Below are 70,474 nucleotides of genomic sequence, written 5' to 3' on the forward strand. Positions count from 1 at the left end.
TTGAAAAATTGATGTGCTAAATAGATTGAATTACCGGGCCTACTATTCTTAAACTATCATCATTACAAACCATGTCATTCATGTAGAATACACTACACGTAGAAAAAGTTTACGCAACTTACAGTTTTCCTCGGACAAAAATAGGCATCGCATTACAAATAGCGGTACTGATCACAAACGAAGCTGTCATAGAATCTTCAGAAATTACAGTTTCTGTGGTAAAAAAAACACAAAAAAAATTAGTCTTGACTCAAGTAACTATGCTAATATACATAAACTTGCTAGTGAAATCTAACCGTAATTGCCATGATATGTACATGCTAAGTAGGCATGAAATATAAAGTAAGTTAGCATTTCATCAAGTTAGCAATGCATTGTGATTGAAACTTCCATGTTATACAAAGTCAAGTTGCTAACCATGGGCCAAATTTTTTAGCAGTGAGACATTCATTCTAGATTGAAGTTGCCATTCTAAATAGACCGAAATTACTAAAACTACAATTCTGAAACTACCACTGAGACATTTGGCCATTCTAGATTAAAGTTGCCATGCTAAACAGACTAGAATTACCAGACCTACTATTATGAAACTACCGGTGAGAAATGAAGTTGCGACTTTTTGAAACACAAAGTTACCATGCTATGAAATAAAAAGTTGCCACCATGTCAAACACAAAGTTGCCGTGACGTGCACTAGAAACCTACCATTCTTTAAGGTTGCAGTTGATCCAAAAATGAAGTTACCACATGACAATTACAAAACTATCAGGCATGAAGTAGTAAACTTGCTACATGACAAATGCGCTAGTAAGCTACCATTCTTCAAGGTTGTCGTGCATCCAAAATTGAAGATACTACATGGCAAACACAAAACTATCAAGCATGAAGCAGAAAAGTTGCCACATGACAAATGCACAAATAAGTTGCATTTCTCAAAGGTTGGGGTGCATCCAAAAATGAAATTACCATATGAAAAACACAAAAACTAACTGACATGAAGTAGCAAAGTTACCACGTAACTAATGCACTAGGAAACTTTCATTCTTTAAGGTTGTTGTGCATCCAAAAATGAAGTTATCACATGACAAATATGAAACTACCAGACATGGAGCACCAAAGTTATCACATGACAAATCCACTAGGATACTGCCATTTTTCGAGGGTTGCCGTGAATGACCCGACTACTACCACATTACACAAAAATGACCCGACTAAATTACAGCCAACATTAACAATATTTAGCTTGAGAACATGCACATTTTTAAATTGGAATGCTCATAGTATTGGCAATGGCAATAGCAGATTAGTACCAAATTTGTAATGTACCATAAGCATGCATAAGCATATGTATCCAGAAATAACCTAATACACACAACCTAAATTACCAGGTTACTGTTTCAGAAGTTGAACACCTCATTACACAGGAATAACCTAAGTTGAACACCTAATTACAGGAATAACCTACACAACGAACCTAAATTGCCAGCTTAATGATACACAATTGACTACCTAATTACACAGGAACGCAACAAAGCCTGCAAAAAATAATTCCCTTCCTGTTACCGAAGTTGAACAATGACTAAACAAATGGGTTTGGTTCCCTCTAAAACCCAAATGGTGACCAAACAATGGATTGTGAATTCGACCCAATAAAAAAACACCAAAATACCCAGGGTGGAATTACCACCCAAAAATCGCAAGGTTTGCCAGACCTAACAGGGCAACACCAATAAGGGTCAGAAATCACCAGGAAAATAAGCCCGCAGTGCTAACTAGGCTGGCTGCTAATCAGCCACATCCGCCCAAAAAAAATTCAAAATAGCAAACCCATCGCCGGATCAATAGACAAATCAACTGCACTACAAAATAGGCAGCCCCGTTATTTCACCACCTCACGAACAAATGAACCAAAAGGACAAGGAGAGGAACAAGGATGAGGAACAAATGAGGATGAACAATGACACGAACCCCATGGCCCCGTCGCCCCGAACTAAGAAGTCGACGTGTAGGCGCGAGGAAGGCGAACTCCCATGGTCTGACCACGGGATTGAGGCGAACAAATCGAGCCTACCAAATCGACCCCCTCTCAGAAACCACTCAATTTGCCACCCCCAAATCGCCACATCTCTGGAACCCTATCCTACACCACGATGACCCAAACATGAAATTGGACACAAATCGATGAATCACACACACAAGTCAAAACGCATGCACGACATTCCTACTCTCAAAACCCTCGAAATCACTCGAAACAACACGGGCAGAACCCTAGCGGGCGATGAAATCACGACAAAAATGCGTGACGGAACCAATACCTCAAAGCCAGCGAGCGCGTGGTGCAGAACGGCAGCGTCGTAGCGATTCTCGTCGGCCGTCGCCGGCGAAATAACGGGTGGCGGAGCAGTAGAGCGAGGAAGCGAGCGAGACGACGGACAGGTTGGTGAAAAATTGGGAGCAGTTCGAAGAGGCAATAAAAGTAGAAGAAGTGGCACGGTTTGTGCACGGGACCCACAAGTCATCAAGTGGACGCTGATAGATGTGCTAGCTTCAGTTTCACCAACCGTGCATGCCACGTTGAAACTTGCTCTGCCAATGAGAAGCGTGCGCGCGAGCGCTAGAAATGAAGAACGTCAGCTCTTTATAATTTAGGAAAATTAATTGTAATGTTATCGTAACAATTGTATCGTACATTCGTACGCAAAGAGTTTTCCGTACAAACTATGTAATAAAGTTGCTAGGTGTTTTAAGACTGATTTTAACCGTGTTCACACGGTTATATAAATCAGAATCACCAGAGTCCACGGCTTGCTGCCACGGTTTAGGTCTCCTGGTCCAACAATAATGGAGTACTAGCTACCTCGAAGCAGCCGCCGCACCATGCCGCCGGCCGCTAGATGAGCTTGTCGAGGAGATCTTGCTCCGCCTCCCGCCGGATGAGCCGGAGCACTTCATCCGGGCCTCCGGGCCTGTATTTTTTTTTTTCACTGCTCTTTTTTTACATAATCAGGCCAGTTTTTAGGCTATTTTTTCCAGTTTTCCTAGACTGGGACAGGTTTGGGGCATGTGTGTTCTTGTTTGAGGACTGTCTTAGGCTGTTGGGCTGTACACACTGGGCCTTGATGATGAACCACCGCGACCACGCTGGAGCACGTCTGATTGGTTGTCGCATATCCGTGCATGCATGCAGCTGCACCAATTAAATTTATTTTTATTTTTTTTATTTTTTTTGACGAAAGCAGCAGCTGCACCAATTAATCGATGCACATGAAATCATCACGTAAACAAACTCTCGGAGACGTACGAGCGCGCGTCGTTATCCATCTGAGCTTACCGGCTGCCGGGGCGACTGTCCACGTGGCAAATGAAAAGATTCTTTTATGCACAACCAAATGCACAAACAAGTGCAAGCAATGCCTGTGAAACAGTGGAATGCAAGTGCATAAATGATGCAAACAAAACATCACACGCAAGAAAGAGCAATTGTTAGCCCAAATGCATTGCAAGCATACTACTATAAATGATTACGGACTACACTACAACAAAACATAGTTTAAGTAACACAATCTTGTAACACATAGAAAATTATGTTACAAACTATTTATAGTAACACATTATATGTGTTGCATGGATAGCCAGTAACACATACTGCATTAGATCCAAAATGTGTTACAAGACCATTGCAATAGTAACATTTATGCTTGTGTTTAGTAACATAAAAACATGTGTTCGTCTATACGTGTTACAAGTTGTAGCTGCAGTAACACATAATTATGTGTTAGTACATAGTGTTACAAGCTATATAAGTCAGATGCAAGTCATTCACTACAAGATCATACACACACTAGAAAAGAGCCGCACCACTCGCACGTAACAACAAACCGTGTATATTCGACCGAGGTTTAAATTTGAAATAATTTTAGTGTAAAACATTAAACGAATGTAGCATGCGTGTGGCATGGAACCTGAATATGCCTACAACTTATTAGCAACCATCAGTAATATAGTATTGCAAAGTCAACCCAACTATTACACATAAAGTCCAACAAAGAAATAATTACCCGCACAAAGGAGGATTCACACTTCCCTACTTTAAAAATAAGAAAAGAATAGGAGGAGATAGTTCAAAACTACCAAATGATAATGACTGATCAGGTCAGATATACACATTGTTTCTTCATTCAATCATCTATTGGTGTTTTCAGCATGATTCATATCCTAGATTCAGCAGAAGCAGAGCCCCATACCATTATAATTGAATACCTAGCCAAGCTAATGATCTCACATCAATGTCCAAGAGTAATAAACATCAAAACTTAAATAAGTTTATTCCTGCAAAAAAAACTTAAATAAGTTTAATGGTAGACCTCACATCAGGTGTTTGGAATCACATTCACCTTACAGGATGGGAAGGTTGTCCATCATGTCCGCTCAAAAACAAAATGGAGCTTATGCATACTTGGATAGTAATAAAAAGTTATTTCTGAAGGCATGGTTAAAAATAAAGACTATGTCCACTTTTGCTCCACTTGGGGTGATGTCTCGGCCACCCAAATCATAGCCATGAAGAGGGGAGACCTGCAAAATAGACAAACACTGAGACCCAAGAAATATTATGAGTTGATTTGTTAGATAATTTCTGAAATAAAACATCATTTGGACAACTCTGCTTATATGTTTCAGTCAATAGAGTGGTACCCGAAACAGATTGATGTGCTTCTCCGCATGTAGTCTTACCAAAAATATTTTTGGTAAGACTACAATAGACAAAAGACAAATTAGGATAGGAAAAATATCCATATTTGGTAACTTTGCACCGTTAGTTTTTTCCTATAATATCATTTGATTGCTCTGTCATCAGTGGAAAATCATGGTAGAAAAACAAAGTTTTTTTTTTCGAAAAGGAGGATATCCCCCGGCCTCTGTCATCGATGATGCACACAGCCATCAATAGAATGCACAGGAACATCATATTTAACATTAGTTCGCTGCAACCTCATTAATTGTTAACTCCTGGTCACATGTAAAAGTAACCTATTTAAGTGTGCTACTATAATTTTGAAAAAACATACAAAAGTTGTGTACAAGTGTTGAAGCCTGATATGGTATAAAACTGTAGCTATTGATACGTACGACATTCCCATATGAAGAAATAAAGTTGTCAATATTTACTTCAAAGTGTTGGAAAAAGGGAACACATTTTATAAATGGGTTAAAGTGTTGGGCTTGGCCCATATAGACAACTATACGGAGTGGACTGATTTTTGGGCAGAGGCCCAAAAAACCATGTTGCTACTACAAGAAAAAACTGTTACTAGTTTTGTTACTACAACTAAAAAATGTGTCACTACAAGTAAAAATATATGTTACTAATTATGTTACTACAACTAGAAAAAAATGTTGCCAGCTATGTTACTAGAGATGAAAAAATGTGTTACTGGTGTTTGTAGTAACACATATTAAGCAAAGTTGTAACACATTTTATTGCATATAGTAACAAATATTATGTGTTACACTATCCCAGCTCTTGCAACATAGCTTAAAGTAACACATAACAAATTGTGTTACTAGAGGTCTTAGTAACACTTTTTTAAGTTATAGTATCACATTTGTGTGTTACAAGAACCCTGTTTTGACGTAGTGCTATTTACATAGGTAACTTCACTTTCCTAAATTTGAGATAATACAAGTCATCACATTATATGCAAAGTATGTACTGCTGCCACGCATCACTAAAACATGGGAAACTACTTAACTTACCAATTATGATTATAAGGAATATAATGTTTGTGAACATGGTCCAAAGCATGCAAATCTGACTAGGCGTGCAATCCATTCAACAATGATATAACTTTCAAAGCACAAATGGTTAATTCAGTCACAACGAGGAATAAGCCAATTAAAGAAAATGCAACTGAACAAATCAATGACAGCATATATAAGCAAAGAATCTCCCCCACACTTGAAATTTGCAATGAATAAAGTATTGAACAATTGGGGTAAGAAACAGCTATCGGGCAATAAGTAGCAAATGTAGTAGCTTGACCATCTCACAACCACATACTCCTCTCCTCTCCTTCTTGCACAACTCAAGCTCTTGTCCGTCTTATTCCTTCTTCATCACCATGCCATGGATCAACCAGGATCTCATGGAATATCAACTCGAACATGGTATGTTTGTAGTGGACAGTGCACAAGTAATACCCTGAAAGTACACTCAAAGAAACAACAAGTACAAGTGATAGGGTATAGACCCTCAAGATCATCAATGGAGTACCCAATCATGAATTATAGTTGTAGAGCACATAAGGTAATTACACGTTTTCACAGGAGAGACTTGAGCACTAACAAGACAAGAGTCAAGAATATTTATTCTAGCATGTGAAGTAGAAGAGGAAATAGGATCAATGCCTTCTAAATCATCAATAGAGTGTCCAATGATGTATGAATAGCAATAAAGAACATGATTGGAGTGGCAGATTTCAGGGATAATATCATGAGCAAAAAGTACAACAAGGTGTAACTTCTCAAGTGCAGGAAATGTATACCTCAACTCTACCTCAATTGGTGGTGTAGTGGAATGCAAAGTAGTAGTTATCTCTTGAGGGATGTTATCAATAAGGGCATGAGATTGATCGGCAACAATTTATTCATCCTTGACATCAGAATTGTCTTCATCTTCATCAAGTGCAAGAGCTGCAGGTTGACCAAGTGGAGGATCATTTAACTCCACTGGATCAGTCTGTCGAGGCAGGTGCACAAGCTCAGGTTCAGCCGGTTGTGGATGGTCCATCTTCTTTTGCTCTTTCCGCATCTTAATGTAATCTTCAAACCAAGCTTGTTGTTCAGCATTGAATTTGGCCAAATCTCGGGACTTATATTTTTGAAAGAGCTCTTGTTTATAAGCTTCAAAATCGGAAGTTGAATATTTGTGTTGTGACTGGTAATTGATGCCCATTTCATTCCTAAATCCCTGCAATGGATACCTAGGAGAAAATGATGAGATAACAGGGCTGCTGTCCCTATATGTCATATTTGGGTTTTTAGGCCATCTAGCGAAAGAATAACACCCTAGCTGACAATCAATAGGTACATGGCCTTGAGTACCACAAATATGACATGTAGGAACAACAAAAGAATGACCACTAGAATAAGAATTGGAAGAACTTGGCCCATTCTGAAAATTATACTCATTACCACTTCTAGGCATGCTCCTAGTACTCCGTTAACCTCGAGCACAACCACCGATAGACATTACCAGATACTTGGCTGCATGGCGGAACTCGGTGTCCTTTTCGTGCAGGCGACAGCACATGATGATTTTGTCCCAAGTACTGATGTCACTAGTACAAAACAGGCTATAGACGACTCCCATCAGTGGCGTGTCTTTAAAACCCGCCACTGATGGCTTCCTTGTGAAACCCAGAAAGCCAAAAATCACCCATCAATGGCCGTTCTTCCAAAACCCGTTACTGATAACCCCCTTTCAGTGGCCGTTTTTACCTAAAACCAGCCACCGATGACCCCGGCCCCTAAGATAGCTGAAATTTGAAAAATTCATAACTAATTCATAAAAAATAAAAAAAATGCGATTCTTTTTGCATAAGTTACATCTTGACATGACAAACAATTAATATTGTCAAAGAGACTTACAGCGTTTTGGTATTGAAAAGTGCTGCCCATCCGCCACTGATAGCCTTTTTTCACCGACACTGATGGCCTTTTTTTTACTAGTGTGTGGAAGTCTTCAAAGTTGATGTCAAGTCAGGCAAGGCCAGGAGTGGGTGTTCACCAAGAGCATCCATGGTTTTTTTGTGTTTCCGTACACAAGCCTCTAGATTTGGCGAGTCGCAAGCAATTCAACAGTGTCTTTATGTATAGATATATGGAGAATATATATGCAGTGATAGAGATGCTAATAAAGAGGCGTGTTATGGCTGGTGCAAGTTCCCAGAGGGCTAATATCGTCGGTTGGGGTTGTAGTGCTTGTTATTATTAGGTGTTTTGACTGTGTGTTCACAAGTTGTGACCTTTCGCATAGTATCCTTTTTGGCTATATGTAAATCAGGATCAGAAGACTCCACCCCTACGCAGTACAGTTTGGCCAGACAGAGCTTTTCGCTTCAACTTCCATTGTGCCGCCGCACCATGGCTTCTGCCTTGCCGTCGGTGCTGCTGGAGGAGGTCTTTCTCCGCCTCCCGCCGGAGGAGCCAGAGCACCTCGTCCGGGCCTCCGCCGTCCGCAAGCCGTGGCGCTGCATCCTCAGCGACTGCGGATTCCGCCGCCGCTACCTCAAGCTCCACGGGGAACCTCCCGTGCTGGGGTTCTTCCAGCTCATTCAGGAGTACTCCCCTTTTCGAAAAAAAAAATCTGGACTACTCCCGATTCGTACCCACCTCCTCCTTCCTCCCCACCGAACCCGACCGTCCACCTGGCTGGATCATCTTCGACGTCCGCCATGGCCGCGCCCTCTTCCTCACCACAACCATTATGGGTCCAATTTTGGCTTCGTCGTCTGGGATCCCATGACGGACGAGCAGCACCGTGTGCCTCCGCCCTTGCTCTCGCCCTGGACCAACTACGACTGCTTTACTGCGGCGGTGCTCTGTGCTGTGGAAGGCTGCGACCACTGCGGCTGCCAAGGCGGGCCATTCCATGTGGTCGCCTTGTGTACCGAACCGGACAACGGAGTCACATTCACATCTGCCCGTATGTACTCATCGGAGACCGGCGCGTGGAGCGAGCTCAGCACCGTCTATCACCAAGATTGTGCCTTTGTCGTCAACGCCACTGCCGTCCTTGTCGGGGGTGCGCTCTACTTCGCGAAGATGGGTGGCACTACCTTGATGACGAGCCAAGTCTTTGAGTACCAGCTAGCTTCCCTTCGCTTGTCGGTCTTCGATGTGCCGCCCAAGGATTCAGTCATGTACGATGGGACACTTGTGACGGCCGAAGATGGTGGGCTGAGATTCGCTACGGTGCAAAAGGCGAGCCTAATCCTGTGGTCGAGGGAGACCGGCACCACCGGCGCCGATGGATGGGCAAAAAGCAGGGTAATCGATCTCAAGACGCTGCTTCCTGATGATGCCCTCTTGTCCCAAACATCGCCTGGTGGTAGGCCGTTGGAAGCATGTGTGTGTGGCTTCGCAGAGCGCACCCAAGTGATTTTCATTGCCACGTATCATAGTGTCTACATGGTCGGACTCAAGTCAAGGCGAGTCAGGAAGGTGGTTGATCATGGTGCAGGTGTCTGTCCCTTTGTGAGCTTCCCCATCCCAGCCCCAGGTATTACTTATATGTGCATATATATATATATATATATATATATATATATATATATATATATATATATATATATATATATATATATATATATATATATATATATATATATATATATATATATATATATATATATATATATATATATATATATATATATATATATAACTAGCAATGTACAATTCTTAATTTGTTGCAGTCTTTCAGTGGCGCGTGGCAACATGAAAATAAGGTACTTAGAAATTAACCATGTATATGTCCATATGGATGATGATATATGTTGTCAACAAAGACACAAGTGTTTGTTCATCTGGATTACAAGCTCTTATTTCCTCATCCATGTGTGGATTTCATTTTCATTTACCTAGTGTTGTTTGGATTAGTGTCAATTGTTGGTCCTTATGATTGATGAGCAAGCAAAATGTAAGTTTAGGCGGCGATTTATCTACCCGCTGATTTTGTTTCCTAAATTATTGCAGCAAGGGAAGCAGCTTCTACGGGCCAGCTGGGGCAATGAAGTGTATGAGAAGCTCTAAACGGTGGGGCTTTTCAAGGTACTAGTGTGCTTTTGTGCCTGTGAGATTACCGCTGGGTCTTTATCTTGGCGAAAACGCTCTGCGTTAAAGTTTATGGAACTTTGTTTACAAGTTGTTTGTTTGGTAGCTTCCTGAATATTGGTGTCAAAGTTCTACAATGGCTTCTATGTAGCTCGAAAAATGTCAGATTGGAACGAAAAGCTGGGAATTGATACTTCCTTCTGTCTGAAACTATCTATGCTCCAGAAAATGTGTGCATGAAACTGTTCTTAAACTATCATATGCACTGAGTCACTCCTACTCATTTGGTTTTGCTTCATTGCTGTTAATTGCTTAAAATGACTGCATATAATGTCAAAATTTTAGATTTTTACAATCATACTCCTTCATGGCAAATTTGAAGCATAAACCAAACTTTGTGAGTATGGCATGTATGCTCCTTCAAGGCGATTGCAGAGGGGCTCATTGTGTCCACATCCTCAGGGCCACGACGTCACAGGTTCATTCTCAGGGCCAAGCTGTTCTGAGAAAAGCGCCGGAGAAACATAGAATTCTTTTTAAGCAGCTAGCTGCGGGTTCCATAGCTTCTGTCCAAATTTAAGAGGCGCCCAATGTCGGATTTGCTACAGTAGATGAGCACGCTACTTGCCTGGAATCTTGAGGTGTTTTATTTTGAGTTGGTCCGTTGAAATTAACTAGAAATCAAGACATGATGCAAAGTTAGAATGCTCTTGTTTTGGATCATTAGTGATTCTTAATATTCTGAATCTCTTTTCTTTTTCTTCTGAAAGTGAACCTGTCTGCTTCAGAAATGAACTTTAGAACAAGTTAAACAATATTTCTCGTGCGATGGAAACATCCCTTGAAAATATAGAAGTACGTTGAAGCAATTGAAGACAATAAGGCTTTGTGTTAATAGACTACACTAATAAAGATGAAACAACAGTTTAGTTTTGCATTCGAGCAAAAATCTACTTCAAAAATTATACATGATCCTGCTATACGAACATTGAAAATAAAGGAGTGCGTGTAGATAAGGTGATCTATATATACATATGGCACTTGGACTTTACTTGAAAGAACAAGAGTGAGAAAATCAGTGGAAAGTAGACAAGCATATATAACTAACGTGGCAGGCTAGCAGATGACAGGAACTCTTGCTCCAAGCTATAGCATGAATTTTGGCTTCGCTGTGATGCTATAATATTAGTATTACATGGCCTCTCGTCCATGTTCACAACCATGGGCTGGTGGTGACCTTGCAGTATCTCTTCCCCAGAAGCTGGAATAACTTGAGATAATGATGAGTTTATGCTATCTGCTCGCAACTGCTGCAATATCGTCTCGACTTGCTTCATCGTGGGCCTTTCTTCCCCTCTTATCCTCAAGCACATTTCTGCAAGGGAAGCAAACCTGTTGATCTCTTGGTCAGTTGCTTCTTCAAGAACTTGAGGTGCCACTATTTCCTTGGGTTCTCTTGACTTGATCTCCGATAGGAAGTAGTTGCACAAGTTCTCTTTCATTTCCATTCCGGACCCAATGGAAAATACAGGTTGTTTCCTTATAAAAAGTTCTAAGAGTACCACGCCAAAACTGTAAACATCACTCTTCTCATTTAGCTGCCCTGTCTGATAATATTCAGGATCTAAGTAACCGAATGTGCCCTGTACATTTGTAACAAGATGACTTTGATCAATGGGAACACTTCTTGAAGCACCAAAATCCGAAATCTTTGCAGCATAGTTTGCATCCAAGAGTATATTAGAGGATTTCACATCCCGATGGAAGATTGATACTGATGCCGCAGAGTGGAGATAATACAGAGCACCTGCAGCTTCTGATGCAATTCGCAGGCCGTCATCCCATGACAAAGAAAATACTATGTTGCTTGAATCCGCCGGATGAAGAACATCGAATAATGAACCATTGGAGATGAAATCATACACTAGTAAGGGGACCTCAGTTTCAAGACAGCACCCAAAGAGTTTAACAATATTTCGGTGATTTATCTGAGAGAGGATCGCGACCTCATTGACGAAGTCGCTGATCTCACCTTTCCTGACGAACTTGGACTTTTTTATGGCTACCACATGCTGGTTTGATAAGATACCTTTGTACACCGTCCCATGCCCTCCGTGGCCAAGGATACGTGCAGTATCAAAGTTATTTGTTGCCTTACTAAGCTCTTCCAAAGAGAAAATCTTTGTCTTTTCGCTCGCATTCTCATCTGATGATATCAGCTGTTCTAAGAGCAGGCCCTGGTTCATCCGAAAATATTTCCTTCTTAGTTTCTTCTCGGCATCTCTTTTCCATCTTCGAACAAGCAGTACTGCGCTTAAGCTGAGAAGCAGCAGGCCAAAGCCGGTGCTAAGCCCAATTATAATACCTACAATAATTAAACAATGATGTAACTGATTCATACATAGCGACATATCAACTGAAAACTTTTATTCAGTGAAAACATTCTAACTGTCATGTGGGGTCAGCATTAATTATACCCGTAGGCAAAAGCCCAAGCAGGACTCCACGGCACCAGATCAGGCTTAGAGATAGGCCTTCCTTATTTTAAGATTTGTTGCTTTCTTTATTTCCAAGATATCTTGTTAGTTATTTGGAAAGGACCATTAGATTGATCCTCTAGAATAATCTGTTAGGGACGGCTGTTATAAAGCCTGGCAGTTCCTTGTTTTCGGAGTATCAAAGAAATAAACGAAGAAAAGGGAGGCTTGCCTCCGCAACCCTATTCCCTGGCGCCCAAACCCAAGCTCCCTCGCCCCAGACCTCCCACCACCCATAGCTATCCTCTGAGAAACTTAGCCCCTGACTTCTTGGTATCAGAGACTCCAATCCTCGGCTCTGCTTCCCAAACTGCTGCTGCGATGACCTTTACCCATGCCGACATGAAGAAGCTTCTGGAGGAGACACTGGACGCCAAGTTCACCACCAAATTCGAGCAGATCGAAACGGACATCACCGATCTGAAGGAGCAAGTAACATCACAGCAAGCAGCCATTGCGCTCTTGGAGCACGCAGGCGCCTCCAAGGCCAGCGGCAAAGAGGACACAACTGCTGTAGATGAGGACTCCGGTTCGCAGGCTGATGATCGTGCTAAGCAAGTCAAGGCCGGTGGCGCCAAACCAAAATTCCACAAACTGGAATTCCCGACCTTTGATGGCAAGGAAGATCCTCTGCCCTGGTTGACTCGTGTTGAGCAATTCTTCAAGGGGCAGGGAACCGACGATGACGGCAAGACTTGGCTCGCCTCGTACCACCTAACCGGCAAAGCAATTATGTGGTACCACGAGCTGGAAACAGCCCGTGGTGGCGAACCTCCCTGGGATGAGTTCACCACGGCGCTCCACAAGCGATTTGGGCCCAGGATTCAGCGCACCCAGTTAGGCGGCATCAAGAATCTCCGTCAGCTAGGCACAGTTGATGAGTATGAGGATCAATTCCTCACCCTAGTTGCCCGCTGCAGCGACCTGACCGAGATGCACAAGGTGGAACTTTTCACCGCTGGCCTTCGCAACCCGATCCGCACTGACGTTGGCCTCAAATATCCGACGACCTTGGAGGAAGCCATGGAGCATGCCCATGCCTATGAGCAACATTCCTTGCCAGATGAAGATGGCTGGAATGCGGCAGTGCCGCCGGTGTACCCTGCTGGTACTAAATCGGCACCCTCCAAGCTATTGACCAAGCCATCCACTCCTGTGCCAGCACCACCTCCTCGTCCAGTTTATGTAGAGGGTCTGGGCAGCAAGGCAACTACTCCAGGTCGTCGTCCCTTCAAGCGCCTCACGCCCGCTGAGATGGATGAGCGTCGTGCCAAAGGACAGTGTTTTAACTGTGATGAACAGTTCGTGCCAGGGCATCACTGCAAGCGATTGTTCATGTGCTACATTGATGGTGACACCGGATGAGGACGAGAGTTCAGACATGGATGTATCCTTAAACGCCCTGACCGGCATCACCTCCGCCAACACAATGCGGCTCTTGGTGCTCCTTCATGGTGTGCGACTGCTTGCTCTTGTTGACTCCGGCTCGACACACAATTTCATCACGGAGGAAGCTGCTGCACGAACTGGCGCACATGTCATCCAGCGCCGAGCCATGAAGGTGGCTGTTGCCAATGGCGATCGCGTCACCAGTAGCGGCATCTGCCGTGGCATCATATTATCTGTTGGCTCTGAAGACTTTCAGCTGGACTGCTACACACTCACCCTTGGTGGATTCGACATCGTCCTCGGAGTGCAATGGTTGGTCTCCCTCGGACCCATCTGTTGGGACTTCTCCAAGTTGGCCATGTCTTTTTGGCACAAGGATCATCAAGTCACTCTACTTGGCGAGGCAGCACCAGGTGCAAGAGCAGCCTCATGTGAAGGGCAGGACCTCCTGGCAGGTCTCCATGAAGACTTTTCTTGCCTGTTTGCTGAACCACGAGGACTGCCACCACCCCGTCCGTGTGACCACCGAATTCACCTCCTGCGGGGTGCTACTCCAGCGGTTGTCCGGCATACCGGTACCCCACAATTCAGAAAGATGAAATTGAAAAGCAGTGCTCCCACATGCTAGAACGTGGCCTGATTCGGCCCAGCCACTCGGAGTTCTCCTCGCCCATCCTCCTAGTGAAGAAACAGGACAAGTCTTGGCGCTTTTGCGTTGACTACCGTGCTCTCAACGAGCAGACAGTCAAAGACAAAATCCCTATACCGGTTGTGGACGAGCTGCTCGACGAGCTACGCGGGGCTCGATTCTTCACAAAGCTGGATCATCGCTCGGGCTACCACCAAGTCCTCATGCACGTCGACGACATCCGAAAGACGGCATTCCGCACGCATCAGGGGCTGTTTGATTTTGTGGTCATGCCTTTTGGCTTGACCAACGCCCCGGCAACATTCCAAGCACTCATGAATGACATCTTGCGCCCCTACTTGCGCCAATTCGTCCTTGTATTTTTTGATGATATTCTGATTTACAGTTCGACATGGGCTGACCACTTACGCCATGTTCGTGCAGTTTTTCAGCTCTTACAGACACACCAGTTGGTGCTCAAGCGTTCCAAATGCATCTTTGGGGCCTCGACGGTGGCATACTTGGGCCACGTCATCTCTGAGATTGGTGTTGCTATGGACCCAGCCAAGGTCCAAGCTGTGAAGGATTGGCCGACGCCGCGGACAGTGCGTGCTTTACGTGGTTTCTTGGGCCTGGCAGGGTACTACCGCAAATTCATCCGAGACTTTGGCTCCATTGCTGCTCCCCTTACCAAGCTGCTCAAGAAGGAGAGCTACCGCTGGTCAGACAGTGCGACGAGCGCCTTTGAGGCCCTCAAGGAGGCGCTCACCTCAGCACCAGTGCTCCACATGCCAGACTTCACCAAGCCCTTTGTTGTGACTGTGACGCGTCCGGGTCTGGCTTTGGCGCAGTGCTGCATCAAGGAGATGGGACAGTGGCCTTCTTCAGCCGGCCAATTGCACCGAGCCATGCCAAGTTAGCGGCATATGAACGTGAACTCATTGGGCTTGTCCATGCTGTTTGGCACCGGAGACCGTACTTGGGGGGGCATGCGTTCCGAGTCCGCACCGACCACTTCAGCTTGAAGTACTTACTCGACCAGCGCCTCTCGACCATACCGCAACATCATTGGGTCAGCAAGCTACTTGGCTATGACTTTGTCGTCGAGTTCAGACCCGGCAAGCTTAACACAGTGGCAGATGCCCTGTCACGCCGCGAGGAGGACATGGGTGCACTGCTGTCCATCTCTGCACCATCCTTCACACTCTTTGAAGAGCTACGAGCTGAGACGGCATCTGATCCTGGATTGATTGAGCTGAGACAGAAGCTAGAAGCAGGCCAGCTGGGAGGCAAATGGGATTATACTGATGGGTTGCTTACCTTTGGCAACCGGGTTCATGTCCTAGCAAGCTCTCCATCTCTGCCAGCCATCCTTGCAGCCGCACATGACATCGGGCATGAGGGCATTCAGAAGACACTCCATCGACTTCGGCATGATTTCCACGTTCCTCATGACCGCTCAATCGTAGCAGAATTTGTGCGCTCTTTCTCCGTGTGCCAGCGCAATAAATCTGAGCATCTTTTGCCGGCCGGTCTGCTCCAGTCGCTGCAAGTACCATCCAAGGTTTGGGCAGATATTTCCATGGATTTCATTGAAGGCCTTCCCAAGGTGCATGGCAAGTCGGTTATTCTGTCCGTGGTTGATCGTTTCTCCAAAGCAGCACATTTCATCCCATTGGCGCATCCTTACTCAGCAGCAACGGTGGCTCAAGCTTTCTTCACCGACATTGTGCGCCTACATGGTTTACCAGAATCAATTGTCTCAGATCGTGACCCTGTCTTCACCAGCAAATTTTGGGCAGAGCTGTTTCGCTTGGCTCGTGCCGGCCTCTACATGAGTTCAGCCTTTCACCCACAGTCCGATGGTCAGACGGAGTCTGTCAATCGCATTATCGACATGTATCTGCGCTGTATGACAAGAGATCGCCCCCGCAATTGGCTACAGTGGCTGCCATGGGCAGAGTACTGCTATAACACATCATTCCACACGACACTGCGTGACACACCATTTAAAGTAGTGTATGGGCGGGAACCCCTAGCCATGCATTCTTACCAGCCTGGCACAGCAAGAATTCAAGCTGTGGAGGTGTTGGCCAGGGATCCTGACGAGTTCATCCGAGACGTCCGTGACCGTCTTCTGCAGGCTCAGCAGCGCCACAAGAAGTTTTATGACGCCCACCATCGTGAGGTTACCTTCATGGTTGACCAATGGGTGTGGCTGCGCCTGCACCATAGACCGGCAGCGTCCCTGGCTGGGAGTACCCGTGGCAAGCTCTCTCCGCGCTTCTATGGGCCATATAAAATCATTGAAAAGATTGGCATGGTTGCCTACAGGCTGCAGCTGCCCCCGCGTGCCCGCCTTCATGATGTGTTCCATGTCAGCCAGCTCAAGCCTTTCCAAGGTGATCCTCCTGCTGCACCGCCACAACTACCAGACATCCATCATGGCAGGGTGGTTCCCTCTCCCCTCAAAGTGCATAAAGCTCGCCTCAGCCGTGGCGTGCGCCAGGTTTTGGTGCAATGGACAGGTTGTGCAGCCTCAGAAGCTTCATGGGAAGACCTTACTGAATTCCAGAAGAAGTATCCAACATTCCAGCTCGAGGACGAGCTGCTTGCGGAGGGGGGGGGAGTGATGTCATGTGGGGTCAGCATTATACCCGCAGGCAAAAGCCCAAGCAGGACTCCACGGCACCAGATCAGGCTTAGAGATAGGCCTTCCTTATTTTAAGATTTGTTGCTTTCTTTATTTCCAAGATATCTTGTTAGTTATTTAGAAAGGACCATTAGATTGATCCGCTAGAATAATCTGTTAGGGCCGGCTGTTATAAAGCCTGGCAGTTCCTTATTTTTGGAATATCAAAGAAATAAACGAAGAAAAGGGAGGCTTGCCTCCGCAACCCTATTCCCTGGCGCCCAAACCCAAGCTCCCTCGCCCCAGACCTCCCACCACCCATAGCTATCCTCTGAGAAACTTAGCCCCTGACACTAACCTAGCCAGTAGATACTTCATATCTATCGATACTGTATATAACTTAGAGTACCTTAATTTCGAGGGGAAGAACCGAGCCGAGCATGCACTATATATATAAGGGGCTCACCTAAGAAGAGATTTTGCTTTGCTTTTGGCATGCACTGCATTTTTGTAATATCGTACTCTGTATGATCGGGGCACTTCGTGCAGCTGTAGTTTCCGATGGTGTTTTGGCAAATGCCTTTGCAAAGGCCTGGTGTCCGTGCACAGTCATCAATATCTGTAACCGTAAACCTCTATCAGGACATAATAATTTTGTACAAACATTTTTTTTAAGAACTGCACAAAGAACTTAATTATTTACTACACGATAACTGTACAGAGAGAGAGAGGGGGGGAGGGAGAGGGAGAGGGACAGAGGGGGAGAGAGAGGGACAGAGGGGGAGAGAGAGAGAGAGAAAGAGAGAGAGAGAGAGAGAGAGAGAGAGAGAGAGAGAGAGTACCTGTACAACCATCTGTGATGTATGGATTTCCTTCAAAACCAGGCAAGCATACGCACCTGTAACCAACATAACCTTCAATGGAGCTGATGACGCCCAGGCAGGAGCTATAGGTACTCACGCATGCATATCCAGAGATGTTATTTCTCGCGTCTTGGCATGTAAGATTTGCAACAGCCCATCGCACAGAAGCTGATTCCAGAGGATCCACGTACAGTTCTGGTTCTTGAGATTCTGAAGGTTGCATTAACGGATGTAATAACATGTTTCCAACATCTGATTTATATTTGATTCCCAAAAGCCCCTCACTGACATTTATGTATGTCACGTCTATTAAAGCATTGAGACTGAGAATGGGTGGTGTAGAACTGTCTGAGCAGTTAAGCTGAAAACTCTTCCTCGCAGAACAAGCTTCTTCAAGGCCGAAAGGAAATAAGACATTAATACTCCCACACCGTTCAGAACAATTCAACTTTCGTGGTCTTGGACTGTACACTACATATATGCAGAGATAAAGTTGAAATTCGTGAGACTGGTTGAAGGAAACAACATACTCCCTCCGTCCCGAATTAACTGATATGCATTTGTATAATTCTTATTAATTCTTATACAAATGCACGTCAGCTAATTCGGTTATACAAATGCACGTCAGTTAATTCGGGACAGAGGGAGTATATAGTTTATTCACTTATTCAAAATCTTCTTGTGAAAGAATAGCACTACGCTGTGAATAGTTTATATTCCAATATGGAAGTCACAACTCCTTGTGAAAGACTAGTCCACGTACCTAAGTTAAGGTTAATGTACTTTAAAAGAATTAGAAAAAAGGTTTATATAAGTAAGGCATTGATGAGAATTACCGTTGTCAGGCGAGCAGCCATCGAGGAGATAGGGATTTCCTTCATAACCTATGCTGCACCGGCAGACATAACCAGGTACATACGCTGGAACCATGCATTGGCTGTGGTTGCTGATACATGCATACTTGCTATCTTCCATTGCACTGGAGCATCTCACATGGTCAGGGATACTCCACACGACTACGGTCCCAAAATTAATGTTGATTTCATCCCACAAGATGCTGAGATTAGATTGTGCTTTTATCCTACTTGTTCTGTGGCGAACAAATTGTAACTCGACAGTATTAGCAAACGTTTGTGTAAATTCTAAACACGATCCAGGGCCATCGGGGTCCTGCCTATACACTTGCTCCGCGATATCTATGCTTGGGCAGGTTACCTTGCAAAGCAACGTACGGTTAGTACCAGGGTCTTTAGGTCCCAAGTACACATCCAAATCGCAGGCAATGATCACAAGAAGAGATAACATCCCCATAAAGGAAAAAGAATTCCCCGGAGTCCATGACATGTTGTAGACATCGACATCAGATTTCATTGGGATGGTTTTGGAAAAATTGACATCAATCGTGTTCATCTGGATGTTTAGTATGTCGCCCCCCGGGGATATACCAACGGTGTCAATATTGGACACGACCTGGGCTGTACTATCATCATGTAAGAAAAGCTTTGGAGGATGAGTGGTTCGGTTACAGATGAGACTGAAATCAGGATGCCTGAAACAATCAGCTCCTATGCCAAATGGATAGTCGAAGGTCAGGTTACCACATATCTTCTGACAGCCAGAAGTGGAGGGGAGAGTCAAATTTGAAGGACTTGTGCCTGGGCCATCACCCAGCAGCGACCTACGAGTCTCCAACGAACTGATCATGTAGTTCAGGGGCTGGCTGGTGGTAGTACTCCCATCTACGGTTCTCCCAACCGCAGATGTTCGCGCTTCAGCCATCCCTAGGATGGCAAGTATGATCAACACAAACATGGCGTTGAGCTGGGTAATCAAGTCTACTCTCTTGTTCTCAGCTTGTGAGGTAGTATTATGGCAGAAATTGTGTGGAAGTAATTGGCAATAGAGTACGACAGCTGGCCGAGCTCTTATCTATTTATAGACGGAGAAACCTATACAATGAATGCTCACTCCCTGGTTTGGTCTTGAGAGCAAATGTTCAAGCATTTTGGAAAACAGATACGGTTATAACGTAATATAAATTATATGTTTAAAACTAGATATGTAAATTATATCCCTTCCGTGGTCACTGTTTTCGGGGCCTTGCATGTCCAAATCCTGCCCCAGGCCTTTTGTACAATAAAATTGCAATGGTGGCCAAGTCGTCACGCGTTTTTCCAGCTACCTCAGCTAGGCATGCAAGACTTGACAAATTTATTAATTTCTGGAAGCAACTTTTATTTTGGAGAGGGAAAGCAAGTAGTTGGAAATCAAGCAATTGCTCTCCATCCTTTGTGTTATTTCAGAAAATTAATGCCAAGAGGGTCACAAGAATATTAATTATTTTACATCCTGCTAGTTACTTCCTTCATATGGTTGGACATATCTAATGGGGGAAGGCTGGAGAGCAGCAGCACCAGTACTGAGCAGCACAACCTCAAGGGTGTTCATGACCCCTGTTCTAGGAAGGTTATCTGCTCTTTTCTGCCTATGAATGAATTCGGTCTTTGCCATGTTAGATACACGTGCTTAGCCTGTTTATCCTTTGTTGTTTCTCAGGTTGCAATAGACGCAGCCCTTTTTTTCGTTGAGGGAGCAACAGAAGCAGACCTTGGTTTAGCAGATGCCTACGCAAACAGTTGTTTCACTTCTTCTTGATAAAAAAAAGGCCTTCTCAATCAGTTCCTGGTAAAAATTACGTCATAGTCAATGGGCTTCAAAGTTGAACTATGTCTTATGTCTCTTGGTTATCTAAACTTCTGCCCCTTGCTTGTCAGCTTGTAATGTAAATTTGTTCTCTGGGTCGTCTCTCTCACCCATCTTTGGCAATAAATAACTCCCCGAATTGTTTCATCAAAAAAGAAAGAAAATTACATATTTACATCCATATTATTCACCATGCACGCAGATTTTCATTGCCAAAAGAGATGCTCACAAGATCAGCTGCCAGAAAGCGGTCTTGACGACTTGACTTTGAAAACCTTTGATCGAAGTAAAGTACTCTCTCCAATCCTTTTTATAAGAAATTTTAGCTTTGACTATGTCAAACTTCTTACAATTTGACCAAGTTTATAGAAAAATCTACCAATATCTATAACTCTAAATTAGTTTCATGAAATCTGTCATGATATATATTTTCATAGTATATTTATTTGATATTTCAGATATTAGTAAAAAATTTAAAGATGATCCTGTAGTGGTTGGTTGGTTTAATACAAGTCCTTGGCCTTCTCGCAAAAACAAAAATATCATCGTGAGTTTTTCCGGTTACTTCAGCTAGACATGCATGTCTTGACAAATTATTAATTTCTGAAAGCAACTTTATTTTGGCAAGGGAAAGCAACTCGTTGGAAATGAAGCAATTGCTTCGGTTTTTGTGTCATTTCAGAAAATGCCAAGAGAGTCACAAGAATATTCTAACCCATGAAAGACGGCAATTGGCTCCTCCACTGAAATATTGGGTTTGACCGAGAGCAAGTCTTCGATGGATTTACAACCATTCAATCCAAGCAGGCACCGCACAGGTGACACATTCATGATTCATCGTGGCAAGCACGGGTATCCCTGGATACCTTGTGGGTATATACGATTGATTGGGGTTGACTTAAGTGGGTCACCTATAGACCATGTAAAAAAAAACATACGAAGGCATAACAAAAGTATAGCTCAAATTGCACAACTTGCATGAAATTTGAATCCAATGCTTATTAGTCCAACAAAGAAGATAAAACATGGAAATAACATATGGCATTTCTTTTTCCCAGAATTTAATCTGTAATTGCATAGCAAACTGTTCGGTCACTCCTGTACCTCTGTTCCCAATTTCAAACAAGCATGATTGATAAAGATTAAGGAGGACTAGAGGAGGAGTCACCTGTGTTTGGGGAGATGGGGTTTTGGACTCTCAACGTTACCCGGGAGGAGGCAGCCGGCGGGATGCCATGGCGGCGAGCAAGAGCCAGGAGGGCTGGCCGCGGGCCGGACTGGAGAGCGCCAGGGTGTGAGAAGCACAGAGAGATGGACTGGACCGGCGAGGTGGCGAGCAGTCCCCTCGCCTGGGTGGCGGCGCGGGATTGAGGGCCTGTTTGGTTTAGAACCAACGATGACCCTGCCAAAAAGTTGGTCATCCCATAGCATTTGGCGGTGGTTTGGATTGCTACCCAAAAGTTGGCTCGCCCGCAAAGCCCGGCTGTGCAAAGGCGGAGCCAGCAAATCCTGGGCACGTGACAAGCTAAACCAACATGTTACAGTTTACCGATCGCAAGTAACGTCCCTCTGTCCCATATTATTAGGGTGTGTATGTTTGGCTCCGAAGAGCTGCTCCAGCAGCTTCTAAGCACTAGAAGCTGGAGCCCAAACATGATATTAAATCACTTAAAATCGTTTAAAAATAGACGTATTTATATACTAAAATACGTCAAGAAACATGTAATATTTCAGCACTTAATATGGGACGGAGGGAGTACTTAAATATAAGTGGTAATGTCGACATTTGTCAAATAAAATTCCACGGACAATATTATATTAGTAGTTGTACATGGATAAACGCAAAATCCGATTAAAAAAAGCCACTAGCTAATAAGCCACCATCAATTTACAAGTAACAAAAGTCCCATATTTTGGTTTGAGAAAGGGTTTTGGGAGAGGAAAAGCCAGTCGTAGCTCTCGTGGAAAGAAACAGAAAGGGTTCAGGACTCAAGGCAGATCAATTGATTCGATGCGCGTCCGCGTAAGTCTCGCTCGAACGGGCTGAGTAGAGACCAAGCCAAGCCCAAGCGAACATAGTGGGCTGGACCTACCTAATTACCAAGCCCAGGAGAAAAACAACGAGGCCCGGCCGGCCTGAGAGAGGAAATTAAGAAGAGAAAAACGGTTTGAGCCCAGAAAAACCGGATCGACTCTTCGTTCTTAGGGACACGATCCGTTCCTGACCAGTCGATCCGCGGTTCGAGCTCACCGGAGCTCCGGCAGCCGGCGCCGGGGGAGCCCGGGCACGTGCCCTAGGTGCCCCCCGGTGGCTCCGCCCATGCGGCTGTGCCCAGTTCAATTCTCGCCAAATCACCGGCGAGCTGAGGGCGCGCGCTGAAAGTGGTCAGGTTGCTTCCTCAGCTGCTATTACGTGGTGGTTCACGTGGTGAAACGTACCAGTATGTAGTACAATACTAATTATTTTTATTGTATTTTGTCATTTGGCATTTTTTTTGTTATTTAATTATATCTGTTCGTGTGTACTAGCAGATTCAAGCTACTAAAAATGTTTGATGAAGTCCGTTGGTTGCAAACCGAAGGAATGCCTTGTAATTTTGCCAAATTTTTGGCAGGTACAATGGTTCTAATCCAAACGACAACAACATACCAAAATATTGGTCATGCCCTTACTTTGGTAATACCAAAATTTTGGCTGGGCTAGTTGGGGCCTAAACCAAACAGGCCCTGATTCCCGGCGGGTAGTAGGGTTCTTTCGGCCGCCGGCCTCCCCTGTCCTTCTGGCTTCTGATTTCAATATGGGCTGGCCTTGCTAGGCCCGTTAGACAAAGGAGAGGACAATTGTATCCTACAGCGCGGCCCATTGGGCCCAGCTCAATGTCACTGCTTTCAGACTTTCAGTGATTTATCGATGGTCATGCTTTCACTGATTGATCGATGGAAACTTAGGTAAGTCCAGCCACGAGACCGACGCAAAAAGTTTGGCTCGCGGGCCGGACGCAAACTGTTGTCTTGTCCGGCTTGCGTCCGTTTGATGCCCCAATTCTAGGCGGCCTAAATTTGATGCCCCAATTCAAATGGCTCAACTATTTTTGGCCTCCAGACCAAATAAATTTGTGTGGCAATATTAGGCCTCGCTGTTGGCACACATAAAAGCAGTTCATACAACAAAAACAACCAAATTGGCACATCACCGTCTTGAATCATCTTCCGCATGCTCTCGAACCAAGATCGCACAAAAGGATCGAGGAGACTCAAGTCACAGGCGTCGTCGGTCGTGGCCGATGTGGGCGGCTAACACTCGACTCTGTGCTCGCCGCCACCGTTGACGCGTCGGCTGGCATTGCTCCTTGCAGCCCCTGCGAGCTGAGGAGAATGAGGGCTCGCAATGCCTCCTTCCTTTCTTTAGCAATATTTGGAGCTCGGCTCCATGAAGCCCAAACTTTTGAAATTCGAAAATTTAGTCTTAGGTGGTAGAACTTTTCTATTAAAAAAAATGACATTGAGGGTAGGATTAGTCTCCACCAGAAGACTAGCTATATTCTATATGATGGTGGGTGCATGGTGTTTCTCAAGTTTACTTTATAATTTTGTATCTATGTTTTTTGATGCGCACATGCATTATGGGTCAGACTATACCTGGGCATGGGTGGCTCGGCCCGGCCCGAAGCCCGACGTCCCGGGCCGGGCGCGGGCCTCACTTTTCAGTCCCAAGCCCGGCCCGAAAGCTCGAAAAAAACTCAAAAATTACTAAAAACGGGTATTTTTAGGAAAAATAGGTATAAAAAATCATTTATTTATTCCGAAAATAATTATATTAATGGTTAAATGGCCTATTTTAGGTTTTTCGGGCCGGGCCGGGCTCGGGCTTCAGGTTTGACCGTCGGGCTTTTACGAAGCCCGGCCCAAACCCGGCCCGGCTCGGGGTTTGCCTAGGTATAGGTCAGACAAAAGAAGAGATCAAGTATCTCCTGGGAGTGCCATCCCACGGGTCTGACAGCCCAAACATGGTGGGTGATGATGAGGCAGACCAACACTCGTCCTCAGCCCCTTACTCCCCCACGACTTGCCGGAGCTCCGCCACCACCGCCGCTTCTGACGACGAGGAGAGCACCGGGTGCTGGAGATATGGGTTCCCGTGCTGGGGATAGGATTGGCGTGCCCAGAGGGGTTCTCGCGGGGCCCTTGACATGACGGCTGCGCCAGGGCCTCCTGCGGGACCCCCATGCCTTCAAGGAGTGCCTCCACACATGTAAGTGATCTCTCCCTTCTCCACCCCGCTGCCGCCGTCTCTGATCTCCGGTTTTCCTTTCATTGTCCTTGTGTTCTCTGTCTCTCGTTCGGTGATCGGGCTGTTGTTTGAGGGGCCCCGTTGTTTGATGCGGCGGATTCTTCTTGATCCCGCAAGACCGTCGTGGATTGCGTTGTCCGCGGATTTGGCCGTGACAGATTATTAGGATTAGGATAGGATCCCACTAGTTCGCTCGCGCTTGAGCACGCAGATTAAGATTTCCTCCGTCGTGGTCGCAGGAGGAGCCGTGGAATTGCCTTCTGTTCGTGTTCTAGTAGCATCCAGATCCCAGTGTTCGTTGAAGGGCTCAGTCACCCCTGCCACATGTCAAAAAACGAGCATTTTTTTTGGCCGCAACAAAGAGAATTTCTGCCGCGGCAGGAATTCTGCCGCGCTTGCCCGCCTGACCGGCCTAAATGTACCCGGTTGGGTCAACACCCGTGGTTTCCTTCAAAATAAGCATCCCAACAATGCCACAGGACCGTGAAACGGGCAATCCTTTTTCTGCCGCAGCAGGATTTCTGTCGCCCCCTTCGATGCGACCGGCCTGACCTTACCCAAGGCTCAACCACCATGGTTTTCTTCCAAATAAGCATCTAAATAATCTCACGGCGCCGAAAAACGGCCACCCTCCGGATGCGGCAAGATTTCTGCCGCGGCAGGATTTCTGCCGCGCCCGCCGATCCGACCGGCCTGAACCCGAGGCTCAACCACCGTAGTTTACTTTGAAATAAGCATCCAGACAATGTCACGGAGCTGAAAAACGGTCACCCTCCGGACGCGGCAAGATTTCTGCCGCGGCAGGAAACTTGCCGCGCCCGCCGATCTAACCTACCTCAGTGGGTCCAGCCAACGTGATTTCCGCCAAAATTAGCATCCGACCAATGCCACGGGTCGAGAAAAACACCATCCTACTGCAGCGGTTCTGCCGCATTTCTGCCGAGATGATGAAGAGGGATACTGAAAGTAGCCAAGACAATGCGCTGAGTCAACTGCACCGAAGTGTTTTTGCTTGCACGCCAAGCTTATGACCTGGTTTGGCTTCCTTCCCGTTTTCTTCTAAATAGTCATGTACCTTAAGGAATTATGGTGACATGCTCTCTTTTCCCGTTTAACTAGTGCCTCTGTACATATTAATTCTCGTTTGATATATAGGTTTCTTTGATACTATAGGATTGGGATATCACCCAATTGACTTGGTTATTAATTTGTTCGAGAGTCCTAACTTAGTACAGCAGCATGCCTGTGACCGTTCTGCTTCATTCCTTCCGTTTCTTGTAGTTATGTAAATTACATGGCTCATTGGCATGTACATTCGTATGAAACTTACACATGTGTGACATACATTTGTATGAACCTTGCACATGTGTGGTGTACATATGAGACCTTTCACATGTGTGGTATACATTCATATGAAAAAATTCACGGTGTAACATGTGTGGTCTACATTCATGTGAAATCTTACACATGTGTGGTCTACATTCGTGTGAGATGTTACACATATGTGTGGTATACATTCATGTAAAATCTTACACGTGTATGGTATACATTCGAATCTTACAATTGTGTCTTATACATTCGAATCTTACAATTGTGTCTTATACATTCGTCTCTAAATGTCAATTTTTGTAGAATATACGAAACTTCTAAATAACTTCTGAACGTCTAAAAATGCCATTAGTGATTGGATTAGTCTCCACCGGAAGACTAGCTATATTATATATGCTGGTGGGTGGTGCTTCTCAAATTTACTTTATAATTTTGTACTCTCTCTGTCCAACAAAGGATGTCTCAACTTTGACAAAATTTGAATGCATTTATATATTAAGTCATGTCTAGATACATCTAAATTTTAACAAACTTGAGACATCTTTTATTAGACGGAGGGAGTATCTATGTTTTTCTGATGTGCACAGGCATTATGGGTCAGACAAAAAAAGCCCGTCGACTGGCAGGTGCGAGCTGTGCGACCGATCAGGGCCCCAAAAAAGTTTGGGCCCCCAAATTACCTTAATTAAGTAGGAGTACCTAATGTATCGTTAGTTAGACTAAAAGTTAATAAAATCAGCCTAAGGCCCGCCAACCTCCGCCTGTATCTTTTTTTCTGAGAGAGAGAGACCCTCCACCTGCATCTGTACGCCTCATCTTGGGCTGGGCCGCTGGGGCGCTGGGGCCGCAACTCCAGGCCAGCAAGCCAGATTCAATTAGTACGTGCCGATTCGATTTTGGATCGATCAATAGATCCATTCAGTTTCCCTTGTTCTTTTGCGATGTGAGTAGAAAACGTCGAGCTATCCGTAAAAAAAAACCGTTCAGAACACCAAGCCAATTGGAATAAGCAAAATTAAATCTGAAGATGAGATTTAGTATTGTAGTAGCATACTTCCGTGTTATTTCTGACCAATTGGTCTGCTCAAGACGTTAAATCACCAAGTTTGTTGGTCGGTTAATTTCTATGGAAATTGCACGAGTGTTTCTTGCTTGAGGCTTCGATAGTACGGAGTATACTCTTTCAGTATTAACATGCAATATATTTATAAAAATTATATGAAGTGGCACATATTGAAGTCTGTGAAAATATGCTTTAGCTATATAGTGGTCATGTGAATTTTTTAAATTTTAGGATCTCATTTTGTATTTCGTTCCGGGGCCCAAAATTTCTAGAGATGGCTCTCCTAGGAGTGCCATCCCATGGGTTGGACAGGCCAAACATGGTGGGGGTGATGATGAGGCTGACCAACACTCGTCTTCACTCTTCAGCGCCTTACTCCCCCGTGCCTCGCCTCGCCAGAGCTCCACCATCGCCGCTTCTGACGACGAGAAGAGTGTCGGGTGCCGGAGTTATGGGTTCCCATGCTGTGGATAGGATTGGCGTGTGCAGAGGGGTTCTCGCCGGGCCCTTGACATGACGGCTGTGCCTGTGACCTGGTTCTGCTTCATTCCTTTCGTTTCTTACGTAAATTGCATGGCTCATTGGCATATACATTCGTATGAAACTTACACACGTGTGGCATACATTTGTATGAAACTTGCACATGTGTGGTATACACATGAAACCTTTCACATGTGTGGTATACATTCGTGGAATTTTTTTCACGGTGTAACATGTGTGGTCTACATTCATGTGAAATCTTACACATGTGTGGTCTACATTCTGTGTGAAATGTTACACATATGTGTACATGTGTATGGTATACATTCGAATCTTACAGTTGTGTCTTATACATTCGTATATAAATGTCAATTTTTATAGAATATACTGAAACTACTAAATAACTTTTGAATTTCAAAATGTTGGACTTCATGGAGCTTAGCTCCAAACGTCCACTCTAAACAATCTGCTTAATCTGCTCCAAACGTCCACTCAAAACTTTAAACACATGTTTGCTGCTCGATCTGCTCCTGGGAGACTGGCGTTTTTGCACCATGCACGGTACCAGTGCACCACGGGACCGGTTTCGTCGGATGCAGAAAGTAGCAAGATCTCTGACACATCATGAATGTTGGGTTCTCCGCTAAGTCATAGTGCTTAATTTGGACCGCGCTAATTACATTTGGCTTTCACGGTAGATGATTTTTTTTGTAGTTCCTGGGCCGGAAGATCATCCACCGTCGAAGCCCATTGTCTAATGCATAAAAATCCCAATGGGGTTTTCTTCTTTATTGAGAAGCACGCTGTAACATTCACTGGAGGCAAAATTGCAGTATGGCACATTGGCATGTTGTTGCATCATAAGCCAAGCTAGAAGCTCTCACCATAAAATTAGAATAGAGAATTACCTCAATATCAAAGAAGTATATTAACCGAAAAATTCATAGCTTGTGCTATAAAATTCATACCTGCGTCTTGAATACCGCCACTATTCTCCTCGCTGCCATCTCCAGCTTTCTGTTCATCTTTATCCACCGTAGCGTTGGTAGATGAGAGAGAGATGTTGGAATTTAGGGAAAAGCGCAATGCCCAAACTAAATTAAATTTCTGCAAAATCTCAAAATCCATTCATGAAGTGGGATGAGAGAGTGGTATGGTCCCACCTTACTAGTTTAGGTGAGTTGGACCAATATATAAAAAATGTTGGTATCCCATCTGGCAGCAAGGTGAGCAAGAGAATATCCTCACGCGTACTCCTCCTCCTCCGCACGCCGCGTTTCGTGGATCGAGTTCGAGTTGGTCGGCCAGTCTGGGTCGTTGCTTACCTTTTTAGCAGTCGAAATATGTTACGGACCGTAACAAATCTCGATATTAGGACCGCGTTATGCTACTCCATCCGGTCGGCTGCGTGCACAGCTTGAAATTGTTTTGGGGTTTCACCGGAAAAAAAAAATTGTTTTGAGGCAAATCTATTGCTGTAGCACAAAATATGATTTATGTTTTTCTGTGCAAAGAGCATGCAAAATTCCCAGCCTGTGGATTCCAACGCCGCTACTGCAACCTCCACGGCCCAGCCTGAGATTCCTCCGAAAGATGCGAGTATATTCCCAATTCTTCCCCACCTCCTCCTTCCTCCCCACATGCGGTCTGTCAGTAGCGCTTAGCAACATGAAAATACGGTACTCTCTCCGTTTCATAATTCTTATCTTAAATTTGTCCAAAAAAATGGACGTGTGTGTTCCTAAAAAGCATCTACATGTAATATTTCGACAAGAATTATGAAACGGAAGGAATAGTTAGCAAGTAACCACATGGATGATGATATATCATATGTGTTCTCAACAAAGAGAAGTGCTAATTCCTCTGGATGTCAAGCTAGCCCATATATTCTCTTAATGAGTCCATACATGTCTGGATTTCATTTACCTAGTGTTGTTTGGGTTGGTGTTAATTGTTGGTCCTTGTGATTGATTGATGAGCAAGCAATATATATGTATGTATGTTCAATCGGCGATTTAATTATCAACCAGCTGATTTTGTTTTCTAAATTCTTGCAGCCATGGAAGCACCTTCTGTGGCCCAGCTGGGGCAATGAAGTGTATGGAAGCTCTAAACGGTGGCGCAAGGGTAGTAGGTAGTGATTTTATACGTGGCACTAGTGTGGTTTTGGATTTGTGAGATTACTGCCGGTCTTTATCATGGTTTAATAGAACTTTGTTTAAGTGTTCTTTATTGGTAGCTTCATTGTGTCAAGTGCTACAATGGCTTGCGTGTCAGCTGGTAACCCCAGCATGACCCTCCTTGCTATGTAGCTCGAAATGTTGGCTTGGATTGAAAAGCTGGGAATTAATGTTTCCTTTTGACTAAAATTATCTATGCTCCAGAAAATAAGTGCATGAAATTAATTGATAAACTATCATATGCACTAAGTTCACTCCTACCTCATTTGGTTTTTCTTCATTGTTGTGACTAGAAATGACTGCATGTAATGTCAAATTTATTGATTTAATAATCATGCTCCTTCAGGGCAAATTAGGAGCATAAACCAAACCGCATACCTAATTTATGTCAGGAACTCTTGCTCCTTCCAGCAAACGGACCAATAGAAAAAACTGGGAAGATACAATGCGTAAAGTATAATCAACTAACGTGGCAGGCTAGCAAATGACAAAAACTCCTGCTCCAAGCTATAGCATGCATTTTGGCTTCGCTGCGAAGCTATAACATTAGTATTACATGGTCTCTCGTCCAGGTTCACAACCAAGGGCTGGTGGTCACCGTGCAGTATCTCTTCCCCAGAAGCTGGAATAACTTGAGATGATGAGTTTATGCTATCTGCTCGCAACTGCTGCAACATCGTCTCCACTTGCTTCATCGTAGGCCTTTCTTCCCCTCTTATCCTCAAGCACATTTCTGCAAGGGAAGCAAACCTGTTGATCTCTTGGTCAGTTGCTTCTTCAAGAACTTGAGGTGCCACTATTTCCTTGGGTTCTCTTGACTTGATCTCCGATAGGAAGTAGTTGCACAAGTTCTCTTTCATTTCCATTCGGGACCCAATGGAAAATACAGGTTGTTTCCTTATAAAAAGTTCTAAGAGTACCACGCCAAAACTGTAAACATCACTCTTCTCATTTAGCTGCCCTGTCTGATAATATTCAGGATCTAAGTAACCGAATGTGCCCTGTACATTTGTAAGAAGATGACTTTGATCAATGGGAACACTTCTTGAAGCACCAAAATCCGAAATCTTTGCAGCATAGTTTGCATCCAAGAGTATATTAGAGGATTTCACATCCCGATGGAAGATTGATACTGATGCCGCAGAGTGGAGATAATACAGAGCACCTGCAGCTTCTGATGCAATTCGCAGGCCAATACTATGTTGCTTGAATCCGCCGGATGAAGAACATCGAATAATGAACCATTGGAGATGAAATCATACACTAGTAAGGGGACCTCAGTTTCAAGACAGCACCCAAAGAGTTTAACAATATTTCGGTGATTTATCTGAGAGAGGATCGCGACCTCATTGACGAAGTCGCTGATCTCACCTTTCCTGACGAACTTGGACTTTTTTATGGCTACCACATGCTGGTTTGATAAGATACCTTTGTACACCGTCCCATGCCCTCCGTGGCCAAGGATACGTGCAGTATCAAAGTTATTTGTTGCCTTACTAAGCTCTTCCAAAGAGAAAATCTTTGTCTTTTCGCTCGCATTCTCATCTGATGATATCAGCTGTTCTAAGAGCAGGCCCTGGTTCATCCGAAAATATTTCCTTCTTAGTTTCTTCTCGGCATCTCTTTTCCATCTTCGAACAAGCAGTACTGCGCTTAAGCTGAGAAGCAGCAGGCCAAAGCCGGTGCTAAGCCCAATTATAATACCTACAATAATTAAACAATGATGTAACTGATTCATAAATAGCAACGTATCAGTTCAAAACCTTTATTCAGTGAAAACTTGAAAACTTTCTATCCTAGCCACTAGATACTTCATATCTATCAATACTGCATATATCTTAAAGTACCTTAATTTCGATGGGAAGAACCGAGCCAAGCATGCACTATATATATAAGGGGCTCACCTAAGAAGAGATTTTGCTTTGCTTTTGGCGTGCACTGCATTTTTGTAATATCGTACTCAGTATGATCAGGGCACTTGGTGCAGCTGTAGTTTCCGATGGTGTTTTGGCAAATGCCTTTGCAAAGGCCTGGTGTCTGTGCACAGTCATCAATATCTGTAAGTGTAAACATCTGTCAGGACATAATAATTTTGTACAATTTTTTTTTGTAAGAACTGTACAAAGAATTTAATTATTTACTACACGATAACTGCACAGAGAGAGAGAGAGAGAGAGAGAGAGAGAGAGAGAGAGAGTACCTATACAACCATCTGGGATATATGGATTTCCTTCAAAACCAGGCAAGCATACGCACCTGTAGCCAACATAACCTTCAATGGAGCTGATGACGCCCGGGCAGGAGCTATCGGTACTGACGCATGCATATCCAGAGGTGTTGTCTCTCGCGTCTTGGCATGTAAGATTTGCAACAGCCCATCGCACAGAAGCTGATTCCAGAGGATCCACGTACAGTTTTGGTTCTTGAGATTCTGAAGGTGTCCCTACCGAATTAACATGCGAATTAATGAACATGCCTCCAAGAGTTGAGTCATATTTGATTCCGAGAAGCCCATCACTGACATTTATGTAAGTCACTTCTATGGCAGGGTTGAGACGGAGAATGGGTGGTTTAGTACTGTGTGATGAGCATTTAAGCTGAAAACTTTTCCTTGCAGAACAAGCTTCTTCTAGGCCGAAAGGAAATTCGACATTTATAGTCCCACACCGTCCAGAACAATTCTCCTTTCGTGGCCTTGGACTGTACCCTATTTTCCATATATAAGTTTAAATTCGTGAAATTAGCTACAATAGCTAATCAAATATTGATAGTTATGATGAAAGTCACAACTCCTTGTGACAAAATAGGACTGTGTTGTGAATAGTTTATATTCTAATATTGGAAGTCACAAGTCATTGTAAAGACTAGTTCACATAGCTAAAGGTTAATTGTACATTTCTTGTAAAAAAATAAAAATAAATCAGAAAAAAGTTTTATAAGTTATGTATTGGAATCCAATGTGATGTATAGTAAGTTCTCTCTTGCAACAAAAACCTGAAGGAGGGATATGATTGATGAGAAATTGAGAATTACCATTGTCAATGTCAGGCGAGCAGCCATCGAGGAGATAGGGATTGCCTTCAAAACCTCTGCTGCACCGGCAGACATAACCAGGCAGATACGGTGGGACCATGCATTGGCTGTGGTTGCTGATACATGAATAGTTGTTATCTTTCATGCTGCTGGAGCAGCTTGTTTTGCCAGGGATACTCCAAAAGAGGAAGGTCTCAAAATTTATGTTGATTTCATCCCACAAGATGCTGAGATTAGATTGTGTTTTTATCCTACTTGCTTTGCGGTGAACAAATTGTAAATCGATAGTACGAACAAATGATAGTGTAGATCTCGTAAGATCACACGATCCAGGGCCATGGGGCTCCTGATTATACACTTGCTCCGCCATATGTATGCTTGGGCAGGTTACCATGCAAAGCAACGTACGATCACCGTTTCTATGTACCAAGTACACATCCAAGTCACAAGCAACGACGGAAAGAATCATTATCGACTCAAGAACAGCAAAAGAATTCCCCGGAGTCCATGACATGTTGTAGACATCAACACCAGATTTCACTAGGATGGTTTTGGAAAATTTGACGATAATTTGGTTCATCTGAAAGTTTGATGTGTTGCCCCGGCGGACATACCAACGGCTTTAATATCGGACTGGACCTGGGTTGTGCTATCATCATGTAAGAAAAGCTTTGGGGGATGAGTGGTTCGGTTACAGATGAGACTGAAGTCAGGATGCCTGAAGCAGCCAGCTCCTATGACAAAAGGATAGTCGAAGTTCAGGTTACCACATATCTTCTGACAGCCAGAAGTAGAGGGGAGAGTCGAATTTGAAGGACTTGTGCCTGGGACATCGCCCTGCGAGGATCTTCTAGTCTCCAACAAACTGATAATTACCTCTGGGAAAATCATGTGGTTCAGGAGATGGGTGGTGGTAGTACTTCCATCTACAGTTCTCCCAACCGCAGATGCACGCGCTACAGCGACCCTTAGCATGGCAAGTATGAGCAAAGCAAACATGGCATTGAGCTGGGCAGTCAAGCAGTCTACTCTCTTGTTCCCAGCTCGTGAGGTAGTATTATTGGAGAATTTGTGTGGAAGTTATTGGCTATAGAGTAAGCTGGCCGAGCTCTGTCTATTTATAGACGGAGAAACCTATACATCAAATGCTCGCTCCCTCAGGTCTTAGAGCAAATGTTCAAGCATTTTGGAAAAAAGATATTGTTATAAATGGTGGTTAAGTCGACACGCGTTTTTCCAGCTACTTCAGCAAGACTTGACCAAAAAAAAAGCAACTTTTAGTTTGGACTTTGGAGAGGGAAAGCAACTCGTTAAAAATGAAGCAATTGCTCGGTTTTTTGTGTCATTTCAGAAAAAGGCCATGAATGTCACAAGAATATTCTAACCCATGAAACAGGGCATTGCCTCCACTGAATCATAGTGCTTGACTTAGAGAAAGTCTTGGATGGAATTACAGCAGCTCAATCGAAGCAGGCACCACCAAAGAGACCACATTTATCGTGGCCGGTACAGTGGTACCACTGGACGTGCCTTATAGATACATAGGATTTTTGGTTGACATAAGTAGATAAACAAATTGTTCGTACACAATGCTTCATAATCCAGCTAAGTGTAGTAGTAGATAAACAAAACTGAGCTCAAATTGCACAACTTGCATGAAATTCGGACACAATGCTTAACAATCCAGCTAAGTAGATAAACACATGGAAAAGAAAAACTGTACTCCGTCCTTATGTTCTCGAATTCCGTGTATAATTCCATAGCAAACTGTTCGGTTACTCCTGTACTTGTGTTCCCAAATTCAAACAAGCATGATTGATAGAGATTGAAGAGGACAATAGGAGGACTCACCTGCGGTTGCAGTTGGGGTTTTGGTGTCAACCCGGGCGGAGGCGTCCGGTGGGACGCCATCCCGGCGGCGCCGGCGATCGGGAGGGCTGGCCGCTGGCCGGGCTGGACCGGCGAGGCGAGCCTGGGTGGTGGCGCGGGATCGATTTCCGGCGGATAGGGTTTCTTTCCGCCGCCGGCCTCCACTGTCCTTCTGATTTTAATATGGGCTGGCATTGCTAGGCCCGTTAGACAAAGGAGGGGACAATTATATCCTACAGCCCAGCCCATTGGGCCTCTACTTGAGGCTAGAACCAACAAATTTTTAAACTTTCTAAATAAAACAAATTTTTAAACGCATTTCAGGCTGCCTGAGATGGCGCCATCCTGGAAGAAAAGAAAAGCTTGGTTCCATTCTATGCAATCTTGTTTTTTGGAGCTTGGTTCCATTTTTCCATGTATCTTGACTTCCAACAATTTTGTGCAGCGTGCAGGTGCATAATACTCCCTTCATTTCACAAAGGTTGGCGTATTTCGTTTCGTTAAGACAATACTTTAATCAAGAATTAATTTATTAATATGTAAGTTATATGATACGAAACCATGATCATTAGTAAGAATTTTTTTAAACGAATCCATTGATATAAATTTCATGTATAAAAATACACATATCAATAGAGTTTTCATTGGTCAAAGTCTTGTCTTAACGAAACAAAATACGCCAAGTTTTGTGAAATGGAGAGAGTATGAACTTGCATAGTTGTTATTTATGGGGTCTGTACACATAAAATTTCACACATATTTCTGGCCTGGAGAAACCTAGTATCCTCTGGCAGAACTCGTTGGCCATACTTCCAGTGATTGATCGATTGAAACTTACTGTCACTGTTTTCACCGCTGTTGCCCAACTGAACAATTGTTCCACAAGAGCAAAATCATGTGCAGTTCCTGACAAAAATTGTATTTCTATGTCTTGAAGGCGCCTCAGCACAAGTTCCTCGGTTTTCCAGTTTGTAGGTTGATCACAAATGCAACCTGATGCACAAGTGGTTGCCACCTGAAATGTGGGGACATCAACTTAGAAAAAAGTTAACTGATATAGCTTTATTTTTATTCTTATTTAAAGGAACTGATATAGCTTTATGACATACACACGAGACACAACTGGACACTGTAAGACAGCCTGATTGCTCTGAGATATCTCATCAACAAAATATACAAGAGACACAGCTTGAAATTGTTTTGAGGCAAACCTATAGCTGTAGCACAAAATATGATTATTTTTTCTGTGCAAAAAGCGTACAAAATTTACGCAGATATATAGGTATAGTGCTACCAACAAGCCATACTCAAGATGTCTAATTGACCCTAGGGCTATGTTAAAATGGAACCTTCAGAAAGAACACATTCCAGGAATCATAGTACTCCCTCCGTCCCATAATATGAGGCACGCACGCTTTCCTAGATTCTTAATTTAGCTAATTAAATATAAATTAAATAATTGAAAAGTTATATCATTAGAAAGTTCTTTCGATAATGAATCTAATGACGTATTTTTTTACAAAACATACATATTTAATTACTCAAATTGAAAATCTAAAGATGCGTGCGTGCCTCATATTATGGGATGGAGGGAGTATTATCATCTCTCGAACCTTAAAAACTTGAGCCCTGCCATGTATGGAATAACTGGCAATTTTCAATCCACTGCCTATATATTTCCAACAGATTGCAGTATTCAAAAAGTGAAACCTATTACCAACCCAACTCGTATGCCGCTTTTATAAAACTTGAAAAACAGTGTTTTCACTGGGAGGCCACAGATAAACTTTGGGAGGAATCTACCAGTGTCAAACTAATACCTAGAGTAGTATGACTCACAGATAAAGCCTAGGTATGCCAAGAAATGCAATAATGCATATTGTCTTATGTGGCAGTGGATAAAAAAGTCAACGGTAGCTTTACCTCCACGTCCTTACAACTATCAAATACTAGCCCCAACTTTCTTATACCAGTACGCATCCTGAGTAAATGGAATGAGCTGGCTCCAAAAGAATGTCCATTTGTAAAGAGAAACAGGTTCAAGGATCTAATGTCAGGGAGCCTTACCATCTCTTCAATCAAGTAATGAGGGTGATCCATGTCCTGTATAGGCTCATACAAAGTGAAAAAGTAATAATAGTAATAACAAAATTATTATGTAAGAGTTTGAAAAGGACACAAACATCCCATAATCCCATTTTCTACAAAGTGATAGCATAAGTAACAAGCTCAGCCTAGCTGGTAAAAGAAACTGCCATAGAGTACTTAAGATCTCATCATCCTAAGTATTAGAATTAAAATATGTAGTGTGTGAGGTGATAGTGGATAACTAGCTTTGTGTTAATTACTCAGAAGCAGAAAAAATAAATAAATAAAACAAGCGAGAATTTTGCATCGTTGTTCCTTAATCCAAAAGATGTGCAGGCCACACAAAGCGGACAAATAACCAAATGGCACATTCCTTAACTTGAACTCCACATTTACCTCAATATTAGCCGGCAAACATGCCAGTAGCACTAGATTAAAGGTTTGGACGGCCTCAAATTGCTGCAACAGCCTCAGGCAGTGGCGATTGTGTGCGAGGCCAGGGGGTCCATATGCAAGCAAAAAGGGTGTGGCCAGCCATTCCAGATGCTCCATCTCACCAAACTTGACAGTCATCGGATCATAAGTATCTCTCCACTCGAGCGACACCAGTTGAGGGGCTGCGATGTCGGCGACCGGCTGACTCGTGAAATCGAAGCTGTGGGACACCGTTAACTTTCGGAGCGCGGGAGCCGTGACAGCCAGCTGCTGCAGGTGGCACCCTTTGAGCTCTAGTTCCAGGAGAGACTCCGATCGGATGGCGAAATTGCTGATGCCCTCGACGTTGCTGACGATGAGTTTCTGCAGGGACGGACACCGTGGCTTCACCGAGCGGGCAAGGGCCGTGGGGCAGCCGGACGCCTTCCAGGTGGGAATCGTTGAGCCGGGCGAACACGCCGGAAGGCGGCATAGCGAGGCTGTGGAACCCTAGTTTCAGGATGAGCCAGATCTGGGTGGCTTTCTCGAAGCAGGGCAGCTCAAAGGCGCCGCCGAGGGTAACCGCGTCCCCCTCCTCCTGCTTCCGCGGCGGCGGCATCTCGAAGAAGCTCAGGTCGCCGGCGAGGCGGCGGGCCGCGATGGGGAGCCAGGCCCGCAGGGAGCACGCTGATCCGGGCGGCGGCGGCAGCCGTGCCGAGGGTGCCGAATATGTGGAGGAGGACGTCGTCGGGCAGCGCGCTGAGGCGGTCATCCCCTTCCTCGCCGGCGCCGGCGCCGGTGGGCCAGAGCTTGGCTCGCTTGGCGGCGGTTTCCACTCCTTCCTCGACGCGCGCCTCCATTGATGAGGAGTTGGAGTCTTTTCGTTTTCTTTTCACAAAACCGCTAGTTCCTGAGAAATACATCTTTTCGTTTTCTTTTCACTTAACCCGTATTTTCGTTGAATCTTACATTTTTATGTATAAAGATGGTTAAACAAGAATTCAAAGGTCTGAAGATGGCAAGGCAGACTATCCTAGTGGTCGGTGGTGATGTGGAAAAACCTGAAGCTGCTGCAGAACGTGTCAACAAGTAAGATCTTTAACTGGTTGCTGCATACGGTGTCTGAATGATATTATCTGTAATCGGTGAAAGGGAGATAGAAATAAGGCCTGGCAAAGATGGTTTTAATGTTTTGGCTGCCGATACTACGAGAAATTACTCCCTCAAATCGATCCTAAATTATTATCGAAATATTACATGTATCTAAACGATTTTTAAGAATAGATACATTTATATTTGGACAATTTGAGTTAAGAATTTAGGATTAGAGGGTCTAACATTTTGCGTTTGTTAATTGTGCAGGCAGCAGCAGTAGTTTCGTCTAAGAAGCCCGCGGCTGACCTGGAGAGGGACAGTCAGTTGGTTTTTCTTTAAAATGAAGTGAACACATTATTGTGCTAGTACTGTAATGTGGACGTACTACTCCTATTTGACATCGAAACTTATATGTGTCGTGGTGGTGTCACGACAGTTGCCATAGAATGGCTTAACTTGGGGCCGATGGACGAAAGAGGATCCGGAGGAGTGAGGACGTGAAGAAGAACACGCACGATTCACACAAGAACACACAGATTTACCCAGGTTCGGAGCCCTTTTGCCGAGGTAAAACTCCTACTCCTGTTTGCTGTATTAGCCGAGATAGGCAAGCTCTACAATGGCGTTCCTTGAACTGTATTCTTGAGGAAGAAGAAGAAGAAGAAGTGGAAATCCTAAAATGTCTAAGTGCTCGATCTCCTCTCTAGGGAGGTGTGCTGCTCTATTTATGGGCCAGGCATGTCACACTGACATGCGGGCCGAGTCTAACGTCACCTTCCTTGGGCCCCGCGGGGCACGCGGCTCGGTTCCCTCCAGGCAGTACCGCAGGGGACAAAACAACTTTACTTTTCCCTACCAGCCTGCAATGGGTACAACTATCCTCTGCCGGTTTCCGTCATAGATTCCCTTTCGGTGCTTCTCTAGCGTGGTCACCTGACACCGATACGCAGGCGCTGACTGCTTTTCTGAGAGGATGATGGCGCTGATTTACTTTGCACCGCGTGGTCAGGATAAGACCGTTGAAGGATCTCGGCTCCGCCGAGGTCAAGGGGCTTGTCCTTATTCTGCAAACTTACAAGATAAGGAAACTATGACGGCATATGCCCGGGACGTCGGCTTATCGTTAGTTTAACTTTATGGTGCCGGCATACGTTGTTATGCCGGCTTTGCCTCCGTTATCTCGGCTAGAGTTGTGTCGCCATGACCCTACCCGGGGTCATCCCCCTGACACTAGTCCCCGAAGCTGTTGTGGTCCGGCATAGAAGGATGTCGGGCTGCGATAGTTTCCCATAGACAGCCACTAACACCTGCTTGGGTCCAGCCAAGAGGGATGCCGAGACAACCACAGGTCCTCCTAGCCGAGATGAATTCATTCCGGGACTCCGGGTTGGCGTGGTTATCCAGCATTTAGCCGAGATTCTTTCTTCTCCATGACCGACAATTAAAAACTTACTTCCGCCGACATAACCGCCACCAACGGGAGGATAAGGCTTGAGTTACTGCCACCGCGCTTTTTGAGGCGAGCGTGCTGTCGCGTTGGACAGCAAGGCCGACAGAGCCTTTAAGGATAGAACTTCTGTTCCCACGCGAACACTTATCCTTCGGATCTCGCGCGATTCTCGGCGGCACGCCGTGCAGTAACCGAGCGTGGGCCTTGATGAGCATAACTGCCCAAATCATGCGCAATCTTCCCGTTAGCTACTAAGGTGGTGGCACGAGAAACGCGCACCCCATTACTTCGCCTTGTATATAAAAGGAGGAGGAGGGCGCGGGCAGAAAACCCTTCGCACTCGTCTCTCTCTTCGCCCCTTTGTTCTCCTCTGCTCCTCGCACACTTCGCCGCCATCTGCTAACTACGAGCATCCCCGCCACCGCGGTTTCTCGCCTCCGAGCTCGCAGCCACCGCTTCGTTCACAAACACCTAGGCCTCCGCCGCACTAGCTTGCTAGCTCAGGCCTCGCGCAAGCACTTCCCCACCGGAGCTCCAAACCCTAGATCTGTTTCCCTTCAATGGCGTCTTCTTCTCGCAACCCAGCCGTCGACCCTGCTGCTCAGGCGGAGGAGAGGACCAGCTCCGAGCGCGCAGCCTGGGAGGGCTTCGACGTAACCCCGGCGGATATCGAGTGGCTCCGCCGCTCCCGGCGTGTCCCGGAGGAGGTCGAGTGCCGGGTTCCCGGCGGAGAAATCGTGCCGACCCCCGAAGCTGGTGAGTGCGTTGTCTTCCTCTTGCACTTCGAGCGCGGTTTTGCTCTCCCCGCTAGCGATTTCTTTAGGACTTTTCTAGTTCTTTGGCCTCCAGCCGCACCATCTTCCGGCGAATGCCATTCTCACCCTCTCGGCATTCGTCACCTGCTGTGAGGGTTATCTCGGCCTCTGGCCATCCATTGACCTATGGTCCCGGTACTTCATGTTCTGGCCATAGTTTCTCCCAGACAAAGATAAAATCCCGGCGCCGCAAAGCCGATGACCCAATGCGGCGCTGCCACCATCGTCCCTCGCCGTAACTCGGCTTTCCCTAGGATCCAGGGTCTTGAGTCATGTAGAAAATGGCTCAAGACCTTTTTCTATGTGAAAAACTCCTCTTCGGCCAACAAGATCAACTTGCCGGGGTTCGAAGTCGGCCTCCCGGAAGAGAAGAGGAATTGGTCATTCGACCCTAAGGAGACCAATCCGGAGGTCAACGAGATCCACACAGCCATCCTCGAGCTCAAGGAGGAGGGGATGTCGGCCGACGATCTCCTGGCGACGTTTGTGTACCGGCAGCTGTGCCCGCTCCAGCGCCGATTACACAAAAAGTGCTTCTACAGCGGTCAGCTCGATCCGGACCAAGTGTCTACAGTCCGGCTTGACCAGGCTGAAGTCTGGCGCCGGGTCAAAGCGATTGCAAAGACCAGCCCGCCGGAGCAGTGAAGCTGGGGTATGCCGGCGTACAGCCGGAAGCACCGAGCGCCCCCGGTAAGTTTTTCGTTTATATGTAACTTCTGCTCTTGTCCGATATAAGATTATACCGGCCGTGCTTTCAATTAACTCGGCGGCACCTGATTTTTCTCTGCAGAGGTTCGCCCATCAAGGGAATGAAGACGGGAGATCCCCGGACAAACGGTTCGCGGCCCCGCGCCTGACCATCGACCATGAAGATCCGGATTCGGAGGACTTCATGCCGATCGCTCATGCCGGCCCCCGCCGTACGGAACGTAAAAATCTCTGCCATCTTCTTGTAATCCTTTCGATATCTGTTAACAATGTACTTATATTTGCTCTATCCCGGACGCAGCCGACTTGGGCGAGCCTGCCGCGGAGGCACCGAATCGGGAGAAACGCGCTGTCTCAAAGAAGCGCGCCGCCGAGAAGGACCTTCCGCAGAATATGAAGCGGAAGAAGGCTGCGGCTCGTGGCCCCAAGCCCAAACCCTTGGTCGTCGGGTAAGGCCAATCTCACCTTGACCGCTTATGTCGGTCTTCTTCTTTTGTTGTCAAGCAAATAGCTAAGTTTTACTCCTGCAGGGAGGCTTTAGCGGCCACACAATCTCAGACGTTTATCGCGTCTGAGATTCCGGTGGCTCGTTCTTCCCGTGCCGAGGCCTCAAAGCCGGCCGCGGGCGAGACTGAGACCACCGCGGATCCGACATCCCCCGCTCAGGATGTCGGTCCAAGCCCTGATGCCACGGTCGTCGGTCAGTCCGAGACTCCTGTGGCTGGGGTCTCGGCAACCGAGGCTGCAGCCGAGGCTGCCCCTTCCTCAGCCGCATTCGAAACAACGACGGAGCCGCCGGCCTCTGAGATGCCGCAAGAGCTGGCGACGGGTCCTCAGGAACTCCAAGAGCCGCGGCCAACTCCGACGCCACCTCCATCTCCGTCACGGCCAAAAGAGGATGCCCAAGCTGCTGCTACTCAGGCCGCGAAGACTAAAGGCCCTGCTGCCGCAGCCGGGTCGACGGCTCCGGGATCCCTTGGCTCGCGTCATTCCGGCCGGCAGCAGGAGGTTCCACTCCGGATGTCCAGCGGACAGAGCTTGGGGTCGTTGGTCCAGTCCGTCATGGACTGGAACAGCGCCGACCACTATGAGGTGAATTCCAGCACCTTGCAGTCGGCGCGGCAGAGCCCTTTGGTGGGGGCTCCACCGGCAGCGGCTCCAGAGTCGGTGTCGGCACGAATGTACCAGGCCCGGGTGGCCTTGTTCGAGACGAGCCAAGCTACCGAGGTACGCAGAAATCCTTAAGAAACTTTAACTCTTATTTCCAGTATAATATCCATATTCCTAGTCCCCGAGGTTTAGGGCGAGTAAGAATTAGTTGGCTTGAAGCTTATCTCATAGAACTTCAAACACTTATTCCCCGAGATTCAGGCCGAGTTTTAGAATAGTCGGCCTGAAGCTTAGAAGCTTCAAGCACTTATTCCCCGAGATTTAGGCTGGGTTTTAGAATATTCGGCCTGAAGCTTAGAAGCTTTGAACCCTTATTTCCCGACATTCAGACCGGGTTTTAGAATAGTTGGCCTGAAGCTTAGAAGCTTCGAACCCTTATTCCCCGAGATTCAGGCCGGGTTTTAGAATAGTCGGTCTGAAGCTTAGAAGCTTCAAACCCTTATTCCCCATTAACTGCCTGTTGTAGTGAACTTACTTGTGCATCTTCGCCTTGCAGCTCTGCATGAACAAGCGCACTGCAGCTTTTAAGGGGCTGTTGGGCAAGTATAAGAAGCTGGCGGCGTCGCACAAGGCCCTGAAGGCTGAGCACAAGAGCCTGAGTAAGTATATCCTACCAAGATAAGATCTTTGTCTAAGTATCCATATTCAGCATAAACTGACATTTGTTCTTGTGCACAGCCGGGGACAACGCTCAAGTGGCGGAGCTGCTGAAGCATGTCGCCGAGGTTCAAGGTAACCTTTCGTCCTCAATCCGAGCTCCATTCATATTAAACATCAGCCTCTGTAATCTACGTCCGTTTAAATAGATGAGAAGACTTGACTGGTCGATCAGCACCGGAAAGAAATTACCCGGTTGCAAGCGCAGATCGCGGCGCAGGCCGAGGTGAACCAACTCACCTCGGCCCTCTCTTCGCAGGCCGATGAGAAAATCCGCCTGGAAGACGAGGAGAAGAAGGGCAAGGCGCTCGCTGCCCAGCTCGAGACTCGTGCCACCTCCGCCGAGTTGGAGGATGCCGAGAAGGCTGCCCTGCTCAAGGTCGCCCGGCGTGACGTCGTCAAGATCAACAGCAGGCTGACGAGTAAGTTGAATTTCCTCATTCAGTTACTTGTTTGAATAGTAGCACTAACATGCCGAGACTCACTGCCATTCTTCGATCTCTGCCAGAGTTCTTCCCCACATCTGTCGAGCATGATCAAGAGACCGTGAAGATCGCCCGCCGGAAGAGGGATCCGGCAGTAGCGGCGGGGGAGCCCTTCGAATGGGACTTGGTGGACCACCCAGTGAGCATCGCGAGCCGGGTGAAGCCACTCAAGTCGTTCGGCGTCGACATGCTGAAGGCCTGTATCCGAGCCTTCTATGTGCTGTGGCCGGGAGAAGAAGCTCCTACGGATATCCCGGACCTGGCGAAGCGGCTGCTGGAGACGGAGTCCCGGATGAACGACTGGAGGGAGTCGGCTGCGCGCATCGGCGCCGACGAGGTGTTGTCGTTCGTACTGTCATGGTACGACGGCATTAACCTCGACGTGTTGCAGGTGATGCGGGCCGGCTCCCCCTATCTGACGGATCCGGAGTTGGTAGCCAAGCGCAAGGAGAGGGCCTACTCCTTCATTCAGTATGCCGACGTGCATACGTTTGTAGAAGGCCCAACATCTGACGCCGAAGCCGAGATGACGGACGGCGACAAGGAAGCAGCGGACGAAGAAGCAGCTTTGGAGTCGGCTTCCACTGCGGCGGATGCGCCGAGTTCCGGCGCCAACCCCTTGTCTCTTCTTAGTAATAACTTTAGAAACATTAGATCCCCGGAATGCCGGGTGCAAATGTAACCGACATACTTCTATGCTCTTGGTTTAATTAAGTCTTTTGTTTATCCAATTCCCGACCGATTCCCCGAGTTCATTTCTTATTTTAGTGAAATTTTACAACTTCGGTTCCTTTGTCTGCCTTGTCGGTGTTCGACGTATGAATCGCAAAGTAATAAAACCACTCTCGCGAAAAAAAATAACTCGAAGAATTCGCTCGGCAACAACCGAGTTACAAAGAAACGTCGAGTTAAGATAACGTGTATCTCGGATCGCCTCTTTGCTTGTTTCCATAGTTATTTTTCGTGTGCTCGGTTATTTTATACCCATCTCTAGCTTGCCATGAAGCCGGGTTGCGGACAGCAGCGAAGTCATAGATGGGTTTTGTCAATACCGACACACTACTAGATTAACGTAAGATTACGCAATTAAGCCATGCCGACGTAGAAAAGAGAATTGTAACATGGCACTTAAACGATATGGAAGTCCCCGAGTTTCTTTTAAGAACCCGGCGGATAATTTCAGTGTCTTAATTAGAATATTCAACATAAGGAAAAATGATACAAATACTCAGCTCTCAAGTATAGAACGGACAGAGCAACGCTACATTCCATGGCCTTTTGGTTTCCTCGCTTGACCGGTCCATCCTGTTTGCCTTTGGATCTTGTGCATCTATAAGATAGTAAGAATTATTGTGGAGTGTTTTGCTTGTGCAGCGCACAAGCCGGAGGACAAGATCTCCTTCCCGGAATGCTCGCGGGCTGACCTTTCGGCTGTGATAACGCCTTAGGTGCTGTTGATAGATGGCCGAACGGGATAGAGCCAATTCCCGTGCTTCTTCGAGTAGGTCGACATCATTTTCTCGGGCCTCTTTCACCTCGGCCTCCGTATACATGGTTACTCGTGGAGAGTCATGTTCAATGTCGGCTGGTAGGACAGCTTCCGCCCCGTACACAAGGAAGAATGGCGTGTAGCCTGTAGACCGATTGGGAGTCGTCCTGAGACTTCATAGCACAGCCGGGAGTTCATCCAGCCAGCATGCCGGAGTACGCTCCAATGGTTCGATTAGCGAGGGTTTTATGCCGTCCAAAACCATGCCATTCGCCCTTTCAACTTGCCCATTGGATTGAGTATGTGCTATGGAAGCAACATCCAGCGGGATTTTCTTTTCAGCACAAAATTGCGCGAAAGGTCCCTCCGCGAAGTTCATTCCATTATTCGTAATGATACTGTGTGGGTACACATATCTCAAGATGATATCCTTCAGAAATAACACTCCGTTTTCCCGTCACACTTCTTTATCGCCTTGACCTCAATCCATTTGGTGAACTTGTCAACCATGACGAGGATATGCGTCATGCCTCATCGCGCCTCCTTGAACGGTCCTACCATATCCAAACACCAGACAACAAAAGGCCAAATGATTGGAATAGTCTTGAGTTCGGATGCCGACATATGAATCTTGCTGGCATATCTCTGGCAGCCGTTGCACTTCCTGACTATGTCTTCTGCTTCTTGTAGTGCACTCGGCCAGTAAAAACCATGCCGGAAAGCTTTGCCCACTAGCGTTCTCGAAGATGCGTGATGGCCACACTCTCCTTGATGAATATCCCGAAGTATTTCTTGTCCTTCCTCCGGCTCGACGCACCACCGTAGGACGTTAGTGACGCTCCTCTTGTAAAGCTCGCCATTGATGATGGTGTACGCTTTCGCTCTTCTCTGGATTTGTCTTGCCGACAGTTCTTCTTCCGGGAGACTCCCATCTTTAAGGTAAGACATTATTGGTTGCGCCCAAACCGGCACAGGATTTGTGGTGAAGATTGGCTCATCTGGCTCGTCTATCTCCATTGACTCAACTGCCATTGTTTCTACTGAGTTAAGGCGCTCAGTCCCTGGGTTACCGAAACCGTTGCAAGTGTCAATGTCCATGGGAGTGACGTCGGCTTCTGAGCTCGCCGGGATAAATATTGACTTCGATTCTGGTGATGGTTTGATGGACGGTTTGCGTAAATGCTCTAACGCCACCCCAGTTGGAATAGCCTGTCGTGTCGAGCCGAGTTTCGACAATGTGTCGGCTGCTTCATTTTCCGCCCGAGGTATATGATGAAATTCACATCCTTCAAAATGGCCACTTATCTTCTGGACATGGAAACAGTATAACGCCATATTGGCATCCAATGCATCCCAATTACCAGAAACTTGCTGGATGACCAGGTCAGAATCACCAAAGCATTGAATCCGACGGACTCCAATTTCCTACGCCATTTTCAATCCATGCACAAGTGCCTCATACTCAGCAACATTGTTGGATGCTGCGAAGTGAATTTGCAGTACATACTTAAGTTGGTCGCGTTTTGGCGAGGTCAGAACTATGCCGGCACCAAGCCCACTTTTCATCTTAGAGCCGTCAAAATGTAATTTCAAGTAGTTAGTTTTTGGGGACGGTGGTTCATATTCCATTTCAGCCCAATCCACCAAGAAATCCGCCAAAGCCTGAGATTTCACGGCATCCCGTCTGTCGTACTGCAGCGCATAGGGTGCCAACTCGACAGCCCATTTTGCGACTCGGCCGCTCGCGTCTTTGTTACTCATGATTTCCGAGACGGGCGCCTCACATATAACTCGGATCTGATGTGCCTCAAAGTAATGCTTTAGCTTCTTTGCCGCCATATATACGCCATACGCCATCTTTTGGTAGTGGGGATAATCTTGCTTGGACGACGATAACACCTCGCTCAAGTAATATACCGGCCTCTGCACCGATTTGCGGTTTTCATCCTTTTCCACTATGATGACAGCACTGACAACTCGATTTGTTGCTGCAACGTATAACAACATAGGCTCCTTCTCCATCGACGAAGCTAATATTGGTGCCGTAGCTATCATCTTCTTCAGCTCTTGAAAAGCTAGGTCCGCCCGTGGCATCCACACAAATTTGTCGGTTTTCTTCATCAGCTGGTATAAGGGCATAGCCTTTTCACCTAGCCGACTAACGAAACGACTCAGCGACGCTAGGCATCCTCTGAATTTCTGCACATCTTTGAGGCACTTTGGCAGTTTCATTCTTTCTATAGAAGCAATTTTGAAATGGTTTGTTTCTATGCCTCGGCTTGATACCAGGAAACCGAGCAACTTTCCTGCCGGCACACCAAATGTGCACTTGGCCGGGTTCAGTTTCATTCGGAATCTCCGCAGATTTGCGAATGTTTCTCGGATATCATCCAGGAGCGTGGCGCTCTTCTTGGTTTTTATGATGACATCGTCGACATATACCTGCACATTTTTGCCGAGTTGATCATGTAAGCACTTCTGGATGCACCTTTGATAGGTAGCTCCTGCATTTCTCAAACCAAACGGCATAGTGCGATAGTAATAAGCCCCGAATGGGGTGATAAATGTTGTCTTTATTTGATCATTAGGGTTCAATGGTTTCTGATGAAAACAAGAGTACGCATCCACAAAAGACAACAACTCACAGCCGACAGTGGAGTCAATCACTTGATCGATCCGAGGTAACGGAAATGGGTCTTTGGGACATGTCTTGTTTAGGCAGGTGTAGTCGATAGACATGCGCCATACCTTGGCAGCAGTTGGGTCGTCTTTCTTCTTCTCGACCATGACCGGGTTTGCCAGCCAGTCGGGATGCAACACTTCCATGATAAAGCCGGCAGCTAGAAGCCGGGATACCTCTTCCGATATGACTTTCCTTCTGTCGTCAGCGAAGCGTCGAAGGGGCTGCTTCACCGGTCTTGCGTCTGGTCTGACATGCAATGAGTGCTCAGCTAACTCCCTCGGCACACCTGCCAGGTCTTGAGTTGACCATGCAAAGATATCCCGATTCTCACGGAGGAAGCTGCTGAGCTCGCCTTCCTATTTCTCCCCCAGGCCGGCACCAATGATGACGGTGCGGTCCGGGAACTCGCTGTCGACCTGTATCTTCTTTGTCTCCTTGGCTGCCTGAAAAGCCACACTTCCAAGGGGATTGGTCATAGCTGGCATGCCAACTTGTGCCGCCTGCGCCATCGCAACAGCTTCTTGTAATTTCTTCTTTTCGCCCGCGATGACTAGCGACTCAGCCAAAGTAGACCCGGCCGCCGCACATTCCATTGAGTGTTTGTAATTGCCAGAGATGGTTATGGTACCATTTGGCCCCGACATCTTCATCTTGAGATAGCCGATGTGAGTAGTTGCCATAAACTTGGCGAGTGCCGGTCTGCCAAGCAGGGCGTGGTACGGACCGTTGAGGTCCACCACCTCGAACACTAGGTTCTCAGTCCGGCAGTTTTCCCTGGTGCCGAATAAGACGTCCACTCAAATCTTGCCTACCGGAGCACAAGACACTCCCGGCACTATACCATGAAAGGTAGTTCGGCTGGGCTCAAGCATGTTATCAGTAATGCCGAGCTTAAGCATCGTGTCCCGGTACAGGATATTGATGCTGCTCCCATTATCAATGAGAACCCGAGTGAACTTGACGTTAATGTCGGGCCCAATGAGCGTCGGGTCGACCACGAGGGCATATCCACCAGGGTTGGGCATAGCCTTGGGATGGTCTGCCCGGTTCCAGTTGATCCCCTGCTCCGACCAATACATGAACTTTGGAACTGCCGGCATAACAGCATTGACCTCCATCTCTCGCTTGCACTGACTTTGCTTGTCAGTGGGCTCAGTGATGAAAATCATGTAGCTCTGGTAATGCTCCTTGTACTCCTTTCTCCCGGCATACCCTGGGATTTCTTGTCCCTCCACCCGGTTGACTGCATTGTTTGCCTGAGGGGGTCCTTGGATCTGTGCGTTTGGGCCTGTGAGGGGTGGAGGTGGGGGTAACCGGCTTGCCTCGCCGTTCTCGGCCCGTTGCATCCAGCTACATTGCCGCGTTGTGTGGTTCGCCGGCTCGTGGGGGTTAGTCGTGTGAAAATGACAAGGCTGATCCCTTCTTGACCCACTGCTGATTTCCTGTTTTCTGACGCTGGCTAGCCAGCGTCAAGCTGGTCCTGAATTGCAGCGACATGGGCTGGCCCATACCGGTAATCCGGCCTGTCATCCCTTGTCTTGTTGCGATGATCTTGATGATCATTCCTCTGGAATGCCCCAGCAGGATTGTATGTCGGCTGCTCCCTTTGTGGTTTTGCCGGCATCAGCGATGGCTGAGTCGGATCGCCAAGCGCGTACATGTCGACGATCCTGATCATTTCAGATAGAGTGGCCGGCATCTCTCTTTGCAGCTTCTACCACAGCATGCTGCCGTGCCGACATCCCTGGGCAAACCACGCTATGGCTTGCGATTCCACTATCCCTTCACAGGAATTATGGAGATTGTTCCATCTTGTCAGGTAATCCGGGCCAGTGTCGTTGTCTCTTTGCTTGCACATGGACAACTATTGAGGACGATTCGGCCTCTTGTAAGTGCTAGTGAAATTGCTGACAAATGCTTCCTCAAAGTCTATCCAGCAATTGATGCTGATTTTCGGCAAATTGTTCAACCATATCCTTGCTGGTCCCATGAGCATTTGGGGTACATTACGTACTGCCCATCTGCGGTTGCCGCTTGCCACGCTTACTGCTGTGACATAGTCTTCCAGCCAATCTTCCGTCTTAGTATTGCCGTCATACATTCTTGTACCCCTGGGCAGCTGGAAACCCGGGACTGGTCTCTCCCTCATGATTCGATGCGCGAAGCAACGCGGTCCCGGAGGGCCTTCCACCTCCAGAAGCTCGGACAGATAAATTCTGTCAAGCCGATGTCGTGCATCCAGGGGCGATACCTGCATGTTCCCAATTCGGCCTCCGAGCGGACCGAGATTGTCGCGCTCTCGCCTGATATAACCCTCATCAGCCATGGCTGAATATCCGTCATCGTAACGGTCATAACGGCGATCTTCACCTTGATACAGGGGGTTGCGCCCCGACATCCTGTTGTCCCGCAGCAGTATTGGGTGCCGGACCCCGAGGTCGGTGCTCATGATCATACGAGTAACGCTCCTGCTGATCTCGGCGGTTGCCGCCGGGACGCGGACAACTTTGGCTATCATCAACCCTTCTGACTATTTGTTTCTCGGGCAGGGCCGGGTCACAGCGTTCCAACTGCTTATCCCGGCCAGAGTTAACGCTTTTGTCCCGTTTGCCACCAAGTGAGGACGCTTGTTTGTCAACCCGGCCACCAACATCTGCCGCCGAGTGAATGACCAGCGATGCACCGGGTTTACCGTGCATTCTCATGTATGCCTCATTCTGCTCATTAGCTATTTGTAGCAGCTCTTTTACGCGCAGCTGCTGCTGCCGAAGTGCCTCTCCCGTAAGATTCGGCAACTCTTCAGCCGCAGCCTCGGCACCCCTGAGATTTTTGGCTGGAGTATTGTATTTCGGCTTTAGTGCCGAGGCAAAACTTGCCGACACAGCTGGCACACCCCTGCCATCTCTTGCCATCTCAGCATTCAAGTTCTTGCCACGGTTATGCACCTCCCTAACTCGGCTAGGGTTAGTAAACGCAGTAGAACTAAGACCATGAGCTTTGTTATACTCACGAAGCGAGATCTTGAGCTGTTGTCGGGCGCTGGCGACATCGACTGCTTCTTTTAGCAGCTTCTGTCTCTCCAACTCCAACTCCGCCTGCAGCTGGGCCAGGTTAGCGTTCGATGCGACCGGCGCAGTTAGCCGCTCGATGGAGGCCTGGAGCTGGGTCGGCTTCGGTGGTAGGGCTGACGTGCTGGCTTGAGCAGCGATGTTCTCCAGCTTCTCTAGGGGGAGCTTCGCCATTCTGCCGGATTTGGTTGGGACCGTGCCGCTTCCCGCAACGTCCCTTCCAGCATCTAGGGGAAGCATTTGTCAGCAATTTCACTAGCACTTACAAGAGGCCGAACCGTCCTCAACAGTTGTCCATGTGCAAGCAAAGAGACAATGATACTGGCCGGGATTACCTGACAAGATGGAACAATCTCCATAATTCCTGTGAAGGGATAGTGGAATCGCAAGCCATAGCGTGGTTTGCTCAGGGATGTCGGCACGGCAGCATGCTGTGGTAGAAGATGCAAAGAGAGATGCCCGCCACTCTATCTGAAATGGTCAGGATCGCCGACATGTACGCGCTTGGCGATCCGACTCAGCCATCGCTGATGCCGGCAAAACCACAAAGGGAGCAGCCGACATACAATCCTGCTGGGGCATTCCAGAGGAATGATCATCAAGATCATCGCAACAAGACAAGGGATGACAGGCCGGATTACCGGTATGGGCCAGCCCATGTCGCTGCAATTCAGGACCAGCCTGACGCTGGCTAGAGGCTCTAGCCAGCGTCAGAAAACAGGAAATCAGCAGTGGGTCAAGAAGGGATCAGCCTTGTCGTTTTCACACGACTAACCCCAACAAGCCGGCGAACCACACAACGCGGCAATGTAGCTAGATGCAACGGGCCGAGAACGGCGAGGCAAGCCGGTTACCCCCACCTCCAGCCCTCACGGGCGCAAACGCACAGATCCAAGGACCCCCTCAGGCAAACAATGCAGTCAACCGGGTGGAGGGACAAGAAATCCCAGGGTATGCCGGGAGAGAGGAGTACAAGGAGCATTACCAGAGCTACATGATTTTCATCACTGAGCCCACTGACAAGCAAAGTCAGCGCAAGCGAGAGATGGAGGTCAATGCTGTTATGCCGGTAGTTCCAAAGTTCATGTATTGGTCGGAGCAGGAGATCAACTGGAACCGGGCAGACCATCCCAAGGTTATGCCCAACCCTGGCGGATCTACCCTGGTGGTCGACCCGACACTCATTGGGCCCGACATTAAGGTCAAGTTCACTCGGGTTTTTATTGATAATGGGGGCCGCATAAACATTCTGTACCGGGACACGATGCTTAAGCTCGGCATTACTGATAACATGCTTGAGCCCAGCCGGACTACCTTTCATGGTATTATGCCGGGAGTGTTTTGTTCTCCAGTAGGCAAGATTCGAGTGGACATCTTATTCGGCACCAAGGAGAACTGCCGGACTGAGAACCTAGTGTTCGAGGTGGTGGACCTCAGTAGTCCGTACCACGCGCTACTTGGCAGATCGACACTCGCCAAGTTCATGGCAACTACTCACATCGGCTATCTCAAGATGAAGATGCCGGGACCAAATGGTACCATAACTATCACTGGCAACTACAAGCGTTCAATCGAATGCGCGGCGGCAGGGTCAGCTGTGGCAGAGTCACTAGTCATTGCTGGCGAGAAAAAAAAGTTACAAGAAGCTGTTGCGATGGCTCAGGCGGCACATATTGGTTTGCCGGCTTTGACAAATTCTCATGGAAGTGTGGCTTTCCAAGCAGCCAAGGAGACGAAGAAGATTCAGATTGACAGCGAGTTCCGGACCGCACCGTCATCATTGGTGCCGGACTGGGTGAGAAATAGGAAGGCGAGCTCACCAGCTTCCTCCGTGAGCATCGGAACATCTTTCTATGGTCAAATCAGGACCTGTCGGGTGTGCCGAGGGAGCTGGCTGAGCAATCATTACATGTCAGACCAGATGCGAGACTGGTGAAGCAGCCCCTTCGACGCTTCACCGATGACAGAAGGAAAGTCATCTCGGAGGAAATATCCCGGCTTCTAGCTGCCGGCTTCACCATGGAAGTGTTGCATCCCGACTGGCTGGCAAACCCAGTCATGGTCAAGAAGAAGAAAGACGACCCAACTGCTGCCAAGGTGTGGCGCATGTGTATCGATTACACCAGCCTCAACAAGGCATGTCCAAAAGATCCTTTTCCGTTACCTCGGATCAATCAAGTGATCGACTCCACTGCCGGGTGTGAGTTGTTGTCTTTTGTGGATGCGTACTCTGGTTTTCATCAGATAACACTGAACCCTAATGATCAAATAAAGACATCATTTATCACGCCGTTCGGGGCTTATTGCTATCGCACTATGCCGTTTGGTTTGAGAAATGCAGGGGCTACCTATCAATGGTGCATGCAGAAGTGCTTGCACGATCAACTCGGCAAAAATGTGCAGGTATATGTCGACGATGTCGTCATAAAAACCAAGGAAAGTGCTACGCACCTGGATGATATCCGGGAAACATTCGCGAATCTAAGGAGATTCCGAATGAAACTGAACCCGGCCAAATGCACATTCGGCGTGCCGGCAGGAAAATTGCTTGGGTTCCTGGTATCAAGCCAAGGTATAGAAACAAACCATGTGAAAATTGCCGTGATAGAAAGAATGAAAATGCCAAAGTGCCTCAAAGATGTGCAGAAATTCACTGGATGCCTAGCATCCCTGAGTCGTTTTGTTAGTCGGGTAGGTGAAAAGGCTATGCCCTTATACCAGTTGATGAAGAAAACCGACAAATTTGTGTGGACGCCACAGGCAGATATAGCTTTTCAAGAGCTGAACAAGATGATTGCTACGGCACCGATATTAGCCTCGCCAATGGAGAAGGAGCTGATGTTATTATACATAGCAGCAACCAACCGAGTTGTTAGTGACGTCATTGTAGTGGAAAGAGATGAAGATGGCAAATCGGTGCAGATGCCGGTATATTACTTGAGCGAGGTGTTATCGTCGTCCAAGCAGAACTATCCCCATTATCAGAAAATGGCATACGGCATCTATATGGCGGCAAAGAAGCTGAAGCATTACTTTGACGCGCATCAGATCCGGGTTATATGTGAGGCGCCTGTCTCGGAAATCATGAATAACAAAGACGCGAGCGGCCGAGTCGCAAAATGGGCTGTCGAGTTGGGACCCTATGCGCTACAGTACGACAGACCATAAAATCTCAAGCTCCGGCGGATTTTTTGGTGGATTGGGCCGAGATGGAGTATGAACCACCACCCCCGGAAACTAACTATTGGAAGATGTACTTTGATGGATCTAAAATGAAAAGTGGGCTGGGCGCCGGTATAGTTCTGACCTCGCCAAAGCGCGATCAGCTTAAGTAAGTGTTGCAAATTCACTTCGCAGCATCCAACAATGTTGCCGAGTATGAAGCGCTAGTGCACGGACTGAAAAAGGCAAAGGAAATTGGAGTTCGCCGGAGCCAATGTTTCGGTGATTCCGATTTGGTCGTCCAGCAAGCTTCCGGTAACTGCGATGCATTGGATGCCAACATGACGCTATACTGGTTTCATGTTCATAAGATCAGTGGCCAATTCGACGAGTGTGAATTTCACCATATACCTCGGGCGGAAAACGAAGCAGCTGACACATTGTCGAAACTCGGCTCGACAAGACAGGCTATTCCAGCTGGGTTGGCATTAGAGCATTTACGCAAACCGTCCATCAAACCCTCGCCAGAATCGGAGTCAATATTTATCCCAGTAGGCTCAGAAGCCGACGTCACCCCCATGGACATTGGCAGTGGCAACGGTTCCAGTAACCTGGGCACTGAGCGCCTCAACTCGGCGGAAGCAATGGCGGTCGAACCAATGGAGATAGACGAACCAGATGAGCCGATCTTCACCACCCATCCTGTGCCGGCTTGGGCGCAACCGATAATGTCTTACCTCAAAGATGGGAATCTCCCGGAAGAGGAAGTGTCGGCAAGGCAAGTTCAGAGAAGGGCGAAGGCGTACACCATCATCAATGGTGAGCTTTACAACAGGAACGTCACTAACGTCCTACAATGATGCGTCGAGCCGGAAGAAGGGCAAGAAATACTTCGGGATATTCGTCAAGGAGAGTGTGGCCATCACGCATCTTCGAGAACGCTAGTGGGCAAAGCTTTCCGACATGATTTTTACTGGCCGAGTGCACTGCAGGAAGCGGAAGACATAGTCAGGAGGTGCAACGGCTGCCAGAGATATGCCAGCAAGATTCATATGCCGGCATCTGAAATCAAAACTATTCCAATTACTTGGCCATTTGTTGTTTGTGTTTGGATATGGTGGGACCGTTCAAGTGGGCGTGAGGAGGCATGACGCTTATACTAGTCATGGTCAACAAGTTCACCAAATGAATTGAGGTCAAGCCGATAAAAAAATGTGACGGCAAAACCGCGGTGTCATTTCTGAAAGATATCATCTTGAGATATGGGTACCTGCACAGTATCATCACGGATAATGGAACGAACTTCGCGGAGGGACCTTTCGCGCGATTCTGTGCTGAAAAGAAAATCCGACTGGATGTCGTTTCTGTAGCACATCCTCAATCCAATGGGCGAGTGAAAAGAGCAAACGGCATGGTTTTAGCCGGCATAAAACCTCGGCTAATCGAACCATTGGAACGTACTCCGGGGTGCTGGCTGGACGAACTCCCGGCCGTGCTATGGAGTCTCAGGACAACTCCCAATCGCTCTATAGGCTACACGCCATTCTTCCTCATATACGGGGCTGAAGCTGTCCAACCAGCCGATATTGAACATGACTCTCCATGAGTAACCATGTATACGGAAGCCGAGGTAAAAGAGGCCCGAGAAAATGATGTCGACGTGCTCGAAGAAGCACGAGAGTTGGCTCTATCTCGGTCGGCCATCTATCCACAGCTCCTAAGGCGTTATCACAGCCGAAAGGTCAGCCCGCGAGTATTCCAGGAAGCAGATCTTGTCCTCCTACTTGTGCAGCGCACAGCCGGCATGCACAAACTATCACCTCCATGGGAAGGACCCTTCATTGTGAGCAAAGCGCTCCACAATGATTCCTACTATCTTATAGATGCACAAGATCCCAAGGCGAACAGGATGGACCGGTCAGGCGAGGAGACCAAGAGGCCATGGAATGTAGCTTTGCTTCGTCCGTTCTATACTTGAGAGCTGAGTATTTGTATCGTTTTCTCCTTATGATTGAATGTTTTAAGACAATGAAATTATCCACCGTGTTCTTAAAAGAAACTCGGGGACTTCAATATCATTTAAGTGCTATGTTGCAATTATCTTCTGTATGTCAGCATGGCTTAGTTGCGTACTCTCATATCGGTTTAGTAATGTGTCGGTATTGAACATCCCCTCTATGACTTCGTTGTTGTCCGCAATCCGGCTTCATGGCAAGCTAGAAACGGGTACAAAATAACTGGACACATGAAAGCGATAACGGAAACAAGCAATAAAGCGATCCGAGATGCATTTCCTTCTTAACTCAGTTATTGCCGAGCGAATTCATCGAGTTACTTTTTTCGAAAGAGTGGTTTTATTATTTTGCGATTCATACGTCGAACACCGGCAATGCAGACAAATGAACCAAAGTTGTAAAATTTCACTCAAAGAAAAAATGAACTCGGGGACTCGGTCGGGAATTCGATAAACAAAAGACTTAATTAAATTAAGATCATAGTACTTGGTAAACAAAAGTATTCCGCATTACATGTGCACCCGGCATTCCGGGAATCTGATATTTCTAAAGTTTTTTCTAAATAAACTAGGAAGATACAAAAGGATTGTTGCCGCCGGAACTCGGCACATCCGCCGCGGTGGAGGCCGACTCCACAGCCGCTTCTTCGTCCGCTGCTTCTTCGCTTCCATCGGTCATCTCGGCTTCAGCTTCGGATACCGGGCCTTCCACAAACGTATGCACATCAGCATACTGGATGAAGGAGTAGGCCCGCTCCTTGCGTTTGGCGACCAGTTCCGGGTCCGTGAGATAGGGGGAGCCGGCACGCATCGACTGCAGCACGTCGAGGTTAATGCCGTCGTACCAAGACAGTACGAATGACAAGGCCTCGTCGGCGCCCATGCGCGCGGCCGACTCCCGCCAATCATTCAGCCGGGACACCGCCTCTAACAAGCGCCTCGCCAGGTCCGGGATCTCCGTCGGAACTTCTTCGTCGGGCCACAGCACGCGGAAGGTTTTGAGGCCGGCATCCAACATGTCGACACCGAATGACTTAAGTGGCTTAACCCGGCTCGCAATGCTCACCAGGTAGTCCACCAAGTAGTACTCCCACGGCTCCCCCGCTGCTGCTGCCGGATCCCTCTTTCGGCGAGCTTGCCTCACGGTCTCTTGGGCATGCTCGAGGGATGAGGGGAAGAACTCTGGCAGAGACAGAAGAACAGTAATAAGTCTCGGCACATTATTGCTACTACTCAAACAAGCGATTGGATGAAGAAATTTGAGCCAAGACAACTTACTCGTCAGCATAGTGTCAATCTTGATGAGTTCATGCCGGACGACCTTGAACAGCGCGGTCTTCTCAGCATCCTCCAACTCGGCGGACGTGACGCGAGTCTCGAGCTGGGCAGCCAGGCCCTTGCACTTCTTCACCTCTCTTTCCAGGCGGATTTTCTCATCGGCCTGGGAAGAGAGGGCCGAGGTGAGTTGGCTCACCTCTGTCTGGTGCGCCACGGCCTGCGCCGCAATCTGCGCCTGCAGCCGGGTTATTTCTTCCCGGTGCTGCTCGGCCAGCTGAGTTTTCTCATCTGTTTAGCAAACATATGTTGCAGAGGATGATGTATAATATGAATGAAATCTGGAATAAATATAAAGGGTTACCTTGAACCTCGGCGACGCGCTTCAGCAGCTCCGCTACTTGGGCGTTGTCCCCGGCTGTGAACAAGAACAAGTGTTAGTCTTTGCAGAATATTGATACTCGGACAGAGATCTTATCCCGGTAAAATATACTTACTCTGGCTGTTGCGCTCGGCCTTCAGAGCCTTGTACGTCGCTGCCAGCTTGTTATATTTGCCCAGCAGCCCCTTGAAGGCTGCGGTGCGCTTGTTCATGCAGAGCTGCAAAACAGAGGTTCACAGTTAAGTTTACTGCAGCAGAAATTTGTGGTTGAATCTCGGGGAATAGGTGTTTGAAGTATTCTAAGCTTCGGGCCGACTATTCTAAACCCGGCCCGAGTCTCAGGGAATAAGTGTTTGAAGTATTCTAAGCTTCAGGCCGACTATTCTAAACCCGGCCTGAATCTCGGGGAAAACGGAAGCTTCAGGCTGACTATTCTAAAACCCGGCCTGAATCTCAGGTAATAGGTGTTTGAAGTATTCTAAGCTTCAGGCCGACTATTCTAAACCCGGCCTGAATCTCAGGGAATAAGGGTTTGAAGTTTCTAAGCTTCAGGCCAACTATTCTAAAACCCGGCCTGAATCTCGGGGAATAAGTGTTTGAAGTTTTATGAGATGAGCTTCAGGCCGACTAATTCTTACTCGCCCTAAACCTCGGGGGCTAGGAGTATGGATACTATGCTGAATTTAGAAGTTAAACTTTTCTAAGGAATTCCTCGTACCTTGGTGGCGCGGCCGGTCTCGAACAAAGCCACCCGGGCTTGGTACATCCGGGCCGAAACCGACTCCGGAGTCGCTGCGGGTGGTGGTCCCACCAAGGGGCTCTGCCACGCCGACTGCAAGGTGCTGGAGGTCACCTCGTAGTGATCGGCGTTGTTCCAGTCCATGACAAAATGGCCCAACGACCCCCAGCAGTGCCTGCTGGTTGTCCGAAGGGGAACCTCCTGCTGCCTGCCAGAAGGCCGCGGGCCCGCGGAGCCCGGAGCTGCCGACCCTGCTGCAGTAGCGGGGCCTTTGGCCTTCTTGGCCCGTGCCGCAGCAAGTTGGGCGTCCTCCGGCCGCGACGGAGATGGAGGAGGCATCGGAGTCGACTGTGGCTCTTGAGGTTCTTGAGGACCCGTCGCCGGCTGTTGCGGCGTCTCCGGGGCCGGCGGCTCAGTCGGCGTCTCGACTGCGGCCGAGGAAGGGGCAGCCTCGGTTGCCGAGGCCCCAGCCACAGGAGTCTCGGACTGGCCGACGACCGTGGCGTCGGCGCTTGGGCCGACATTTCGGGCGGGGGATGTCGGATCCGCGGCGGTCTCAGTCTCGCCCATGGCCGGGTTTGAAGCCTCGGCATGGGAAGAGGGAGCCACCGGGATCTCAAACGCAATGCACGTCTGAGATTGCGTGGCCGTCAAAGCCTCCCCGCGGAAGAAAAAGTTAGTTGCTTGACAACAAAGAAGAAAACCGACATCAGCGGTTGAGGCAAATTTGGCCTTACCCGACGATCAGGGGCTTGGGCTTAGGGCCACGCGCCACTGTCTTCTTCCGCTTCACGTTCTGTGGAAGATCCTTGTCGGTGGCGTGTTTCTTCGCGACCGCGCGTTTCTCCTGGGTCGGCGCGGCAGCGGCAACTGCGTCCGATGCCTCAGCAGCAGGCTCACCCGAATTGGCTGCTTCCGGGATAAAGTAAGTATGAGTACTTGGCTAACAGATATTGAAAGGATTACAAAAGAATGTCAGAGATCCTTACATTCGGTATGGCGAGGGCCGGCATGGGGGATTGGCATGAAATCCTCCGAATCCGGGTCCTCGGTGTCAGCGGACCTGCGCGGGGCCGTGAAGCGCTTGTCCGAGGAACCCCCGTCTTCCCTTCCTTGAAGAGAGAACCTCTGCACAAAGAAGTCGGTTTGAGTCGAGATAAGCGTACATCAGACAAATGCTGGCATAACTATATGTCGGATATGAACAGGAGATAGCAAGAACTAAAACTTACCGGAGGAGCACGACGATCCTGGGCGTACGCCGGCATACCCCCGGTCCATCGCTCCGACATGTTCGTCTTGGCGATCGCCTTGACCCGGCGCCGAACCTCAGCGTGAGAAATCTTGATGGTCGACACCCTATCTGGGTCAAATTGGCCGCCGTAGAAACACATCTTGTGAATCCGGTGCTGGAGCGGGCACAGCCGCCGGTATACGGAAGTGGCCAGAAGATCGTCGGCCGTCATCCCCTTGTCCTTGAGCTCTAGGATGGCGGCATGGATCTCGGCGACCTCCGGGAGGGTATCTTTCGGGTCATATGACCAATTTTTCTTTTCCTCCGGCGAGCTGAGTTTGAATCCCGGCAAATTGAGTTTGTCGGCCTCAGTGGAGTTTTTGATATAGAAAAAGGTCTTGAGCCATTTTTTTTGCATGACTCAAGACCCTGAATCCTGGGGAAAGCCGAGTTGCAGCGAGGAACGATAGTGGCGGCGCCGCATTGAGCCATCGGCTTTGCGGTGCCGGGATTGTCCTTATCCGGTAGAACCTGTGGCCGGAACATGAAGTACCGGGACCACAGGTCAATGGAAGGCCAAAGGCCGAGGCAGCCTTCACAGCAAGTGACGAATGCCGAAAGAGTGAGGATGGCATTCGCCGGAAGGTGGTAGGGCTGGAGGCCAAAGAAATCTAAGAAGTTTCTAAAGAAATCGCTGGCAGGAAGAGCGAAGCCGCGTTCGAAGTGCGAGAGAAAAACGACATGCTCGTCCCGGGAATCTGGGAATCCGGCACTCAGTGTCCTCCGGGAGCGGCGGAGCCACTGGATATCCGCCGGAGTCACATCCGAGCCCTCCCAGGCGGCGCGCTCGGAGCCGGTCCTCTCCTCCGCCTGCTGGGCAGCAGGGTCAACGACGGGGTTGCGGGAAGACGGGGCCATGGCAGGAAACTAGATCTAGGGTTTGGAGTTTCTGTGCGGGGATGTTTGCGCGAGGCTCGAGCTAGCAGGCGAGTGCGGCGGAGACTCAGAGGGGTGCGAGAAACCGCGTCGACGAGCTCAAAGGCAAGAAACCGCGGCGGCGGGCGAGCTCAGAGCTAGCAGTGGCGGCGGAGTGTGCGAGGAGCAGGAAGACAGAGGAGAACGAAGGGAGCGAGGAGTGCGAAGGGTTTTCTGCCCATGCCCTCCTCCTCTTCTTATACCCGCGGCGCAGTAATGGGGTGCGGGTTTTCCGTGCCCACCACCTTAGTGGCTAACGGGAAGATTGCGCACGATTTGGGACAGTTATTCCCATCAAAGCGCACGCTCCGTTACTGCGCGGCGTGCCGCCGAGAATCCCGCGAGATCCGGAAGGAGAAGTGTCCGCGTGGGAACCGAAATTCCTCCCTTAATGGCTCTGTCGGCTTTACTGTCCGACGGGAAGGCACATTCGCCTCAAAAAGCGCAATGGCAGTAACTCAAGCCTTATCCTCCCGTTAGGAGTGAGGAGTCCAAGTCACAGGTGGCGTATATATCGACAGAAGTGAGTTTTCAACTGTCGGTCATGGAGAAGAAAGAATCCCGGCTAAGGGCTGGATGAGCGCGCCAATCCGGAATGTCGGAATGAATTGATCTCGGCTAGGAGAACCTGGGGTTGTCTCGACATCCTTCTCGGCTGAACCCAAGTAGGCGTTGGTGGTCTGTCTATGGGAAACTATCGCGGCCCGACATTTTTCTCTGTCGGGCCACAACAGCTTCGGGGACTAGTGTCGGGGGGATGACCCCGGATAGGGTCATGGCGACACAACTCTAGCCGAGATGACGAAGACAAAGCCGGCATAGTTACGTATGTCGGCATCGTAAAATTAAACTAACACTAAGCCGGCATCCCGGGCGTATGCCGGCATGGCTATCTTGTCTTATGAGTTTGCAGGATAAGGACGAGCACTTTGATCTCGGCGATAGCCGAGATCCCTCAACGGTCTTATCCTGACCACGCGGTGCAAAGTAAAGCAGCGCCATCATCCTCTCAAAAAAGCAGTCAGCGCCTGCGTACCGGTGTCAGGTGACCACGCTAGAGAAGCACCGAAAGAGAATCTATGACGGAAGTCGGCAGAGGATAGCTGCACCCGTTGCAGACTGGCAGAAAAAAGTAAAGTTGTCTTGTCCCCTACGGTGTTGCCTGAAGGGAACCAAGCCTCGTGCCCGGCGGGGCCCAAGGAAGATGACGTTAGATTCGGCCCACATGTCAGTGTGACATGGGCGGCCTATAAATAGAACCTTACCCCTCTGAAGAGGGGAAGAGGGCACTTAGACATCTAGGGTATCCCGTTGTTGTTGTTGTTCTTCTTCTTCTTCTTCAAAAAAAAAAACAGCTCAAGGAGCGCCATTGTAGAGCTTGCATATCTCGGCTAATATAACAAAGCAGGAGTAGGAGTCTTACCTCGACAAGAGAGCTCCGAACCTGGGTAAATCTGTGTGTGCTTGTGTGTTTTGTGCGTGTTTCCCTTCACGTCCTCCCTCATCCGGATCCTCCTTCGTCCATCGGCTCCAAGTTAAGCCATCCTATGGTATCTGTCATGACACCACCACGACACTTCTCAAGCTGGGACGCACCACAAAGTTGGATTCAACCAATGTGTTCTCATAGCAACGGATGAAGTGATATACAAGGCGAAGACGTCTGTTTTTGAGTTGTTTTACAAATAAACCTTTTGGTTTCCATCAGTTTTGTTCTGGTGTTATTTTTCCTCTTATTATTGTAAATGTATTTAACACTTTCTCGAGCACGTTTAATTCTACACTTATAATGGGCCATTATATCTACAAATTGACTTTTTTTGTCTCACAACCTGTAGTCCTCCTTCTTCTCTATACGCCGTTCCTCATTTTCCTTTCGTCTTCACCTGGCATGTCTTGTATTCTTATCCCCGACATCGACTATGTGGCCGCCTTTACCCTCTTGTCACCGGCCTGGTGACCAAACCTACCACCACCAGTCTTCTCGTCGCCCTAGCCATTCCTCTAGCCATAGGGAAGTCCGTGTTCTCGTAGGCACCATTAGCCACGTCCCAACCTAAACGCTTAGAAACCGTAATCTCTAGCCTCACCTTCGGAAAGCTGCCTTCTTTTCGAATCCAACCTCACCTTGGTGTCGCTGTTATGTGTAATCTCTAACTCCAACTCGGTTCTCACCTCACCTCCACCAACCGCCAGTTTCGCCGTTCAATGTCATTGATGTGTCCGTTTCACCAAGAATCAACCGAAGCTCTAACATCTAAAAAACCTCATTCTACAAAAATTAGTCAGTTAAATTTGGCGTGTGTACTTTGATGTTACCATATCTGAATTAAATTTGGATCTTAATCATGGTACATTACATCCATGTCGTAAAAAAAATTCTCCACAAGGTTCTTTCAAGCTTGGATTCACTCAAAAGCCGGTTATAACCGCTGTGTTACCATGGCAGGGGAGAAAGTACCATACAAACCGAACGCATCCGGTTTTGAATTATTTTACAAATAACATATTCGATTTCCGTTAGTTTTGATCTATTGCTATTTTTTTCTTGTTATTGTAATGGTATTAAACGGTTTATTGAGCGCGTTTAATTCCACTAATTTTCTCATTTGGTACATTTATAACGGGACATTATATTTACAAACTGCCATTTTTTATCTAGGCCGCAATCTTCCTCATTTTCCTTTCGTCTTCCCTCGTACCCCTTTCGTCTTCACCCAGCCCCTACTGTTTTATTTATCTCCGGCGACAACTAAGTCGCCACCTCTACCATCTCGTCGCCCTGCTGATCAAACCTTTTCACCGCCGGTCTTCTCGTCGCCCTCCCCATCCCTCCAGCCCCGGGAGGTGCATGTTCTTCCTAGGCACCATTAGCCACATCCCATATTTTCGGAAGGCGCATCCGTCTCGGATCCAACCTCACCTCGGTATCATTGTCTTATGTAATCGCCGCCTCCGTCTCGGTTCTGACCTCACCTCCGGCGACCGCTAGCTTCACGGTTCACCGTCATCCGGCCTCCTATTTCATCAAGAATCAACTGAAGCTCTAACAAGTCAGCCAAAAAAAGAGAGTAAGCGAAGCTCTAACACCGAAATCGAAAGATGAACTGAAGCTCTAGAAAGCTTCAGGCGACGCAAGAATGGCAAATGTGGTATGTTTGGAAGGTAGTAGTAGAACCGCAAAGATCACTATAAGACGGGAATCCAAATTGATTCAGCCCCTAGCCCCCAAACTCTAGCCCCCAAAACGCCCTCCATTCTCCACCGCCGGCGGCGGCGGCGGCGTCCTCCACAACTCCATCTCCCATTCCCCCGCCCCGGCAAGTCCCTACGTCGTGGCTGCTCCTCCAATGGAGCACGGCGACGGGGAGCGCGCCGCCAAGCGAGCGGAGCCCTCCGCTTCCGCCACCGCCGACGGAGGCGGAGAGGAGGACCTCCTCAGCGCGCTACCGGACGACGTCCTCCTCCACATCCTCGCCAGGCTCCGCAGCGCCGCCTTCGCCGCGCGGACCAGCGCCCTCTCCAGCCGCTGGCGCCGCCTCTGGGCGCTCCTGCCCACCCTCGAGTTCTGCCCCCTCGATGTGTACCGCATCGGCCCGGCCCTCGCCGCCCACGAGGCGGAGGCGAGGGCGACCCTCCTCTGCCTGCGCGTCTTCCTCTGGGAAGCCAACGCCGCCTCCGTGGCGGCCTGGATCCCCGCCGCCGCGCGCCGCCTCTCCGGCAGCCTCACCTTGGTCAACTCCGTGGACGATTGGGAGGCCGACGGGGGCGTCTTCGAGCTGCCCTGCTTCGAGAATGCCACCTCCATCAGGCTCGGCCTGGGGTTTCTCGGCATCGCGGTGCCGGCCTCTGGCATAAGCGCCCGGCTCACTGATCTCCATATGGACACCTTCCAGAAGACCCCTGTGTGCTCGGTGAGGCTCTCTCCACGCCGCACTGCCCGTCGCTGCGAAGGCTCACTGTCTGGAACGCCCGGGGGCATCGACAGATTCACCATGCATTCCGAGTCTCTGCTGCAGCTGAAGCTGTGCGATCTGGAGGACTTCGAGCAGCTCACTCTGGTTACGCCGGCGCTCAGAGAGTTGCATGTCAGCGGCTGCTTTGGTCAATTTATGAATCCGGCTCGGCTGGTTGTCAGTATCTCGGCTCCGGAGCTCGCGTTGCTTGAGTGGAAGGACGCTTACGATCCGAGCTCCGTTCAGCTCGGCGAGATGCCGAATCTTCAACGCCTGTGCCCTGGCACTTTTCTTGTGTACGGGCCGAATGACTTTGTGCCCAACCGCAATGTCCTGAGGCTTCTGGGTCACTTCAGGGTCATGCACAGTGTAGCCCTCAAACTGTTCTGTAGACCAGTGAGTTCATTCTCTTGTGTGAAGTTATGTCATCATTGTAAAACGTTAGCAAGTCAATAGATGATCAGGCAAATATGCAGTTCAATGTTCAACTGAAGGAACAGTGGCCTTAGCTTCATAATCTTAGATTGCATTTCTTTTTTTCTGCCTTTGGTAGTTATGATTAAAGATACATCCTACTGCACTAGTACATTCATTACAAGGGGCCATGAACTTTTTGAACTGTGATATACTGATATCTTAATTATACTCTCTTTTGCGTGATTTACCTACGAATCTTGACAGAAGATATGACCAGGCTTCCTGACATTAAGTAAATTCCCTTTCTTTTATGTCGTATGAACCTACAGGACATAAGTCACAGACAATACTTGATGGAAAGCATGGCAAGGCTCCCTGGCAACATTACAAACTTGTTCCTAGATGTTGTATCAAACGGACATTCCATTGGAGCCATCTCATTCCACATTCTCAGAGTGTCTACTGATGTGAGGAGTCTGACAATAAACTTAATCCAGGTAAATCTATCCACAATTTGTTTATCTTCTTTCAAGCGTTTAGCTAATGCTCGTATTATCAGTGAAGTGACGTAAAGCAATATGCATTTGTATTTCTTGCCACACTTAGGCTCGACTGCAAGTTGCCCTACTCTAGCTGTTGGTTCAATGTGGATATTTTGCCTCAAAATTTGTTTGTCAAAATATATGGCTGATGTATCTCCTAGCGATAATACTTTCCTTTTCAAGTATGACAAAGTGGTATGCTACTCGATTTGGTAATAGGTTTCATTTTATAAACTATGTCACGATGCATGGCGCTTTATTGCTCGGCAAGCTCAAATATTGATGACGCAGTTAGAGCTAGTATTTTGGGAAATAATCTTAGGAAGTGTAGGTGTGTATGTTTTGAAGAGATCCCATTGATGAAGTCCAAATGTCATCTTAACATAATCGTGCCTGAGAGTTCGTATAACTTCTATAAATGGTGTTTGTTGTATGATTTTCTGTTTTTACAGGACAAACATAATTTCTGCAATAGGCTGATTCAAACTAATTTGCTGGTGTTATTCTTTTGCAAAATTCTTTTCAAACATATCCTGGAATACTCAGGCAGTCTGATAATTTCCAGTTACCATATCAGTTGATCTTACAAAGTTGATACGCCCCTCGTTTCAGGGTGGGGCGCCGCCGACTCACTGCACACCAGGTTGCATCTGTGATCGGTCGCAGAAGTGGAAAACCGAGGAACTCGCACTGAATCACCTCCGACAAGTAGAAATCCTCGGACTGACAGGAACAGAACATGAACTTGCGTTCCTGGAACAGTTCTTCAGTCGGGCAACGGTGCTAAAAGTGATGAGAATATCGATCAACGATGCAATCCCTGACCTCAGGGCTGCGTGTTGTTCTACATATTAGAAAGCATCTCCAGCCCGAAAATAGAGACGAAACTCTTTCTGTTCCAGGGCTTCGTGAAGGAGGTTTTGAGTGCCCCAGAACCAGAGGAGTAAAATGCATGGGACTTAGGTTCCAGCAACTCAGTTATAATTTGTTTTTTGTCGGCATGACTGGAACGCTGGCTGTTTGTTTGTTTGTCTCTGTAATAATAAGTTCCAACCTGGACTTACTTTGGCTGTTTGAGGATGCTGGGAGTGCATCTGTTAGACCAGGTTGCGCTGCGGTTTATTCATTTAATTTCTTCTTTGAACTGCTGAATAAGCGGCTGTAAAAAGCCAAACATTTTGCTATTTGAGTGATTTTTTATTGGAGTATAATACTTGTTTGATATTATTGCTGGAAGTTGTTTCAGGGTACGGATCTTTACTGAAGTTTCAGACTGAAAATTTTAGTAAAGCAGAAATATTCAAATTTTATTGACATTTCGTTTCGGTTCTACTAAAATTTCACATTTAGTTTCACTGGATTTTACTAGCAGTTTAGTGCATACATGTGGAATTTCTTTCGACCAAACAGAGTCGGCTGAATGAGGTCTAAGGAGGTTTCATAAAATGTGTTGAAGTGATTATAGGTTGCACCTTTTATCTGATCTGTTTATTTCAAATCTAATGGTTATGATAAAAAAAGTTTTCAAGTTTGCACTTAATAGAAGTTTTCACATGTTTTTTCCTACCTACACATAGTAATTTTGATACAAGTGGCCAAAGTTGTATTTTGGAGACAGTGTCAATGTATATTCACTCGTTTGATTCCTTTTGCTAGAATTTGTGTGAAACATGAATTGTGTGATTGAAATCAACCAGTAGCTTGGTTCCATAAATGAATTCTCATCATATGTAACCTGGAAAAACTTCCTTTTTAACTAAAAAAAATGTAATCACGCCATCTCCCAAGCCATCATGAATTGTGTACATGTTGCTTTCACTCCCGCCGGGTGGGCTTCGCTCTCTCTAACTCCGCCTCCCCCACATGACTGATCGTGAACGCTCATGATCCCCCAACCGTTGAAGGGCCCTTGCTCTCTCTCCCTCCTGCTCCCCCATCACCAACTTGAGTCAGGTTTTTAATACGTGTTCTTACTATAGGACTGGAAATCGGGTTTTCGGGATAACTCTTTTTGGAGAAAAGATGAAAAGAAGCTTGTTCGAGATCGAAAGAGTGCCCTTAAGAGACTTGGCTAACAGCAGCGCACCTTGAGTTGAGGAAAGCTGCTCACAAGTAGCGGTTATCCGCGGTGGAGGCAAGGGGACCAACATGACCCTGCCCCAAGATTCAAAATTACACATAAGTCTCTGCTTTCATATTTTATAAAATGTGTATTTTTGTGCTTGGCTCCTCGCATCCCAATAACAATATTTTCTACTGTGATCTTGCATATATATTTTTCTGCCTTCGTCCCTGATGGTTATGAGCCTCTCTCTCCCCCATCTAGTGTTCCGCCATCGCGCCGCCGCCACCCTCGGATCCTCCCCCCGCCGACGTGTCCTGCCGCTGACATAATCCATGACCAATTTGAATTCAGTTTTTTTGTGTCAAATTGATCTGAGGCATTCGCTGGATAAGGGTCAACCTTTCACTTCCTTAGCCAAAGCGACGAATATAACTCTTTTTTCGGACATTCTAAGTGGGGAACGTGACCCACTCGGTCGTACGGGGCGGCGCCCTCTCGATCGTTCGATCTGATCGCTCCTCCCATCGACCAACATTCTCGCTCGCTTTCTCAATCACCGATCCCTTCCTCCCGTCGACTGGGATCTCCTCCTCCGCTGCACCGACCCGAGCCTACGTACCACCTCGCGCTCGCGCCGGTCGCACGCCCAGAGCCACCGGCGACAGGTCGTGAGCCTGCTGCTGCCCGCGGCTTTTGGAGGCGGAAACAGCGTCGCAGCGAACTCGGATGACGGCTGTGTCGCTGGAGGAGGAGGGTGCAAGGGGGCGGCGTCTTGAGTCAGAGGGGGAAGTCACGGAGGCGCCATGGAAGCAGGAGCAGGAGACCAGGCCGGTGTCTGGCCGGGCGGTGTGGCGGGCACCGCGGAGGACGAGACCGGCGGGGTGATGCGGCGAGCTACATGGAGGACGAGGCCGACGGGGTTGTGCCGTGAGCGACGTGGAGGAGGCGAGGCCGGCGGGGCGACCTTTTCCTCGTGAGCTGCTAATTGAGGCCGAATTGAAGGAGATTATTAGCTCTGCGTGCGGGTGGGTATCATCGCCATGATTCAGCTGCTGTTCCTAGTGCTATCTGTGAAAGGCGTGGTAGCGCTGCTGCTTAGGGTGAAGGTCAGGCTGCCGCAAGGAGGTGGTGACGTGGGCAATTGAGCAGGCGAAGACGGGGAAGGTCCATAGTTTTTAAATAGCGGGTTAAGCCATTTAGCGGCAGCCTTCCGGAAGCTATATGTGCTACAACGATGCTATAACGGTGCTAAGACATTTAGCGGATTTTGAAAAAATCATACAAAAGTATCAATAAATGAGGCATCATATGATAAAAAAATCTTTCCTTTGACATCAGTAGGAACTCCTTAATACTTAGAAACACCACTTGTAATGCCAGCAAGGTGGTACCTAACCCTAGTAATGCCAACAGTGCATATATTGGGACAATATATGCATTTAATCTGATGTTTTTGCTCAAATCTAAAAAGCTATATGCTTGAGATGCGATGGAATTTTAGGACGCACTTATACCAAAAGCCCCAAAAATAATTATCATAGGGTTAGCTTAGCACGCTAACAATCCCAAAATATAGCGCTATAGCGTGATTAGCGGAGCTAATAGCGTTTTTCTCAGGTTAGCGCTAAAACTGCATAGCTTTAGCGGGAGCCCTCTCCAAACGTTATAACGATGCTATAGCGCGCTATTTAAATCTATGCCCTGCACGCTCTCGGTCAGCTCATGTCCAGCGTCTTCATCATCCTCAGGATCCGGAGCAGGGGCCTCAAGCTCGGTACTGTCAGCCCCATGGATTAGGTGCTCTGGAGGATGCACCTGATGGAGGCCTCCCTCATTGGTTAGCTCGTAGTCTTCTTTGTGGGATTAATCCCCACCATCAAATGTACAGTAGTTCTTAATTTGCTGATATGATAGGGCTAGCTAGCAACTAATTAGTATTGGTGGTGGCTATGAATTCTTGGATTCTAAAGTAGCTTAGCAGAGATTACTGCTTAGTTGGTGAATGAGGTAACTTTGGAGACTAAGGTGTTATTTAGGGTGTGTGTTTTCCCACTAATCAAGTATAAGAAGCTTCTCCAGTGAGCAATCCAATTGTCTTAGCTCATTAGTTGTTGCTTTTGTGGCGTCTGATCTTGAAGATAGAAATGCCCATAAAATAGTTTTTCTATCATGTACATCTTCCTACTAATTTTTGCTTGGATAGGCTGGCAGTTAGCGATAGAATGCACTACAAGTTGTGTGTATAGAACAACCCGACGGCTATACTTGGATAATCTGGCGATTAAAGTACCATAACTTGGTAAACAAATTGTGTGTATTGAATAACCTGATAAGTAGGCATAATAGACATAGTTATCCCGACATATATGTGTGGATAATATGGCGAGTAGACATGAATAAAGTCCTAATCCGCAAGGAGTCATGGTTAACCTGGCAAGTATACACAGTTAACCTATCAAGTATGTGCGGATAATCCGGCGTGTAGGCATAGATAATCTGGCAAGTATACACTATTAACCTGGCAATTAGGTATTAGTAATCTGGCAAGTATGCGTTGTTAACCTGGCAAGTAGGTATGAATAATCTGGCAAATAGGCAAGGATAATCTGGCAAGTCGGCATTATTAATCCGGGAAGTAGGCATGGATAACCTGGCAAGTAGGTTTGAATAAATAACTTAGCAAATAGGCATGGATAATCAAGCAGGTAGGCACTATTAAAATGGCAATTATGCAGCGTTAATCTGGCAAGCAGGAAT

General features: G+C 47.3%; 5 protein-coding genes, 1 long non-coding RNA gene and 1 pseudogene across 8 annotated transcripts; 4 read left to right on the forward strand and 3 right to left on the reverse strand.

Moving 5' to 3' along the window:
- Positions 1-8,145: 8,145 nt before the first annotated feature.
- Positions 8,146-9,816, forward strand: LOC104582338. Its single transcript, XM_010231803.1, has 2 exons — positions 8,146-9,051; positions 9,760-9,816. Exons 1-2 carry the CDS (start codon positions 8,146-8,148, stop codon positions 9,814-9,816), a joined length of 963 nt encoding a protein of 320 aa, XP_010230105.1.
- A 1,009-nt stretch (positions 9,817-10,825) lies between these two features.
- Positions 10,826-20,267, reverse strand: LOC100841907 (wall-associated receptor kinase-like 6). The gene is made up of 5 exons (XM_024458733.1): positions 20,247-20,267; positions 18,723-19,815; positions 17,866-18,357; positions 17,490-17,642; positions 10,826-12,202 (listed from the first exon to the last, which is right to left on the reverse strand). The coding sequence occupies exons 1-5, from the start codon at positions 20,265-20,267 to the stop codon at positions 10,941-10,943; spliced, it is 3,021 nt and encodes a 1,006-aa protein (XP_024314501.1). The 3' UTR covers positions 10,826-10,940.
- Positions 20,268-30,228: 9,961 nt separating this feature from the next.
- LOC100842199 lies at positions 30,229-34,968 on the reverse strand (annotated as a pseudogene).
- A 569-nt stretch (positions 34,969-35,537) lies between these two features.
- On the reverse strand, positions 35,538-37,503 carry LOC112269844. Of its 3 annotated transcripts, none has more exons than XM_024457188.1 (3): positions 37,319-37,503; positions 36,902-36,937; positions 35,538-35,849 (listed from the first exon to the last, which is right to left on the reverse strand). In XM_024457188.1, exons 1-3 carry the CDS (start codon positions 37,493-37,495, stop codon positions 35,556-35,558), a joined length of 507 nt encoding a protein of 168 aa, XP_024312956.1. In that variant the 5' UTR covers positions 37,496-37,503; the 3' UTR covers positions 35,538-35,555. The 3 variants fall into 3 exon arrangements, with proteins under 3 accessions (XP_024312956.1, XP_024312955.1, XP_024312957.1); XM_024457187.1 differs by having other exon boundaries at positions 36,758-36,937; XM_024457189.1 differs by lacking the exon at positions 36,902-36,937.
- Positions 37,491-38,841, forward strand: LOC112269846. The gene is made up of 3 exons (XR_002962021.1): positions 37,491-37,633; positions 37,727-38,425; positions 38,699-38,841. It is a non-coding gene; the product is annotated as an uncharacterized LOC112269846 (long non-coding RNA).
- Positions 38,842-41,037: 2,196 nt separating this feature from the next.
- Positions 41,038-44,397, forward strand: LOC112270052 (guanine nucleotide-binding protein G(s) subunit alpha isoforms XLas-like). The gene is made up of 8 exons (XM_024457711.1): positions 41,038-41,386; positions 41,487-41,625; positions 41,706-41,853; positions 41,935-42,631; positions 43,071-43,173; positions 43,253-43,306; positions 43,381-43,653; positions 43,740-44,397. The coding sequence occupies exons 1-7, from the start codon at positions 41,351-41,353 to the stop codon at positions 43,392-43,394; spliced, it is 1,191 nt and encodes a 396-aa protein (XP_024313479.1). The 5' UTR covers positions 41,038-41,350; the 3' UTR covers positions 43,395-43,653; positions 43,740-44,397.
- A 19,476-nt stretch (positions 44,398-63,873) lies between these two features.
- On the forward strand, positions 63,874-65,528 carry LOC112270704. Its single transcript, XM_024458735.1, has 3 exons — positions 63,874-64,589; positions 64,634-65,089; positions 65,440-65,528. The coding sequence occupies exons 1-2, from the start codon at positions 64,088-64,090 to the stop codon at positions 64,903-64,905; spliced, it is 774 nt and encodes a 257-aa protein (XP_024314503.1). The 5' UTR covers positions 63,874-64,087; the 3' UTR covers positions 64,906-65,089; positions 65,440-65,528.
- Positions 65,529-70,474: the final 4,946 nt, after the last annotated feature.

Source organism: Brachypodium distachyon, chromosome 1 (genome assembly GCF_000005505.3).
Source record: "Brachypodium distachyon strain Bd21 chromosome 1, Brachypodium_distachyon_v3.0, whole genome shotgun sequence".
In the NCBI taxonomy this organism is placed as follows: domain Eukaryota; kingdom Viridiplantae; phylum Streptophyta; class Magnoliopsida; order Poales; family Poaceae; genus Brachypodium; species Brachypodium distachyon.

Coding starts and splice junctions, on each gene's coding strand:
- LOC104582338 (XM_010231803.1), top strand. CDS start 8,146: ATGGCTTCTGCCTTGCCGTCGGTGCTGCTGGAGGAGGTCTTTCTCCGC. Junction 9,052..9,759: donor ATGGATGGGCAAAAAGCAGG/GTAATCGATCTC, acceptor AAATTATTGCAG/CAAGGGAAGCAGCTTCTACG.
- LOC100841907 (XM_024458733.1), bottom strand. CDS start 20,267: ATGTCCAACCATATGAAGGAA. Junction 18,358..18,722: donor TGGCTGCTCGCCTGACAACG/GTAATTCTCATC, acceptor GCATATATGTAG/TGTACAGTCCAAGACCACGA. Junction 17,643..17,865: donor CATCACAGATGGTTGTACAG/GTACTCTCTCTC, acceptor TTACGGTTACAG/ATATTGATGACTGTGCACGG.
- LOC112269844 (XM_024457187.1), bottom strand. CDS start 37,495: ATGACTGTCAAGTTTGGTGAGATGGAGCATCTGGAATGGCTGGCCACA. Junction 36,938..37,318: donor GTTTGCCGGCTAATATTGAG/GTAAATGTGGAG, acceptor GAGCCTATACAG/GACATGGATCACCCTCATTA. Junction 35,850..36,757: donor ATAGTTGTAAGGACGTGGAG/GTAAAGCTACCG, acceptor CCCACATTTCAG/GTGGCAACCACTTGTGCATC.
- LOC112270052 (XM_024457711.1), top strand. CDS start 41,351: ATGCCGGCGTACAGCCGGAAGCACCGAGCGCCCCCG. Junction 42,632..43,070: donor AGACGAGCCAAGCTACCGAG/GTACGCAGAAAT, acceptor TTCGCCTTGCAG/CTCTGCATGAACAAGCGCAC. Junction 43,174..43,252: donor GGCTGAGCACAAGAGCCTGA/GTAAGTATATCC, acceptor TCTTGTGCACAG/CCGGGGACAACGCTCAAGTG.
- LOC112270704 (XM_024458735.1), top strand. CDS start 64,088: ATGGAGCACGGCGACGGGGAGCGCGCCGCCAAGCGAGCGGAGCCCTCC. Junction 64,590..64,633: donor CATCGCGGTGCCGGCCTCTG/GCATAAGCGCCC, acceptor GACACCTTCCAG/AAGACCCCTGTGTGCTCGGT.